This window comes from Oncorhynchus mykiss, chromosome 28, assembly GCF_057628025.1.
Source record: "Oncorhynchus mykiss isolate SJ-2025 chromosome 28, ASM5762802v1, whole genome shotgun sequence".
Classification (NCBI taxonomy): Eukaryota; Metazoa; Chordata; class Actinopteri; order Salmoniformes; family Salmonidae; genus Oncorhynchus; species Oncorhynchus mykiss.
The window spans coordinates 8,545,770-8,617,858 of NC_143049.1; the positions used below are offsets into that span (position 1 = coordinate 8,545,770).

Sequence of the window (72,089 nt, forward strand, 5' to 3'; positions counted from 1 at the left end):
GCGTACCCACATCCATACCCCTGCCCCCTCACCACCACCACATTGCGAGCGAAACGTTTTAGTGGCCTCCCTCTTGACAGCTGAGATATATCTTTTTTTTCAACGTTTTAGAGTTCATTTAGTGCAATTCTACACATTTTGCCATGGGGTGTAGAGAAAATGTTATCGTTTTTTTAAAGCAAATTTGCTGCAATTCTAAACATTTTGCTATGGGGCGGAGAGAGGATTTTGCAATTATATAACTCCTTTTCTGCAATTCTACTCATTTTGCTATGGGGCATAGAGAAAACTGAGCTATTTTACATCTAATTTCCTGCGATTCAATTTTTTTTCCCCATAGGTTGGAGAGAAATGTTTGCAGTTTTTTTTGTATGATATCTGACTGAGACTGACTAACAAAATAAAGACAATGAGCAAAATGTTACAAAACATATTTGAAACAGTTATGGAAGGTATGCTGAAGAGGATATTGCTCTCATTCAAATTTGCACTTTGCTACCACCTGCTGGTGTGCAAGGCTCCGATGAGAGCAGAGTAAAGAGCCGATTCTGTTGGTGTAACGAAACACAAACTACTGTTTTCTTTTTTTTTTTACCAATGACCTGCCACTGGTATTAAACAAAACATGCGTGTCCATGTATGCTGATGATTTAACCATATACACATCAGCAACCACAGCTAATGAAGTCACTGGAACTCTTAAAGAGTTGAAGTCTGTTTTGGAATGGGTGGCCAGTAATAAACTGGTCCTGAACATCTGTAAAACTAAGAGCATTGTATTTGGTACAAATCATTCCCTAAGCTCTAGACCTCATCTGAATCTGGTAATGAATGGTGTGGATGTTGAACAAGTTGAGAGACTAAATTTACTTGGCGTTACCTTAGATTGTAAACTGTCATGGTCAAAACATAAGATTCAATGGTTGTAAAGATGGGGAAAGGTCTGTTCGTATTAAAGAGATGCTCTGGTTTTTGACACCACACCCCACAAAGCAAGTCCTGCAGGCTCTAGTTTTGTCTAATCTTGATTATTGTTCAGTCGTGTGGTCCAGTGCTGCAAGGAAAGACCTAGTTAAGCTGCAGCTGGCCCAGAACAGAGCAGCACGTTTTGCTCTTCATTGTAATAAGAGGGCTGATATAAATACTATGCATGCCAGTCTCTCTTGGCTCAAGGTTGAGGAGAGACTGACTGCATCACTTCTTTTTATAAGAAACATTATTATCCCAAATGGTTTGCATTGTCAACTTACACACAGCTCTGACACACACACTTACCCCAACAGACATGCCACCAGGGGTCTTTCAGTCCCCAAATCCAGAACAAATTAAAGAAAGCGTACAGTATTATATAGAGACATTATTGCATGGAACTCCGTTCCATCTTATATTGCTTAAATAAACAGCAAACCTGGTTTCAAAAAACAGAAAAAGCAACACCTCACAACGCCTCTCCCCTATTTGACCTAGATATTTTGTGTGTATGCATTGAAATGTAGGCTACATGTGCTTAAAAAAAATGTTTTATGTAGTTCTGTCCTTGAGCTGTTCTTGTCTATTAATGTTCTGTATTGTCATGTTCCATGTTGTGTGGACCACAGGAAGAGTAGCTGCTGCTTTTGCAACAACTAAATGGGGATCCTAATAAAATAACAAATAAGTATTCTTGTTTCATGCAAACCATTTATTTAATATCCTTGAATAGGACATCTTATAAATACCACTGATGTTTTTCTTAAACAACACTGACCAACACCCAGGACATAGAGAGAATTGTACAAGACAATGTACAGTGTAGTTCTGAGAGTCCAATAGAGGATGCACTCCTTCTGAACAAATCAGCCAATGATCACAGGGTTTGTGTTCCACTGGATTGTGCTTGTGTACCAGCCCACAACACCAAAGAACAAGAGGAGCAAATGCAATCAATGGTGTACAGTAAGCCCAAATTAAAATACTTTCATACTTTGTTATTTGTTGCAACAGGACAAATAACCTTTGAGGAGTAAAAAGTGTCCTAGCACCAGTAGGTCATAGCATCACACAGTAGCCTAGCCGATTAAACTCAACTCCATGATTTAAAATGGAGTTGAGAGGTGACTAGTTTAGGCAGACTGGAGCTCCGACATCACATAAAATTACGTTTTTATCCAGATCTACTGATCTACTGATTTCAGCACCCAACATTGTTCTGTGTAATTGCGGCTATTTCTTGGGTGCTAAAATCAATTGTTTTTGACATTTTCGTGATGTCGGAGCGCCAGTCCGCCTACACTAGTTGCCGCTCAACTCCATCGTGGATCATGGAGTTTAGTTGAGTATAGTCGGCTAACAATAGCCTAGGCCTAGCACGCGCACACACACACACACACACTAGAAAATAAGGTTTTACGTGAGTTGTAGCAACGACACACACAGTAGAGAAGGTTTAGTCAAGTGGAGCACCATACCATCATTGCACCAACATAATACAATAGATTAGAGCATTGGCATTCTAGATGCACAAAAACAACTAGACATGTTTATCTCTAATCCAGTAGTCATTAACCCAGGACCTGGAAGGTCTGCAGTGATGTACAGGTTCATGCTTTTGTTCCAGCCCAGCAATAACACACATGATTTAATTTATCAAGACTTTAATTCGTTGATCCAGGTGTTAGTGTTGGGTTTGAACAAAAGCCTGCACACACACCCAGTAGCACTCCGGGACCAGGGTTGGTGACTACCGCTCTAGTCTCTCTCTCTAGTCTGGTTTCTCAAGCTTTTGGTGTCACTCTTTCTAGTCTCCAGTGTGGCGTCAGTTACATCAGCAGCAGGACAACAGACACGTTGGCTCAATCGGAACAATGGAGTAACAGGCTCAGTCATTGGTTGGTCTTTTGTATTTGTGTGCTCATCTAATGCTCAACCCCACTGGTTATCCCTTCTTGAAATCTGTTTTGAGGCTGCAATTTTAGGCTGCTGAACACAACTCAGGTGGATAAGATGCGTTACCCAAACATGGTGGGAAACACTTTGAAAGGTACTGTAGGACTGTGATCCATGAGGACCACCTATTCTGTAGTCCACCAATCAGAAGGCACAGGAAGAGAAGAAAGCTGCTGCTGCTGGTGGTGGAAGAGTTTTGACCGCTAGTTGGCTGAGAAATTACAGGAAGTCAATCCTGACTGGTCCGTCTCTTCTCCAGTTTCATTTTGAGCTCCTCTGTGAGGCCTAGGGAGAGAGGAGTGAGACCTCTGTAGTATGAGAGTGCGTGTGGGAATGAGTGGATACATTGATCAGGACACATGCCACTCACTTTGTGCGAGGAGGGGGGAGGGGGAGAGAACAAGCCGTCTCATTGGGCTGCTGGGTGATGACGGTACTGGTGATGTCACAGCTGACAGAATACGGCGGTCGGGAGCGGGAGACCTGGGTAGGGGTTTCCATCGCTCTACACCAGGACAAACAGAGTGGTTAGTATGTGTTAGTGTGTGTGTGTGTGTGTGTGTGGTGTAGGATTTCTGGGTACCTTGTTTGGGGGGTAGGGCAGGGGCTTTGGGTAGTGGGCTGGAAGGGGCACAGTGTAATATTCTCTCTCCATTCTCTTCATTGGACGAAACAAACGCTGGAGGCGACAAATACAAAACATCAATTAACTACATGAACGTTGGACAGAACCTCAGATACTGTATCTCTTAGGATTTCAATCAACACAGTGTAAGTGGAAATGTGTTGAGGATTAAAGTGTGCCCGTGTGTGTCTCACTGATGTTCTCCTCATAAGGTTCCTCCAGAAGAAAGGGCTGAAGGGTTCCTGCTGTCTTCTCCACCAGCGCATCGATGACATCATGAAGCGTAGCACAGGGAATCTAGAGCGGGAAAACACAGAGTTAGGACCCATGGAATAGCAAGATATGAGGCAAGACAACAATGTAGTATGTGTTTGTGTGTGTGTGTTGGACTTACTGGGTTCTCAACGTCTATCACATATCCTCCCTGCTCTCTCTGAGTCACACGATAGTGTCTGAACACTGACCTGATAGAGAGAAGAGAAAGAGGAGAGAGAGAGAGAGAGAGAGAGAGAGAGAGAACGCAATTGATGGATCAAATCAATCAAGAAAATGCTTGCAGATCTTTGTGTGTATATCTATGCTGAGTGGCCGTTACCCGTTGAGGTCCTGGCGGGTGGTGACAGCCAACGAAGATCCGTCTCTGCCGGGCCTCAGCAGCATGTTGCCACAGTCTGGATGTCTCTCTAACAGAACTTCTGCCTCAGTCCTCGACACAGGCCGGAAACACCTATAGACACACAAAAACATATACCGCAGTTTCATATACACACCTAAGTGTAACACACCTTCACTCACTTCATTGTCAGCAGTGTGTGTGACTCACGATGGGATCTCCCCTAGTAGTGGTACTGATAACGGTGAGGGGGGAGCGCGGGTGGGGGTGCGTGCTGCTCTGCGTCTGTTCCTTTCTCGGTCCACCACCTCTCTCAGCATCTGCACCTGCCCCGGCAGCAACGTCAGACAGCTAGGCACACTCAGCTACAACAACCAATCACACACGGGGTTACTGACAGTTCAGGGATCAACCACCAATCAGACACGATTATACTGTGATGTAGGGTGTATGATACTTACATCTACGACAGATTGGAGGAAGCCCTTCCATAGCTCTCGAGCCTCTAGATTGGCAACCTGGATAAGAGGAGAACAGAGAAGAGGTTGTTTCTCTCTGGCTGGCTGTGTGTGTGGGTGTGTGTGTCTGTGTGTTTTATTACTGTGAGTTTTGTCTCGCCATCCTTCATGCGCAGTATGAGTCTAGCTGCCTCCAGGTTTCTGTCTCGGCTACAGTCGTCTTTGAGTGAGACAAAGCCACTGAGATCCATCTTCTCCACATACTGCAACAGGGACACAGATAGACAAATTAACATATACAATAACTCATCCCTGAAGATTTACAAAGTGTTTAATGCACACACACACACACAGAGAGCATTTACGTGAGTGTCCTTGGCATTATTAAAGAAGAAGAGGGTGTTCCCACACAGACAGGTCCACAGCCGCCGAGAGATCTGGTAACACATACAGTTACACAGAGGGAATTAGAGCAGTTTCATATATTTTTTTCACATTGAAAATGTCAACATTTATCATGGTTATAACATCAATTGTATTACATATATTCCCACACAGTTTATCTCCCTCACACACACTTTGGCCCAATAGTGATCCCAGGTCTCAGGGGATGAATCTGCACCACAGCTGTTGTCAATCTGTGGCCATGTGATCCTCCCTTCAACAGAGTGCACCTGAACCCCAGCCCAAATATCTGGTCTGTGTGTGTCTCTTTGTTCCACATTCCCCCATCACCTCCCTCCCAGCTGTGCCCAGGCAGTGTCATTATCATGCAGCACCACAACCCACACAGCTCAGCTGGGCTGACCACTGACACAACCCCATACTTCTCTCCTCTCCCATACTCCATAGCACAGCGGCACTACCACTCGGCGATAGGCATGGCCATAGTACCAGCAGCTGTCAAACATTTACAGTTGTCAAAAATCACTGTGCCAGCCCGAGCCTTCCTTTTTGGTTGAATAGGCCAATACATTGAATCGTTTGTGTTACTGACATAATGACAAATAATGTCTTGACTAGGCTACATTCACCGGGAAATGCCTGTAGTGTTATCATTTTAAATTCAGTGGCCACTCTAACCCGAGGTTAATAGGAGGACGTTTAGTATACGCGCTTAATTAACTCGCACTCCAGTCGTCTGCTAGTAATCGTGCGCAATAAGCAAGTGTACCGCTAGATGAAAATCACTGCCAGCTTTTTCAAGACTCGCCCATTCACACACAATAAGGAAGTTGACAGCTTTCGCAGACTGGGATTTCCAAGGAATTCGCCCCCGCCCGGTGCGCGCTATCTGGGCGACACTATGCAGCCACTCACACAGCATGCAATGCAATGCAATGCACCGACATTTGCAAATTGGCGGTATTGCTGCACCTACCTTTTCTTTCGGTCCCCGTTTTTCCAGGTATCCTTCGTAGTAGCAGGGAGGGAGCTGAGCCCTCGTTCCCGAGCGCTGTTTGACTGGTGCAGCCGCCATGAGTATCGCTGGCTGGCTGGGCATAGACAGAGGACAAAGGGGCGCTTAGTAATTGGGAGAGATGACACGCCTTCCTCCGAAGAGATATCACCATGGATATCCGCCAACAGCTGGCTGTCGTGCACGTCTTTATGTGTCAGTCAGTATAGGATATGTCATTGTGTGGTTTATTGTGAAGTTTGCTTTGATTAGGCTTCTTCAGTAGGGTGAGAGATTGGTTGTGACATCTCAAATAGATTGCTTGTCTAACACCACCTGCTTGAACACTTATTCCAGACCTATTATTTTTTTTGACAAGACTTGTTTTTGAAACCACTGAATAAATTATTCTATGAATTCAGGCTACAGTTAACGTCATCATTTCATTCAACATGTGTATAATATTGAAACTACACTGTATTAATGAAAGACTTCTGAAAATAGTAATTAATATGTAAATTATATGCATAATGTGCATCCCCCCCCAAAAATAAAAAAATCGATCCAATCATGCATTGCAACCCTGAACCAGCACACGGAGGGCCACTTCACTTTCCTTTATATTTATTTAACAAGTGAATGGACAGCATCCTTTCCCTTTTACATCATAACAAAAATATACAATACACAGGAGATTATGTATGACAATACAAAGATAATATAGAGAGAATCCATACAAAAAGATAATCCTGAATTGGTTCAAGCCTCGATCCCTGGAGTGTCACAGTTACAACAAAAAAAGAGCCTCATAATGAGGCACTAAATCGCTAAACCAAGGCATTACCTATAGACACATGCAGGCTACTAGCAATTTACACAAGACACCTTCCAATATGATTCTGTATATTAAAATAAAGGTAAGATAATACTTATTTTCATAATATCTAAATAATATGGTACTCCAGTAGGGGGGGTTGGTAGATCTTACCCCAGCTCCGAATGTAGTGTGAAAAACATACACATATAATTAGTCACCAATGGCATTAGAATACACGTCCACAAAAACTGACAAAAGGTGGTCTGAACCCTTTGTTATATTATTAAATTGACACAGGTATAACGAGGTACTTGGCACAACATGATCCTCTCTTCCCCCTGCCTAGTTATTTTTAAGTTAGGCTAAAGGACCATGGCACCTGCACCTAAACATTACTCACTGACAGAGGCCCTAAACCCAAAACCATGTCAACTCAACAAATATAACAGACAACAAGAGAAACATGTAAACATTAAGTTAACAGGAACATGCCAAAATGTTCTAGGGAAGGAGTGGAGAGAGAGGGAGAGTTCTGTAGTGATGGGAGAGAGGCTCGAGGGGGAGGATTAGGAGATGAGTGGGGGGGAGGGTTAGGGATGACAATAGGGAGGGACCAGGGGCAGGTGTGAGAGAGGGGTAGGAGGGGAGGCAAGGGGGCATAGGAATGGGGGCAGGGGATGGGGGCAGAGAGCCAGAGAGTGGGGGTAGGGGATAAACTGTGCTATTTCTATATAAAAGATTATGGTCCAGTTCCACGGATGCCATGAATGAGTGAAACAACGAGATAACAAGGAGAACCAGTTATTGTCTGTGTGTAGAGTTCATATCTTTACAGTTCTGAGGCTCTGGGTTAAAGGTGGAACTGAAACTAGAACCGTTTGTAACACCCAGAAAAACACCAGTGTTTGGTCATATCCAGTCCTCTGTCCACTCTTTCTCTCCCACACACACACTGGGGGGTGACACGTAAATACTCTAGAAAGCCTGATAACTTTCTCCAAGACACTGCCAGCCGTGTCAACAAGCGATGCATACTGACAGACATACACCTTACTGACTGTACACAGACTGTAGCAAGTCAATTATAGGCCACTGTGGTATCCATCTACACGCTATTTTTATTTTTTTACTTTGGTTTCAGCCCTCAGGCACAGAGACTAGGGTTATTGTCACAGGGTGCAGATTACTACAAATTGATTTTAGAACACAAAAACACATTCAGAACGAAGGACTTTGGGTGAGAAATGCAAAATGTCCCCTTTTTGATAATTAGACCATGTAAAAGTTAGTGTAAGGCAGAGATACAGAGGAGAGGAAGGCAGAGAGGTATTGTAGACGTCTATGAAAGACAGCCTCGCAGCAGTAACAGTACTAAACAGAGATAGTGTTCAGAGACGTAGTACAACTCTGACCAGCAGAGCTGTGTGTATGCCAACAGAAAAGGACCATTCACTACAGTTATTCACTAGCCTAGGTGCCCAACCCCATATTGTTGCCTTTACCAAGACAATGGCCACGTTGGCTTCAGTAGAAACAGGCTGGAAATCAGGCTAGTTATTCCACATACAAGCTGAACAATCACATTTTTACAAGTATGGGATAGATTATGAGTTTGAAAAAAAGGACCATGAAATAAACCATTAGGGGGAGAAAACACACAAAAGGACCAGTATCTACTGCAACTCCATCCTACTCCTGACGGTATAACACACAGACCAGCAGAGGGCAGCATATAAGTGCTAAAACGGAGCTCAATCTAACGCTCCACATCTTGTGTTTGTATATAAAAGAAGAGGGCGTGTGTGAATGAAAATTAAACAGGCTTTTGATTCCCACTCGTGGAAGAGTGCCTAGAAATGAGGACAACGTAAAGTAAATTAGTGATTAAAGGCAACAATGTCAAGGCAATTTTGCTGCCGTCCCCCCCCCCCCCCCCCAGGTCTGCTTACAGCATAGCCTGGTAGTGTTCATAGGTACAGGTCACGCATAATAACACAAACATCTCCTCTAGGAACCCCTTCTTCATATCTCCTGGTAAGGGAGGTGAAGGGTAGAAAGTGCACAGGTGCATAGAGAATGAAAACAAAGATACACCCAACCCCAATGTTGTACTAACTTTTGCCTCTGTCAGCATCCTTATCCTGTCTCCCTCACTTTTTCTGTCCATCCATATTTGGGTGAATCTCAATCTAAAGTGACCTCTCTCCTCAGCTACTTTCCTCATGCCGAGATCTCCTTGTATTTAGACCAGTGACCCATTTCAGACAAAACATCTCCCTCTCCCTCCCTCTTCTCCTCTCTGAGCGTTACAGGGGCACCACCACTTCTACGTAGTTGTTGGGGAAGAATCCTGATTGGCCGTGGAGTGTGCCCTCGAACCAGTTCTCGTCGATGCGGTTGGTCAGCGTGATGATGTCGCCCTCGTGGAAGCCCAGCTCACCCTCGTTCTCCGGCTCAAAGTCATATAATGCCTTAGCGCACGGCTCAGAGCCTGGGGACAGGGAAGGAGAGGAATGTGTTGGAAAGAGAAAAAGGAAACTTAAAAATGTTGCATTCTTCTGAAACACGGTTCGCATTTTCAAACCAGGACCACTTCCAGAGTTTAAATGAGGGAGATGCAGGAGAGGAACACTTCGGGAACCAGAACACTTCAGAAACCTTCAAACCTCTGGGTTCAGAGGGCTGAAGGGAATTGTTACCAGCTACCAGATCCAGTACACAGGGTTAGTTTAGTGGTTGTAGAGGTTGGGGCACGTGGGAGTGTGTGTTAGTGACCAAACATATACTCTTTGTGGTGACATGCAGGGGATGGGAGAGTTAAAGCATCCAACACACACCATTCCATGTTATTTAAAAAAAAAAACTCCCGAAGGGAGTCAATTAAATACCATTTAAGAGTCACTCTTTCACAGACTCACACACACACTCACAGTGTTGATTGTTCTTCATGGACGGTGTTCTGTGGAAGGATGGAACTTCTACAAGGGGGGCTATACATACAGAGAAAGATCCGTTCTGGGCTGGTGAGACAATAGATACACACAGGCAGGGACAAAAGCACGCACACCACACGCAGCTAAGGGCCAATCTTACCTGATGAGTAGGAAGGGGAGTTGGCAGTGGGGGAGTATCCTCCGTTTGAGTGCTCCGGCTCTCCGTAGTCAAAGGACGGTTGGGGTTTAGGAGTGTACTCACGCCTGGGGCGAGACTGGGCCTCGTTCAGCCTGATACACACACAGGAGAGGGGATGACTCCGGTCACACACACACACACACACACACACACACACACCTTCAACTGAATTGTAGATGTCCACACACACAGAGCTTAAATACCGGTCTTGGAGTTTGTCAGTCAGCTCCTCCAGAACCTGCACGGCCTGTTTGTGATACTGCAGCTGGGACTCCACCAGAGAAGCCATCTGACTCACCTGCTCCACCTACACACAAGCACAGAAATCAGTCAGATGTATTATTTCTACAGGGGGACGGGACAAGAAACGCCATTACCATGGAACACTTAGGCACGTTTGCTTCATTGTTCTTCATTCTCTCCCCTCACAAGGCCTATTTTCTGACTCTCAAAACTGCTTTGTTCCTGACTAACACGTGTTGTACTCACTCCATACCTGGAGTGAAGAACAAAAGGTAAATACCTAAAATGGGCCTCGTTTATAACAGTTGCGTAAATTACACAATTTCTGAAATGAATACGTATGTCTAAAAATAAATCAGACCAGTCTTAAAACTGTGCGCACGTGAACATTATAACTCTGCCTGGAAAACGCCCTCCATTCACCTTTTATTGTGAAAACACCCTTTATTTGCTGCATAATCTGGAACTATTGGAATTAGGCCACGTCAGTTTCTAAAAGAAAGAGCAATGGCAAATTTGATCAAAATGTCTTTGAAGGTGTTGGCAGAATCTTTTAATCTTTTACAGTCATTTATGCAGTATTTGGCAAAGGACTGACAGATTCTTGAATAAAATCTGCCGCTAATTGTTGTGGATCTGTCAGCAGAACGTTTGAATTCAACAAATGTTTTAGATCGACTTTTACCCCAATCCTAAATATGCTGGGCTGCCCGCAAGTTCTGAAACTACTCAAAAACATGGACATAACAATAGGCTACTTACAGTAGTTGCATACACGGTGCCTTCGGAAAGTATTTAGACCCCTTCACTGTTTCCACATTTTGTTACAGCCCTATTCTAATATGGATGTAAAAAAAAAAAATCCTCAGCAATCTACACACAATACCCCATAATGACAGAGCGAAAACGGGTTTAGATATTTTTGCATATTTCTATATACACTGCTCAAAAAAATAAAGGTAAACTTAAACAACACAATGTAACTCCAAGTCAATCACACTTCTGTGAAATCAAACTGTCCACGTAGGAAGCAACACTGATTGACAATACATTTCACATGCTGTTGTGCAAATGGAATAGACAACAGGTAGAAATTATAGGCAATTAGCAAGACACCCCCAATAAAGGAGTGGTTCTGCAGGTGGTGACCACAGACCACTTCTCAGTTCCTATGCTTCCTGGCTGATGTTTGGGTCACTTTTGAATGCTGGCGGTGCTTTCACTCTAGTGGTAGCATGAGACGGAGTCTACAACCCACACAAGTGGCTCAGGTAGTGCAGCTCATCCAGGATGGAACATCAATGCGAGCTGTGGCAAGAAGGTTTGCTGTGTCTGTCAGCGTAGTGTCCAGAGCATGGAGGCGCAACCAGGAGACAGGCCAGTACATCAGGAGATGTGGAGGAGGCTGTAGGAGGGCAACAACCCAGCAGCAGGACCACTACCTCCGCCTTTGTGCAAGGAGGAGCAGGAGGAGCACTGCCAAAGCCCTGCAAAATGACATCCAGCAGGCCACAAATGTGCATGTGTCTGCTCAAACGGTCAGAAACAGACTCCATGAGGGTGGTATGAGGGCCCGACGTCCACAGGTGGGGGTTGTGCTTACAGCCCAACACCGTGCAGGACGTTTGGCATTTGCCAGAGAACACCAAGATTGGCAAATTCGCCACTGGCGCCCTGTGCTCTTCACAGATGAAAGCAGGTTCACACTGAGCACATGTGACAGACGTGACAGAGTCTGGAGACGCCGTGGAGAACTTTCTGCTGCCTGCAACATCCTCCAGCATGACCGGTTTGGCGGTGGGTCAGTCATGGTGTGGGGTGGCATTTATTTGGGGGGCCGCACAGCCCTCCATGTGCTCGCCAGAGGTAGCCTGACTGCCATCAGGTACCGAGATGAGATCCTCAGACCCTTGTGAGACCATATGCTGGTGTGGTTGGCCCTGGGTTCCTCCTAAATGCAAGACAATGCTAGACCTCATGTGGCTGGAGTGTGTCAGCAGTTCCTGCAAGAGGAAGGCATTGATGCTATGGACTGGCCCGCCTGTTCCCCAGACCTGAATCCAATTGAGCACATCTGGGACATCATGTCTCGCTCCATCCACCACAGACAGACTGTCCAGGAGTTGGCGGATGCTTTAGTCCAGGTCTGGGAGGAGATCCCTCAGGAGACCATCCGCCACCTCATCAGGGGTACGGCCAGGTGTTGTAGGGAGGTCATACAGGCACGTGGAGGCCACACACACTACTGAGCCTCATTTTGACTTGTTTTAAGGACATTACATCAAAGTTGGATCAGCCTGTAGTGTGGTTTTCCACTTTAATTGAGTGTGACTCCAAATCCAGACCTCCATGGGTTGATAAATTTGATTTCCATTGATAATTTGTGTGTGATTTTGTTGTCAGCACATTCAACTATGTAAAGAAAAAAGTATTTAATAAGAATATTTTTCATTCAGCAGTATATATATATACATACACTGCTCAAAAAAAATAGTCTAAAGTTTGGACACACCTACTCATTCAAGAGTTTCGTTATTTTTACTTTTTTCTAAATTGTAGAATAATAGTGAAGACATGAAAACTATGAAATAAGACATGGAGTCATACAGTAACCAAAAGTGGCATTGAAACACGATTGGTTTTTCCTTTCTTTTGGCAGTTACTGAAAGATCATACCCGCAAGACATGCTAACCTCCACTGTTAATGGTAATTGTTTTGAATATACAATAAAGCTCAGTATTTCAATTATTTACTTTATAGTCCTTATTGCTCATGTTTATCAAGAATCTCGATAATGTCAGACTGCACTATATATAAAAGAACACAGTACCAGTCAAAAGTTGACACACCTACTTATTCCAGGATTTCTTTATTTGTACTATTTTCTACATTGTAGAATAATAGTGAAGAAATCAAAACTATGAAATAACACATATGGAATCATGTAGTAACTTAAAAAAAAAGTGTTAAACAAATCTAAATATATTTTAGATTCTTCAAAGTAGCCACCCTTTGCCTTGATGACATCTTTGCACACTCTTGGCATTGGGTGTGGTAAGTATTCAGACCCTTTGCTATGACAGAATAAATTGAGCACAGGTGCATCCTGTTTCCATTGATCATCCTTCAGATGCTTTTACAACTTGATTGGAGTCCACCTGTGGCAAATTCAATTGATTGGACATTATTTGTAAAGGCACACACCGGTCTATATAAAAAAGGTCCCATAGTTGACAGTGCATGTCAGAGCAAAAACCAAGCCATGAGGTTGAAGGAATTGTCCGTAGTGCTCAGAGACATGATTGTGTCGAGGCACAGATCTGGGGAAGGGTACCAAAAAATTTCTGCAGCATTGAAGGTCCCCAAGAACACAGTGGCCTCCATCATTCTTAAATTGAAGAAGTTTGGAACTAGCCGCCCAGACAAACTGAGCAGTCGGGGGAGAAAGGCCTTGGTCAGGCCAAAAACCGAAGGTCACTGACAGGGCTCCAGAGTTCCTCTGTGGAGCCACTCCCCAGTAAAAAGGCACACGACAGCCCACTTGGAGTTTGCCAAAAGGCACCTAAAGGACTATCAGAACATGAGAAACAAGATTATCTGGTCTGATGAAACCAAGATTGAACTCGTTGGCCTGAATGACAAGCGTCACCTTGAGAAAAAACAAAACCTGGCACCATCCCTACGGTGAACCATGGTTGCGGCAGCATCATGTGGGGATGTTTTTCAGTGGCAGGGACTGGGAGACCAGTCAAGGAAAATATGTACGGCGCAAAGTACAGCAAGATCCTTGATGAAAACCTGTTCCAGAAAACTCAGGACCTCAGACTGGGGCGAACGTTCACCTTCCAATAGGAAAACGACCCTAAGCACACAGCCAAGACAACGCAGGAGTGGCTTCGGGACAAGTCTCTGAACATCCTTGAGTGGCCTAGCCAGAGCCCAGACTTGAACCCGATCGAACATCTCTGGAGAGACCTGAAAATAGCTGTGCAGCAACGCTCCCCATCCAAACTGACAGAGCTTGAGAGGATCTGCACAGAATGGGAGAAACTCAACCAAATAGAGGTGTGCCAAGCTTGTAGCGGCATACCCAAGAAGACTCGATGTTGTAACCGCTGCCAAAGGTGCTTCAACAAAGTACAGAGTAAAGGGACTGAATACTTATGTAAATGTATTTTTATTTAATCCATTTTAGAATAAGGCTGTAGCATAACAAAACATAGAAAAAGTCCAGGTGTCTGAATACTTTCCGAAGGCACTGTACTTCAATGTAAAAGATCAACTGTCTGTTCACCTGTTAAATTCAACTTGATTCTGTTATAAACCGTGCTGCCAATGGGATGGCATAGGCAACAGCAAAGCTTGAAATACATAGCCTCTATTTACTAAGCTACTTGGCCCAATTAAATTAGAGATGCGCATGGTCATTTGTTGTATGGCTACTTCGGGGATGCATCACGGGCAGAATGTGAGGAATTTATTCTGCAATGAAAATAAGTAGGAAACTACTTCCTATGTCTAATTATTTTAGGTAGGTTCTTTTTATACAAAGATTTTCACTCTTAGGCCTACTAACTGCCAATGGCTGCATCTTGTTTTTTATTCATCCCCCATTTGCATGCAATACAATACTTCAACCACTAGAACATGTGCGTACACATGGTCTAAAGTTTGCGTGGAGTGAAGCACATTCTCACGCCAAGTTCAGTTTTAATAAATGCCAACTTTTGCGGGAAAACTGGCGCATGCATGTTTTGGGGTATATTTTATACATACGCAACATTTATAAATGAGGCCCCAGGGCATCAGATGGGTTAGACATGTTCTCAGTTGCTAGTACCAACATTGCTGTGACATGACTTAACTGTTCCACTCGCCAGCTATGTAGTCGTGGCAAGTGGACTGCATTCTGGTCCTGAAATACTCATCAAGGCTAATGCTAACGTTGATGCCAAATCTAGTGCTAACGCTAGCGATAGGTATTATGGCTTGGGAGTATGAAACCTCATATGGCATGACGATCATACTAGCTCTGACCTTCTACCCAGACAACCAATGGAAAATAGGCTCCCTTTATTCCTTGTCACTGTTTATACTTGCTATTGAGAAGTTTAGGCACATACTGTATGTTTCTGTTAAGGGAGCACTTTACGACCAATTCATTTGTAAGGAGCACTATATATAGTGTACAGGCAGTGGCGACCAATCATTCAGGTCAGGTGGGGCAGAGAGCCACCTGTTTAGCTAATTTTATATATATATATATATATATATATATATATATATATATATATATATATATATATATATATATATATATATATATATATATATATATATACACACACACACACACACACATGTGTTTTGCATGTTATTTTGGCATTACTACGTATCACTTATCAGTTTGCAAACTATGTAAAAAATGTATAATTGAGATAATAAAGCCGCATACAAATATGATCTATTTTTTGCTTTCTTGAGTAAGGCAGCTCCAAAATGCAGGCGTTTCAGCCTAGCTCAGTGTGGTGGTGGGGCAGCCAGTGGAAAATGCAGAGCGTAGGGGTTGGTAATCTTCTTTACTTATGGGGACACTACGTCACCGCAAAATCTACAGGGAGAGCTAGAAAGTTCCAAGCCCCTTGGGTGCTGCAATAGATTTACATTAGAAGTGTCCATCTAAGAATGCTGAAGGTCATTGGCCACAAATAAAACAAGGTCAAATCATGTTATGTCTACCGTAGCTTTGATTGGACTCATGTCGACATCATACTTTCAAAATTTTAGCTATCAAGCCAGACAAGCAGTCATGAATCACATCGACAATCTACTGGCAAATCTTCTTCAATCCTTGTCATATGAAGTGAAATGATAGGTTTTATCTATCTATGCTATATGGCCATAAACATTACACAACAAGTTGGAAATTGCAAATTCAACAATGAATGGTTAGGAAGGAATCAGTGGCTAACTGCAAGCATTGCATGGCAATGACTATTTTCCTTCCCCTGTCTGCTATTTGATGGAGAGGGTGTGTGGTGGTCCAACGTTTCAATCCTTCTGAGTTCAAGACAACTGGGAACTCTGTGGGGGGGTGGCTCCTACTTCAAACAGTCATCCAACTCGCAATTCCAAGTCGGGAACTCGGGCCTCTTGCTAGAGCGCCAACCTGAAGATCACTGATGTCATGATTCGACCTTGTTTCCCCCCCGTAGCTAAGGAAGTAATACGAAGTGTATGTTGTGTAGTAAGCCGTTAGTAGCCCATGTGCCTCACCCTAATAATTTGGTCCCTTTCCCCTTACTGTTTTGACTTGGTGGTGCACATGTAGCCTGTTTTAGAGAAATATTGTTGAATATTGTAAGAGCATTCATTGTCTGCTTATATGCTCCCTTTATTTATCCTACGGTTCTGACTTGGTGTACAGGGAGAATACTAAGAACAGCCAATGTTCTGAATTCTGTCGCTGTACATTTCAAAAGTGCTGAACAAACAGTTATATTGATTACGTCCATCCTAGCTCTCTCATTGTCTTAAATCGAAATTATGGATGGCTTCTTTTCCGCTCATCGTTCCCTTATGCCATAGTTTGTACATCTCAATTGTCAGTAGAAACCACATTTGTTTAAGCAAGTCAGCCATATCAGCTATGTTTAAAAAAAAGGCAGTAAATGAGGCTGAATGAACTGTTTCACTGGTAAGGATTCCCTACATGGTGCTTAAAATAAAGCTCTGCTGTCGGGACAGGTTTATGTAGGCCCGAACAGTTTGTGGGCATAGTTTGTCACCGTTATAATGCAATGTTTAGTGTTGTGGCCTTACTGGCATGCATTAAAAAAAAGTTTGCCCCACCAAGATTCATATGCTAAAATCACCACTGTATACTGTCAAAATAAGGGAAACACAAACAAAGTGTCTTAATAGAGCGATGGGGGCCACCACGAGACAGCACAGCTTCAATGCACCTGGGCATAGATTCTACAAGTGTCTTGAACTATCGGAGGGATGCGAAACCATTCTTCCACTAGAAATTCAATAATTTGGTTGTCCCATAAGTGTTCAATTGGGTTGAGATCTGGTGACTGAGACGGCCATGGCATATGGTTTATATTGTTTTCATGCTCATCAAACCATTACGTGACCACTCGTGCCCTGTGGATGGGGGCATTGTCATCCTATGGGGGCATAGCCACGGTAGCCAAAATAATGGCCTATCGAGCATTTTTATACATGACACTAAGCATGATGGGAAGTTAATTGGTTAATTAACTCTGGAACCAAACCTGTGTGGAGGCACCTGTTTTCAATATGTTTTGTATCCCTAATTTACAAAAGTGTTTCCATTATTTTGGCAGTTACCTGTATATAATTTAGCAGACATTTATCCAAAGCGACTTACAGTATTGCGTGCATTTTTACGCCACTGCTACTCTGTTATTATCTATGCATAATCACTATCTACATGTACAGATTACCTTAATTACCTCGACTAACCAGTGCCCCCGCACATTGACTCTGCACCGGTACCCCCCTGTATATGTATATATATTTTACTGCTGCTGCCCTTAAATTAATTGTTCTATTTTATTTCTTATTCATATTTTTTTTAACTGCATTGTTGGTTAGTGGTTTGTAAGTAAGCGTTTCACTCTAAGGTCTACTACACCTGTAGTATTCGGCGCATGTGACTAATACAATTTGATTTGATGACTCACGTCAGTCTCCAGCAGGTTGTGCATGGAGCTCTCAGCCATCTCTTTGGACTCATGGAACTTCTCCAGGGCCGATCTCAGCTCCTCGTCTGGGATCTTCCCCTGCCGCTTCTTCTTATAGTCATAGTCCAGACGCCTGCCCTCCAGCTTCTTCAGATGATGCTGAGCAGGGAGAAGGAGAGAGCCCTCCCTTAGTTGATTTTGCAGGGTTAGAACAAAAATGTGTAACATTGGGGGAGAGTTGAGAATCACTCATTCTAGATCTGTACCTGGATCTCTTTGATGTCCTTGTCAACGACGGCCTGCAGCGGGTCGATAAAGTTTTGCTTGACGTCGATATCCAGAGAGTCCTTGACTTCGGCCAGCCTCTTCATGGACTCGCCCACGTCCACCAGGGCCCCACCTACAGGACAAACATTTACATGAGTGGGTACACAATCCACTCAACTGCCACAAAGGACAATGTTCTTCTGTTGAGTACTGTTTTGAGTGGTCATTACTTCATACATACACACACACCTGGAATTCTGTATTTTGAGGGGCAAAGGCTAAAATAAAAAACGTATGGCGATTTATGAAACCAATTTCTTTCTTACCAAAGTTGGTGTCCTCTCCCATCTCTCGTCCGAACTTGGCCATGCTCTCCCCCAGCAGCCCCTCAGCCTGGGGGTAGCCAGGGCTCTTCACCTGGCCCCGGATCTTAGACACTGTGTTCAGCATGGTCAGCTTGGCCCTGGATGCTGGGTTGGGCTGCAGGTACTCAGAGGTTTTAGAGATTAGATCCACCACCGCTTTGCTGGTAACATCTGCCCTCTGTGGGGAGGAGAGAAAGGGTAAGACAATTATGTACAACTTCCTTTAACAAAAACGGTTGTTTGTAGTACAGGAGGGTCGTTTTGTTAAGGGGAAAGAGTCCTTACCTTCTCCAAATCTTTGAAGTCTTCATCCAGCTTGGTTCCTTCTGCACCCCCCACCTTCTCACTCACCATCTACAAAGGACAAGGGAGGAGAATAATACGTTGACTACAAGTCTCTTTCACATCCATTCTGCACTGGACATTAATTTTCGATCACAACAAAGCAGACCTAATTCAGACAGAATAGTAGCATATAGAAGTGAAACGTGGTATTGCCCATGTGATGGATAAAGTTTGCTCTTCTCCAGTCTCTGCTGGTTCATTACAGGACATGTATACTCCTAGCAGTGAAAGTCTACGCTGAACATGGTCAATACAACATTTAACCTCTATATGCTACTATTTCAAAGATTTTACTGAATTACAGTTCATAAAAAGGAAATCAGTCAATTGAAATAATTTGATTAAGCCCTAATCTATCACAAGCCCAGGAATACAGTTATGCATCTGTTGGTCAGCAATACCTTATTTTCTAAGGTAGAGGCGTGGATCAGAAAACCAGTCTTTATGTGGTGTGACCACCATTTGTCTCATGCAGCGCAACATCTCCTTTGCATAGAGTTGATCAGGCTGTTGATTGTGGCCTGTGGAATGTTGTCCCACTCCTCTTCAAATCGCTGTGCAAAGTTGCTGGATATTGGCAGAAACTGGAACACGCTGTCATACACGTTGATCCAGAGCATCTCAAACATGCTCAAATGGGTGTCATGTCTTCCAGGTCATGGAAGAACTGGGCCATTTTCAGTTTCCAGGAATTGTGTACAGATCCTTGTGACATGGGGTGGTGCATTATTATGCTGAAACATGAAGTAATTGCGGAAGATGAACGGCACGACAATGGGCCTCAGGATCTCATCATGGTATCTCTGTACATTCAAATTGCAATTGATAAAATGCAACTGTGTTCGTTTTCTGTAGCATATACCTGCCCATACCATAACCCCACCATGGGGCACTCTGTTTACAACGTTGACATCAGCAAACCGCTCGCTCACACGAGCCATACACACTGTCGGCCATCTGGCCGGTACAGTTGAAACCAGGATTCATCAGTGAAGAGAACACTTGTCCAGTGTGCCCGTGGCCATCGAGGGTGAGCATTGGCCCACTGAAGTCGGTTACGACTCCGAACTGCAGTCAGGTCAAGACCCTGGTGAGGACGATGAGCACACAGATGACCACTTTGTTTTTAGTATTTTTCATACTATATTTATTTATTTTTTCTTTATTTTTAGTGGCAGCCTACAGGTACATGTTTTATAAACGTTAACATTTAAATGGATAATGTACCTGTAACTCCACCCCCGACAAAACAAAAAAACACATAAAAAACATGGTTTAATAAAAAATACAATTTGCTGTCAGCATAATTTTATTTGAATTCATTTTGGGGTAGAATGTCCTTTTAAGAAGTCACCAGAGCAGACCCCACAAATCACCGATAGACAGGAACACTTTCAGACAGAGACGTTCTCACACACACACACAGACACACCCATGTGCACATGCACACACAATCACCAGAAGCTTTTGGTTGATTGGCAGGTAAAAATCACTCTTTTTGAATATTCCTCCACCATGTGACTCAGTGCAGCTGTCTCCAGGGCATTTATCTTACTACATGCACACAGCAGATTGGTTAGTCAACCAGTCTTTACATTAGCAGTGTTCTTTCATCTAAGTCTAAGAGACCCAGTGTATGCAGGCTTTCGCTCCATTCCAAAAGTTTTACACCACTGATTAAAACGTATCAACTAGTAACTACTCATCAACCTTAATAACCTGCCCATCAATGTGCAATACACTCTCAAAGACCGTACGCCTGCTTCAGTCCTGCTTCAGCTGTTGCCATGCATCGTGAAACAAGTTGCACCTGAAGTGCAATAACTGTTGCAGTTACCATAACCTGGCGTGCTCAATGCTGTCACATTACATGCTCAGTGGCCAGGTTTCAGCTACTGATAGCTGTAATCCACATGATGTCATATGACATAACATGTAGGACTGGAGGTGGGCCTGCCTGGGAGTGGGAACATATTTCAAATCAAATCAAATCAAATTTATTTTATATAGCCCTTCGTACATCAGCTGATATCTCAAAGTGCTGTACAGAAACCCAGCCTAAAATAATATTTCTGGTAAGTTTGTTCATGTTATCAACACATCTCTCTGGTGTACGTTCACATGATGAGCACCAGCCATTTTGCAGGTTCTCTCTCCGTGCATTAATGCTGCCATAGCCTATTCCATGATCTGCGGTTCAAGATGTAGCAACAAGTAGGCTACTAATTTTAAAACCCCAGCACCAAAATGATCAACATATGTTGCCAAGAGCCAACTCAAAATAATTCCTCATATGACAGTAGAGTCAATATTATGAATTGGAACAGACTAATGTATGGAGTTCAGTGACACAAAATTAAGCAATTACGTATTGGTTTTCAATGTCATAGGCATTGAAATTTTACATGAAATAATTTCAAGTTCATGTTGACCGTGACTAACAAATGAGCTTGAACTGTGTCAGAGAGAGAAGAGGAAGCGCAAGAGTGTCTGTATATGCGTGTGTGCCAACAGACTGTTACTGACGTTGTATTGTACGTGCATAACACTTTGCATGTGAGTGAGTGTGTGATAGTGTGTGTGTGTGTGTGTGGAAGTGACTGTGTGTGTGTGTTTATCGGCAGGCTGTTGACCTGATCGGTTCTCCTGGTAAAAATAACGACCCAGGAATCCGGTTTGGGCACTACTGCTGCGTTGTGAGATTTACGAAACACACCATGGCCCACACCCACGAGCGAACAAGTCACCCCACCAGATACAGGGTAAGTAACACACCAACAGACTAGTGTTGCACGGTGTACCAATTAGAGGTCGGCCGATTATGATTTTTCAACGCCGATACCGATTATTGGAGGACCAAAAAAGCCAATACGATTAATCAGCCGATTTTTACATTTATTTGTAATAATGACAATTACAACAATACTGAATTAACACTTATTTTAACTTAATATAATACATCAATAAATCCATTTAGCCTCAAATAAATCATGAAAAATGTTCCATTTGGTGTAAATAATGCAAAAACAAAGTGTTGGAGAAGTAAAAGTGCAATATGTGCAATGTAAAAAAGCCAACGTCCTTGCTCAGAACATTAGAATAAATGAAAGCTGGTGGTTCCTTTTAACATGAGACATTAACATTCAATATTCCGAGGTTTTAGGTTGTAGTTAATATAGTATTTATAGGACCATTTCTCTCTATACCATTTGTATTTCATATACCTTTGACAATTGGATGTTCTTATAGGCACTTTAGTATTGCCAGTGTAACAGGATAGCTTCCGTACCTCTCCTCGCCCCTACCTGGGCTCGAACAAGGAACACATCGACAACAGCCACACTCGAAGCAGCGTTACCCATCGCTCCACAAAAGCCACGGCCCTTGCAGAGCAAGGGGAATAACTACTCCAAGTCTCAGAGCGAGTGACGTTTGAAACGCTATTAGCTCGCACCCCGCTAACTAGCTAGCCATTTCACATTGGTTACACCAGCCAGTAGGCTGATAGGCTTGAAGCCATAAACAGCGCTGTACTTGCGAAGAGCTGCTGGCAAAACGCACAAAAGTGCTGTTTGAATGAATGCTTAAGAGCCTGCTGCTGCCTACCATCGCTCATTCAGACTGCTCTATCAAATATCAAATCATAGACTTAATTATAACATAATAACACACAGAAATACGAGCCTTTGGTCATTAATATGGTCGAATCCGGAAACTATCATTTCGAAAACAAAACGTTTATTATTTCAGTGAAATAAGGAACCGTTCGGTATTTTATCTAACGGGTGGCATCCCTAAGTCTAAATATTCTTGTTACATTGTACAACCTTCAATGTTATGTCATAATTACGTAAAATTCTGGCAAATTAGTTCGCAATGAGCCAGGCTGCCAAAAATGTTGCATATACCCTGACTCTGCCTGCAATGAACGCTAGAGAAGTGACACAATTTCACCTGGTTAATATTGCCTTAATATATGCAGGTTTAAAAATATAAACTTCTGTGTATTGATTTTAAGAAAGGCATTGATGTTTATGGTTAGGTACAGTTGTGCAACAATTGTGCTTTTTTTTTTTTTTTTTTTTACAAATGCGCTTTTGTTAATTCATCCCCAGTGTTGCATTGATTATATGCAACGCAGGACACGCTAGATAAACTAGTAATATCATCAACCATGTGTAGTTTAGCTTTCCACCTGGCTACTCCTACCCCGGTCAACAGCACTGCACCCCCAACAGCAACTCGCCCAAGCCTTCCCCTTCTCCCAAATCCGTTCAGCTGATGTTCTGAAAGAGCTGCAAAATCTGGACCCCTACAAATCAGCCGGGCTAGACAATCTGGACCCTTTCTTTCTAAAATTATCTGCCGAAATTGTTGCCACCCCTATTACTAGCCTGTTCAACCTCTCTTTCGTGTCGTCTGAGATTCCCAAAGATTGGAAAGCAGCTGCGGTCATCCCCCTCTTCAAAGGGGGGGGGGGACACTCTTGACCCAAACTGCTACAGACCTATATCTATCCTACCATGCCTTTCTAAGGTCTTCGAAAGCCAAGTCAACAAACAGATTACCGACCATTTAGAATCTCACCATACCTTCTCTGCTATGCAATCTGGTTTCAGAGCTGGTCATGGGTGCACCTCAGCCACGCTCAAGGTCCTAAACGATATCTTAACCGCCATCGATAAGAAACATTACTGTGCAGCCGTATTCATTGATCTGGCCAAGGCTTTCGACTCTGTCAATCACCACATCCTCATCAGCAGACTCGACAGCCTTGGTTTCTCAAATGATTGCCTCGCCTGGTTCACCAACTACTTCTCTGATAGAGTTCAGTGTGTCAAATCGGAGGGTCTGCTGTCCGGACCTCTGGCAGTCTCTATGGGGGTGCCACAGGGTTCAATTCTTGGACCGACTCTCTTCTCTGTATACATCAATGAGGTTGCTCTTGCTGCTGGTGATTCTCTGATCCACCTCTACGCAGACGACACCATTCTGTATACTTCTGGCCCTTCTTTGGACACTGTGTTAACAACCCTCCAGGCAAGCTTCAATGCCATACAACTCTCCTTCCGTGGCCTCCAATTGCTCTTAAATACAAGTAAAACAAAATGCATGCTCTTCAACCGATCGCTACCTGCACCTACCCGCCTGTCCAACATCACTACTCTGGACGGCTCTGACTTAGAATACGTGGACAACTACAAATACTTAGGTGTCTGGTTAGACTGTAAACTCTCCTTCCAGACCCATATCAAACATCTCCAATCCAAAGTTAAATCTAGAATTGGCTACCTATATCGCAACAAAGCATCCTTCACTCATGCTGCCAAACATACCCTTGTAAAACTGACCATCCTACCAATCCTCGACTTTGGCGATGTCATTTACAAAATAGCCTCCAATACCCTACTCAACAAATTGGATGCAGTCTATCACAGTGCCATCCGTTTTGTCACCAAAGCCCCATATTCTACCCACCATTGCGACCTGTACACTCTCGTTGGCTGGCCCTCGCTTCATACTCGTCGCCAAACCCACTGGCTCCATGTCATCTACAAGACCCTGCTAGGTAAAGTCCCCCCTTATCTCAGCTCGCTGGTCACCATAGCATCTCCCACCTGTAGCACATGCTCCAGCAGGTATATCTCTCTAGTCACCCCCAAACCCAATTCTTTCTTTGGCCGCCTCTCCTTCCAGTTCTCTGCTGCCAATGACTGGAACGAACTACAAAAATCTCTGAAACTGGAAACACTTATCTCCCTCACTAGCTTTAAGCACCAACTGTCAGAGAAGCTCACAGATTACTGCACCTGTACATAGCCCACCTATAATTTAGCCCAAACAACTACCTATTTCCCTACTGTATTTAATTAATTTATTTATTTTGCTCCTTTCACCCCATTATTTTTATTTCTACTTTGCACGTTCTTCCATTGCAAAACTACCATTCCAGTGTTTTACTTGCTATATTGTATTTACTTTGCCACCATGGCCTTTTTTGCCTTTACCTCCCTTCTCACCTCATTTGCTCACATCGTATATAGACTTGTTTATACTGTATTATTGACTGTATGTTTGTTTTACTCCATGTGTAACTCTGTGTCGTTGTATGTGTCGAACTGCTTTGCTTTATCTTGGCCAGGTCGCAATTGTAAATGAGAACTTGTTCTCAACTTGCCTACCTGGTTAAATAAAGGTGAAATAAAAAAAATAAAAATAAAAAGTTAACTAGTGATTATGAGTGACTGTTTTTTATAAGATAGGTTTAATGCTAGCTAGCAACTTACCTTGGCTTCTACTGCATTTGCGTAACAGGCAGGCTCCTCATGGAGTGCAATGAGAGGCAGGTGGTTAGAGCATTGGACTAGTTAACCGTAAGGTTGCAAGATTGAATCCCAGAGCTGACAAGGTGAAAATGTGTCGTTCTGCCCCTGAACAAGGCAGTTAACCCACCGTTCCTAGGCAGTCATTGAAAATAAGAATGTGTTCTTAACTGACTTGCCTAGTTAAATAAAAAGGTGTCTTTTTTTTTTTTTTACAAATAAATTAAAATTGGCAAAATCAGCGTCCAAAAATACAGATTTCCGATTGTTATGAAAACTTGAAATCGGCCCTAATTAAAATTGGCCATTACGATTAGTTGGTCAACCTCTAGTACCAATACTTCAGCGCTTTTTCGAATACTACAACATTAAGAACGATCCAGTATTAGAAAGTTACTTTTGGTTCTTCTATCAAACGTATCTCACGTTTGGAAATCAACTAAATATACTGAACTAATTAGAAAAGCAACTCATTTTCCCAAGTTTATCATAAGACATGAATAGCACGCATCAGTGATTCGTATTCCCCGAAGTCTGTGTGTTTGTTAGCGGTGTGAGTATGTCTACCAGCTTGTGTAGCCATTAGGAATGCTAATGATAACTGTTTTCTGGTAGATGGAAAGGCTTTCCCAAAAACCTACACCTACCTGGCAGAATCAGGATCATTTGCATCAATCAAGTGGGCATTTGTTTTGCAAACTCCATGTGAGCTAAAGAAACACTGCTAAACAAAAACAGCTCTAGGTGCATGAGCACTTGAAATAAAGACTAACTACACTCAAATCAATATTTAGAGTTTTACCAAACCTCAAAAATGGTCTCCTATGTGATTTCAGCATGGTTGCATTGGATGCTCTATACATTTTTAAAAAGTGAAATTTTGAAAGCAAATCTCGCCCCACAAAAAAAGAAAAATCAGTCCATCTCTCCTTCTGCAGTATCGTGATAGTATAGAGCCCTCAAACTCAACTCTGGACCTCAAAGCCTGTTCCACTGTGTTTTTCCCCCCAGTGCTACCTTCTAAATCAGGGACTGATTTAGACCTGCGACACCAGGTGGGTGCAATTCATTATCAATGTTGAACATAAAATCAGCAGGCTCCAGCACTCGTAGGGTCAGAGTTGAATACCCCTGGTATAAAGTAGTGATACTAAAATGTGGGTATCGTGACTAGGGTTGGGCCGATATGTGATTCGCCAGACCCACTGGCTCCAGGTCATCTACAAGTCCATGCTAGGTAAAGCTCCGCCTTATCTCAGTTCACTGGTTACGATGGCAACACCCATCCGTAGCACGCGCTCCAGCAGGTGTATCTCACTGATCATCCCTAAAGCCAACACCTCATTTGGCCGCCTTTCGTTCCAGTTCTCTGCTGCCTGTGACTGGAACGAATTGCAAAAATCGCTGAAGTTGGAGACTTTTATCTCCCTCACCAACTTCAAACATCTGCTATCCGAGCAGCTAACCGATCGCTGCAGCTGTACATAGTCTATTGGTAAATAGCCCACCCATTTTCACCTACCTCATCCCCATACTGTTTTTATTTATTTATTTTTATTTTTCTGCTCTTTTGCACACCAATCTCTACCTGTACATAACCATCTGATCATTTATCACTCCAGTGTTAATCTGCATAATTGTAATTATTTGCCTACCTTCTCATGCCTTTTGCACACAATGTATATATAGACTCCCCTTTTTTCTACTGTGTTATTGACTTGTTAATTGTTTACTCCATGTGTAACTCTGTGTTGTCTGTTCACACTGCTATGCCTTATCTTGGCCAGGTCGCAGTTGCAAATGAGAACTTGTTCTCAACTAGCCTACCTGGTTAAATAAAGGTGAAATAAAAAAAAAAAAATTCAATAGAATATCGTGATATTTGACATTGACGATATATCGTGAAGTGTAAGACTATACTCTATTTGAAATGTACTAACCAAAATTAGGCATTTTTATCAGTTATGCTGTATCAATATGTTGAAAATTACATCTAAATTGATGAACTAAGCTGTCATGACTTTCTCTCCTTTGTAAGGATCAAAGGCGCCAGTTCAGCTCGGCACAAGGCTGACAGATAGCCAGACCCCCACCCGCCCCCTCCCACCAGAGAGGAAGGGGGGAGTTGGGCAGGTTTTATGACTTAACGCAGGTCGTAAACTTTCTCTCTCTTGCCCTGCAGTATTGAACAAAGAAATGTGCTGTGTATAGAGAGAGACTCTTGCCAAAACTTCAACACCAGACACCGGGACAATATATTTCCACATCCAAACATTGGGGATGATGAGGGATGGAATAAGGAAAACTTACAGTGAGCGTAGTTTCCAAATGTATGTACGATAAGTCCACTCTGTCTCTCCCGTTCTTTCTTTCCCCACCCCCTTTCAATTGTGTAACAAGCCGTCATATCGGATTAGTCCACTAGGGACTGTTTTCATTGCATTATGTTAGTAATCAATAACCTATACTGTGTGTGTGTTTATGTATTATTTAGTTAGTAAATACATAATTAAGCAAATTCGTGTTTCGCTGATTCATCACTTTGTAAATATGGACGAACCCTAAACTAAGTCAACAACATTCAGAACGAGTGATATGAGGAAATGATTGATTGATGACTGGTATGATATCGATATATTCCTGAGTTAATTTGGGAAACGGTAACTCATTAAATAAACTTTTCCCGTGGTGCCCCAAATTCCTAATCAGTTAACTGTTACATGGTAAATTTAATTGAGTAATAATTAAACGTAGTAGGTAATTATTCGATGAATAGCATTCATCACATTAATGATAGCCATGTCACAACAAAGCCTTATTTTTTCACCGTGTGAATAGGACTATAATATTGTAAATAAGCACAACAATTGCAGTCTGGAAACATTGTCATTAACGTGGCAAAACAGTTATATTGGATATTGTGATATTTGGAGCAGAATATCATAGAAGAGGTCTCCCAAATATCACCCAACCTTAATCGTGACAACACTACAACAGACTGCACTCATATTTCCAAAACAGGCCCCTATAACATAGCAGATGGCCTCATAATAAGGGTACGCCTGAGTCTCTGCACACTCATGGGACATTTAATGACAGGGGCTTGAGGGTGACTATGCCCAGCCTAATTGGTGTCTATGCAAAATGACCTGTCTGAGACTAGGATATGCTGTAGAGGTGAGTGGTACAGTCAGAGGCCATTCCAGTTCACACACATACACACAAACACATTGTGTTACAGCAGTATTTATGGAGGGCCTCAAGTGTATTTACAAAAACCTAATAGGCCCATTTCAACAGTTTCTCTCTCTCAAAGCTGTCAGATGACTTCCTTAGGACTATACAAACTGTTCTGTAGTTATTTCCCTTGATGCCAAATGCAGATTCTGTTCGTATCGGCAAGGGCTACAATGCGTTTCATATCCGTTCAATAACAAACGTATTATTAGATAAGTGCTATTGTTAGTGTGACAACTACATCACGCACTAAATTCCACAAAAGGGCATGTTGTATCTGGCAAGTAGAGAGTGAGGAATTCACCTGTTATGGCTGGTAGACCCATGGAGTCAATCATGGTTACCAATCATCCCCATCCATATGCAAATTAGCACTATCACTCCAACTACAAGATCATTTGTCATGGAGATGGACAGATGAAGGGAATGGTAGAGGGGGAAGGGAATAGTTTGTAGAGAGAACAACAGTGCGGTGGGTCTGGAATAGAGGTCGACCGATTAATCGGAATGGCCAAATAATTAGGGCCGATTTCAAGTTTTCAACAATCGGAAATCGGTATTTTTGGACACCGATTTTGCCTTTTTTTTACACCTATATTTAACTAGGCAAGTCAGTTAAGAACACATTCTTATTTTCAATGATGGCCTAGGAAAGGTGGGTTAACTGCCTCGTTCAGGGGCAGAACGACAGATTTTCCCCTTGTCAGCTCGGGGGATCCAATCTTGCAACCTTACAGTTAACTAATCCAACGCAATAACGACCTGCCTCTTGTTGCACTCCACAAGGAGGCATTCGCCTGTTACGCGAATGCAGTAAGCCAAGGTAAGTTGCTAGCTAGCATTAAACTTATCTTATAAAAAACAATCAATCAATCATAATCACTAGTTTTGACACACAGTTGATGATATTACTAGATATTATCTAGCGTGTCCTGCGCTGCGTATAATCTGACTGATCATACAAGCATACAAGTATCTAAGTATCTGACTGAGCAGTGGTAGGCAGAAGCAGGCGCATAAACATTCATTCAAATAGTACTTTCGGCCCCTTGAAGTTTATGACTTCAAGCCTATCAACTCCCGAGATGAGGCTGGTGTAACCGAAGTTAAATGGCTGGCTAGTTAGCGTGCGCTAATAGCGTTTCAAACGTCACTCGCTCTGAGCCTGTGGTTGTTTCCCTTGCTATGCATGGGTAGTGCTGCTTCGAGGGTGGCTGTTGTCGTTGTGTTTCTGGTTCGAGCCCAGGGAGGAGCGAGGAGAGGGACGGAAGCTATACTGTTACACTAGCAATACTAAAGTGCCTATAAAGAACATCCAATAGTCAAAGGTTAATGAAATACAAATGGTATAGAGGGAAATAGTCTTATAATTCCTATAATAAACTACAACCTAAAACTTCTTACCTGGGAATATTGAAGACTCATGTTAAAAGGAACCACCGGCTTTCATATATTCTCATGTTCTGAGCAAGGAACTTAAACGTTAGCTTTCTTACATGGCACATATTGCACTTTTACTTTCTTCTCCAGCACTTTATTTTTGCATTATTTAAACCAAATTGAACATGTTTCATTATTGATTTGAGGCTAAATTGATTTTGACGTATTATATTAACTTAAAATAAGTGTTCTTATTGTTGTCATTATTACAAATACATGTGTTTTTTATTTTATTATTAATAATAATCGGTATCGGCTTTTTTGGTCCTCCAATAATCCGTATCGGTATTGGCGTTGAAAAATCATAATTTGTCGACCTCTAGTCTAGAAGGAATGGAATGTCCCTCTCCATCCAGAAACACTACACTTCCCTCCATCCCTCCCAACAAACGGACACATGACGGTAACTTCAGTCAGAGGTGCATTCTCTGTAGTCATGACAATGGATATGGCAATGCAGGCTGTACAGATAAGCATCTGTAGTTTTACCAATATATTTAGCTATTATAATAAAATGTCCATGACATCATCCCGACACACACTTGTTGGTTGAGCTCAGATAAAAAGGTTTAATGTCTTGTTCACTCACACAGCTAGTTTAATTCGCCTCTAGTCTACCCTGCTTTACCCATCCCTCCAATGGAAATTTTTATGCTGAACTCAGCAGAGAATGAGAGGGGGGGGGGGGTATTTAAATTGAGTCAAGTCAACATTCTGATACGAAACTCACTAGCTAATTTAGCTAGCTATGCAAACATATAATGACATCGCTGCAATGGCGCTGTTTTCAAACGCGTTTTTTTTTATGGCAAATTGAAACATTGTAGTGAGCCAGCCGTAGCAAATGTAAACATTGTGTCAATCGCATAACGACGCGACAAAGTAACTGCACAGTCAAGAGTTTCTAAACCGTGCTGAACTGACATCTAGCTAGCTGCTAACAGTAGCTAACTAACATTCCCAACTCACCGGCGCTATGCCGATTTAACTTTGCGAGGACTTTACCCGTCCACCGAAGTTATCCATTAGACTAAATTAAAAGTTGAATAATTTAGATAAACATTTGGGTCACATATTTCCTCGTAAAAAAATAACATTAATAGCTTTTGCATAAGTAACGCTACCGCTAGCAAGCTAACGTTAGCCGAAGTAAAAAAGTTGTTGTTCACTGACCTGGCTGGCTTTATAAAATTGTTTCTTGAAGCCTGCGACAGACATTTTTGCAGCAGGATATTAGTTTATTTCTTTACGTGCAAGCTCCTTCAAAATAAATGCTGAAAGTTAGATTTTAGGAATAGCTCGCTGAAGTTTCTCTGCTGCTTTGACCATACACGTCTTCCAGATGGTTTACCTTATGCCTTGGTGAGTGGAACTTGTCTGGCAACCATACTTCCTGTAAAGAGTAGTAAAATCTGTTGCTAGATGACGATTTTGCAACTCCCACTATTGCCCAAGGGGATTCAAGTAACTGTCCAGTGTTCCCAGATGTATATGAAATATGACCTATAGTTACTTACAATATTAGTTAAATAGTTTTCCTTCCAAAATGTTTTTAATTAAGTATGTTACAAATAAACGTTTCTGTGTTGGATTGGTGTAAACCCAGTGCTACTACATGGCACAATGATGACAGCCCTTCTCTTTTTGAACACATCTAACCAGTTTTCCAGACATGGATTAGGCTAAAACCTAGTTCTGAATTTGTAGAGCATGTATGAGTCATAAAACCCGGAAATGGTTCCAATCGTTTTTTCCATCTGGGATTTTGAAAATAGCCACTTCATGTAAGGTCTGTGTTTCATGTCGGTTTACCCTGGTGTGATGTTTTAACTTCGCAAATCTCTCTGGACAAGGTAACTTTTAGCAATAATTAGCATTGCACATTTTTGCAAGTAAATTGAGGTGAATATGTTGAGAAAACTCACCTTGACCAAGAGAGAATTACATGGCTATCAAAAATGTCACGTTAAGGTAAGCTTTTTTGTAATATTCACGATGTGAAAAATGAATGGTGGAAAAACCATTGGAACCATTTATGTGTTTATAGGTGTTAATGAGCATTCACTGTGGCTGACAATGGAAAATGTCTACCGAAATTGTATTTTTAGTCCAGCACTAGGTCTAATCTGTGTTAATGCAATATTAGTTTAGAAATTGTACGAGGGGTTTGATTGGTTGTCAGAAAATGTATTTTTTTTTCTCCGGGTTGATACCTCATTGTTTGCATTTTGAAAATCTAACCGTTGTAAAGATAAGGGGATGCATGTGGGATTTTGAGTGAGAAAGACCGAGGTTGTGCCAACAACATCAAAGACCCATTCAAGACTGATGTCAAGAGGAGTTAGCCATCTTCTTTATCTGCTGAACTGTGAGAGGACAGGTGGTTGCTACAATGAAAGGTGGATGCCACTTGGAATCTTCTTTCACCTTTACCCAATCCTCCATACAGGTAAAGGAAATTAGATATTGGTGAAGGGACTAGCTGTGGGCCGTAGATGGGACAGCTCTACTGAGGACAATGGATGCATCTCAGTCTGCTCACTTTCCTTTCCCAGTGTCAAGGGGTGAATGTTTTTGGCAACATTTGTGCCTTATGCAGAAGGGTGCAATATTCACACTGCTGCATATTATATTTTAAAAATGGTTTCTGATGTCAGTTGGCCAATACCTTTCTACATGCAGGCAATCATGTCTGTTCAGTGCAATATATTTGTATCTGAATATTTTACAATTCCATCCTGAATGATCCAGGACCCTATTTCAGAAAGCGGGTTTAGTGAACTAATTGTTATCACCTGTTCTGAAACCCGAAAACCCTCTGAGTTTGACAGCTCAGAGATAGTCAACCCAGAGTTCAGGTTTAAACTCAGTTTGTTAAACATGCTTTCTGAAACAGGGCCCAGGTCCCACTCTACAGTTTGGAATGCGATGTGGTGTTGTTTCTGCTCTCTTGCCAACTTCTTAAGGAATTGTCATGCCAAACAATGACAACGGAGTAGGCAAAAGCACAGATCTGGGACCAAGCTAATGTGTTATACATAGGCCCATTTTGGTCCCTAGCCCTTTAAGTTCTTACAACTTCAGTGTTCACAGATCAGGATCAGCGAGAGCAATATGGCAGACGCTCCACTTAGCTTGTTGGAAGACTAGGGGGAGCCATCACGATAATATTCACACCTATCTCGTCCTTTCAGAAATATTATTTTTGTTACCCCCCTCTATACTGTAGCACATACAAGTATATTGTGTATTATCCTGAAAACAAGAATATGATTATACTGAAATTTAAGGGATATCTAGACAAATAATGTTTTCATTGTGAACTTGTTGCCATACTATTGCCACTTCATTACATGATGTAAGTGGTATTATTTTTTTAATGTGAATAAACCAAGAATTGAAATGTTTAAAAGACAGACTTCACTGATTCAAAAGAAATACTTTTATTACATTCTTTAAAGCACATGTAATGTAACCCAATGTACAATATATATATTGAGCTGACTGACTCGTTTACTCTTTAACTAACAAAATACCTCTTGTACATTTTGGGGGGGAAGACAGAAATGTTATTGATTTTTTTTAAATTTAATTTCCCTAGGTTCTTAAAAAAATAGATCACTTTTTTGTCTTGTAAAGTCAGTTATGACATGAAAAAAAAATCAAAGATCAACAGAGAAATAAAAATCACAACCAAGGTAACATTAAATCACAAGAACAAAATATTTTTAAAATTCTATTTGTATTTTCTTGATTCTGTCTTTTAAAATTCAGATTGTGTTATAATATCAAGAATAAAGAGAAAATATATTTGACACTGAGTACCATTCACCAAAATAGAGCTTACGTACACAATGATCAAGGTTATGGGTCTTGTCTTAGGTGCAAGGTGAGAAGAATACAAGGCTAGTAGAAAACACTAGTGAGAGGACCCAGACTGAACTCAGCTAGCTCCCTGAGTCACTCAAAATAGTCACTCTGAACCCTTTCTGGAGTGAGTTCTTAGAACCTTATTCTCAATATTCTGTTCCAGAACACTACAGTTCAATAAGGACTGAATTAGAATCAGGATACGCTGTCTGTCCATACTCTTCAAAGGGGTAAGTGATGCTCTGTCTGAATCATAAACCTAATTAACATCAAAGTCTAACTCAGGGGTAGCTGGTAGCTCAGTCCATCATTAGACTTGTGCCCACCCAGTGGGACAGTGGATAGGAAATATCTTTGACATACAGTGAGTGGAGGACACAGGAACATCAATGTACAAAAATAATACAGTTGATCCAACCAGCAAAGAAAGCTTATGATACATGCAAACTTAATTGTAGCCCAAAGAAAAGCAATGAGTGAAGGGGAGCCTATTCCTATTGGCTGGCTGTTACTGGTTAGGTACTCTCACAGAGAAACTCAAACTCTCCTCGACTTATTTCAGCGGTCTCCTGAGGCAAGGGTCCAACGTTTCCGTCAATATTGGGTCATTGACAGTGTTGGGCCATAGTCTGTACAGTTCAGATACTGGCCCAAGAACGTGTCTCCTCCTTTGCCTTTGTGTGATTGGACTGCCTACCCCGGGAGTATCCACTAGGCAAAGAGTGTTCTGCCTCCTCCCCATTGGTCACATGACATACAGTACATAACCCCATTGGGTTACAATGGGGGTGGATGTTGCCGTGGAAACCAGTGAGAGGAAAACAGTCCAGGAAAAAAATACTTTTCTAAGAGTGCTTTTTTTGAGATCACTCAAGTCCATTTCTTTCTCTTTCTCTCTGCTCATCTCCCTCTCACACCCCCATGCTCTCTAAATATACACACACATTTATCTATGTACATTCTTAATTAAAATATTCAGTTATAAATGTGTATATAAATTAAAATATCATTTATTTTCTTGTCTCTAAGTGGCATTAACAAGGGAAGGGGGTGTGGGACTGAGGTTTCTCATTGCATTTTAAAAGCCTACAAAGGGCAGCACCAAACACTGTCAGAACAAGTGCCTATGTCTATGTGCAGACAATGATCAGCACCAAGTAGTGTGGCATGTCATACCGGTTTATATCTTCTTATATTTAACAGATAAATAACTGAATCATAAAATTGGTCCCTTGGTGAAAATTGGTGAGTACATACCTGCACAAGATACAGTACCAGTCAAAAGTTTGGACACCTACTCATTTAAGGGTTCTTTATTTTTTAAATATTTTATACATTGTAGAATAATAGTGAAGACATCAAAACTATGAAATAACACATATGGAATCATGTAGTAACCAAATAAGTGTTAAACAAATCAAAATATATTTTAGATTCTTCAAAGTCGCCACCCTTTGCCTTGATGACAGCTTTGCACACTCTTGGCATTCTCTCAACCAGCTTCATGAGGAAGGCTTTTCCAACAATCTTTAAGGAGTTCCCACATATGCTGAACTTGTTGGCTGCTTTTCCTTCACTCTGCGGTCCAACTTATCCCAAACCATCTCAATTTAGTTGAGGTCGGGGATTGTGGAGGCCAGGTCATCTGATGCAACACTCCATCACTCTCCTTGGTCAAATAGCCCTTACACAGCCTGGAGGTGTGTTGGGTAATTGTCCTGTTGAAAAATAAATGATAGTCCAACTAAGCGCAACCCAGATGGGATGGCGTATCGCTGCAGAATGCTCTGGTAGCCATGCTGGTTAAGAGTGCCTTGAAATCTAAATAAATCACTGACAGTGTCACCAGCAAAGCACCCCGACACCATCACACGTCCTCCTCCATGCTTCACAGTGAGAACCACACATGCATCCATTCACCTACTCTGCGTCAAAGACACAATGGTTGGAACAAAAAATCTCATTTGTACTCATCATACCAAAAGGACAGATTTCCACCAGTCGAATGTCCATTGCTCATGTTTCTTGGTCCAAGCAAGACTCTTCTTCTTATTCATGTCCTTTAGTGGTGGTTTCTTTGCAGCAATTCCACCATGAAGGCCTGATTCACGTAGCCTGAGAGCCAGTTTCATCATAGCGCTTGATGGTTTTTGCAACAGCACTTGAAGAAACGTTCAAAGTTCTTGAAATGTTCCATATTGAGTGACCATTATGTCTTAAAGTAATGATGGACTGTCATTTCTCTTTGCTTATTTGAGCTGTTCTTGCCATAATATGGACTTGGTCTTTTACCAAACTGGGCTATCTTCTGTATACCAACCCTACCTTCTCACAACACAACTGATTGGCTCAAACGCATTAAGGAAAGAAATTCCACAAATGAACTTTTAAGAAGGCACAACTGTTAGTTGAAATGCATTCCAGGTGACTACCTCATGAAGCTGGTTGAGATAATTCCAAGAGTGTGCAAAGCTGTCATCTACTTTGAAGAATATAAAATATATTTTGATTTGTTTAACCCCTTTTTGGTTACTACATGGATTCCATGTGTTATTCCATAGTTTTGATGTCTTCAATATTATTTTACAATGTAGAAAATAGTACAAATAAAGAAAAAACCTTGAATGAATAGGTGTGTCCAAACTTTTGACTGGTACTGTATATGTAGCCTACGTGCAGTTGAAGTCGGAAGTTTATATACACCTTAGCCAAATACATTTAAACTCAGTTTTTCACAATTCCTGACATTTAATCCAAGTAAAAATTCCCTGTCTTAGGTCAGTTAGGATCATCACTTTATTTTAAGAATGTGAAATGTCAGAATAATAGTTGAGAGAATGATTTATTTCAGCTTTTATTTCTTTCATCACATTCCCAGTGGGTCAGAAGTTTACATGCACTCAATTAGTATTTGGTAGCATTGCCTTTAAACTGTTTAACTTGGGTCAAGCATTTTGAGTAGCCTTCCACAAGCTTCACACAATAAGTTGGATGAATTTTGGCCCATTCCTCCTGACAGAGCTGGTTTAACCGAGTCAGGTTTGTAAGCTTCCTTGCTCACACACACTTTTTCAGTTCTGCCTACACATTTTCTATAGGATTGAATTCAGGGCTTTGTGATGGCCACTCCAATACCTTGACTTTGTTGTCCTTAAGCCATTTTGCCACAACTTTGGAAGTATGCTTGGGGTCATTGTCCATTTGGAAGACCCATTTGCAACCATGCTTTAACTTCAAGACTGATGTCTTGAGATGTTGCTTCAATATATCCACATAATTTTCCTGCCTCATGATGCCATCTATTTTGTGAAGTGCACCAGTCCCTCTTGCAGCAAGCACCCCCACAACATGATGCTGCCACCCCCGTGCTTCACAGTTGGGATGGTGTTCTTTGGCTTGCAAGCCCCCCCTTTTTCCTCCAAACATAACGATGGTCATTATGGCCAAACAGTTCTATTTTTGTTTCATCAGACCAGAGGACAGTTCTCCAAAAAGTACAATCTTTGTCTCAATGTGCAGTTACAAACCGTAGTCTGGCTTTTTTATGGCAGTTTTGGAGCAGTGGCTTCTTCCTTGCTGAGCAGCCTTTCAGGTTATGTCGATATAGGACTCATTTTACTGTTGATATAGACACTTTTGTACCCGTTTGTTTCCTCCAGCATCTTCACAAGGTCCTTTGCTGTTGTTCTGGGATTGATTTGCACTTTTCGCACCAAAGTACGTTCATCTCTAGGAGACAGACCGTGTCTCCTTCCTGAACGGTATGATGGCTGCATGGTCCCATGATGTTTATACTTGCATACTGTTGTTTGTACAGATGAACGTGGTACCTTCAGGCGTTTGGAAATTGATCCCAAAAATGAACCAGACTTCTGGAGGTCCACAGTTTTTTTTTTTTTTAGGTCTTGGCTGATTTCTTTTGATCTTCCCATGATGTCAAGCAAAGAGGCACTGAGTTTGAAGGTAGGCCTTTAAATACATCCACAGGTACACCTCCAATTGACTCAAATGATGTCAATTAGCCTTTCCGAAGCTTCTAAAGCCATGACATCATTTTCTGGAATTTTCCAAGCTGTTTAAAGGCACAGTCAACATAGTGTATGTAAACTTCTGACCCACTGGAATTGTGATACAGTGAATTATAAGTGAAATAATCTGTCTGTAAACAATTGTTGGAAAAATTACTTGTATCATGCACAAAGTAGATGTCCTAACCGACTTGCCAAAACTATAGTTTGTTTTCAAGTATTTTGTGGAGTGGTTGAAAAATGAGTTTTAATGACTCCAACCTAAGAGTATATAAACTTCCGACTTCAACTGTATATGGTACCGCCAAGAACTGTCTGTGGGACTACAAATGAATGAACCCTGGGTATGTTGAGTAGAACCAAAGAATTACAACGATTCTAAATTGAACAGTCGAACTGAAGCAGGGTGTTAGTATTTACATTTGGTGTGGGGCTCTAGCTGGTGCATTGGTGCTTGTCAGTGAGGTACATTCATGACAGGGTTGGGGAGCATTGAAAAAAATATGTTCTAATGCTAAATGATCTATGTGCATACTGTAGAATATGCATATCGCCCATTAGTTTGTCCAAAGTGCTACGGTACAAAAGGACCATGAAGGTGAAGTCTGTAGTGTAAGATGTATGACCTGCTGGGATAGTGGTGGACTAACACAACAGGATGCTGGGAGACTGAGTATTTTAAGTCCTGGATTGTCTCGTTAACAGCTGGTTATTTCTGAGGTCACTATTTATATCCCTCACTTATTCATTCTCTCCTTTCACTTCCCTACCTCCATACTTATTTCTCTCTAACACATTCACTCCATCTTTCTCTCTAGGAGTTGTTTGTAGAGTCGGGGAGAGAAATCTCACTCCCGAACACTTCCCGGTAGAGTGGTGGGAAGCTGTATGCAGTCTCGGGGTGGACCAGACGAAAGAACTCCAGCTTGTCGATGTGGAGATTACAGATGGACTTCATTATCGGCAGCTTGGATACCATCTACAGAGGGGACACATCAGGATCAGTCAGGAAAACACAATCAATATTTGTGGACTTGGTGTGACGGAATGGGAAAAATCTGGAGAATGCATGAAATGTGTATGTACTTAAGCTACGCTAAAATGGGACAGATCCGGTCTACAGCACTAGACTGGTTAACTGTTTTGTCTTTGTTAGATTTAAAGAATGCCAGCATGTCTACAGCACAAGATTGTTCAGCCCATAAGGCCCTATAAAATGTGCATATGCAGCTGTTTGGGATATTCTGGAGAGGATCGTATCATAAAGTTATTGGAGAGGAGACATATGCTACACCAGTAACTCCAATATGGTGGATCACAGCTAATGACAACTGGGCCATGACTAGAGACTGTGGGGTATGTTATGGTGCTGTGGAGTGTGCTAGGCCTGACCTGGTCTAGCTTCTCGTCGGCAGCCCCGCTCATGTGCAGACTGTGTTGCAGAGCCAGGTAGACCTTCGCCTGTAGCTTCTGGACCTTCTGGCTGTCGGCTAACCATGGTCGGTCTGGGGACAGCAAGCAAGCGGCACTGAACAGAGCCATCTCCTCATCGGTCAGCTGCAGGCGGGAGAGCCCTTTTGCCAGGTCAAACACGGCACTGACCAGGTCATCGCAACCTGCAGAGAAATATCACAATATTAGATGTCCAGACACCATGTTGAGTTTTCATTGAATTGTATGAGTTAGCCTCACCTACTATCCCAATCTCGCGAGCTTACATAAAGAGCAGCGGTCAGGCTGGTCTTTGATCAGGATAATTTGCAGTAGCTAACAGTATCAATCAAATGTTATTTATAAAGCCCTTTTTACATCAGCCGATGTCACAAAGTGCTATACAGAAACCCAGCCTAAAACCCCAAACAGAAAGCAATGCGTATGTAGAAGCACGGTGGCTAGGAAAACCCTATACATTATACTGTATCGCAGAAAGAGCAGCCTATTAATAAAGACACTTACCGAGGGCTTTGAAGAGCTGAGCAGAGGCAAATTTGCCATTAAAGAACATGGTGTTGGTGGTGGCGTTAAATGCCCTGCACATCCTAATCAACAGCACCTCCAGACAGCCTGCAATGTTAACCATAGAGAGCCACAGCGATGGAGGAAGAGGAGGGAGGGGAAGACAGAGAAGACAGAAAATGCTCCAACATGCAAAAACACACAATGAAAAGTAAATATTTCAGATTGGAGGACAGCAGAACATTTAGAAAATCAGCAGGGTAGGATGGATTTGTCAAAAGGGGTTTCAAACATATACAAATGGTATAATATGGAGTATTGTCAAATAAATGTGTTTGTGTGTTGCAGATATAATGATACATTATATACAGAAATGTAGGTTCCAGAGATGGTTAAATGGTCAGAGCAGTCATGTGTGGTTTGTAAAAAAAAACAAACCAATACAAATAAAAGGAGCACAAAAGGAAGAAGGTGGGAGAAAAGAAGTACAAGAGCCAAAGTTAGCAAGATAAAGCATTTCTTCTCTCACATTACAGAATGTTCACGTGGTGCTATGGTACATGGTTTGAAATAATGGCTGCTTGCATATGTAAGTGTGTGTGTAAGAGAGAGTGTGCATGTCACACAGAAACAATTATCTGTGTAAACATGCCCACCTGGTTTTGCGTATCATTGTGTCTATGTCCTGTAAGAACCGAAGTGATTTGAGCAGTCAAGTCTAATTTGCATATACACTGCTCAAAAAAATAAAGGGAACACTTAAACAACACAATGTAACTCCAAGTCAATCACACTTCTGTGAAATCAAACTGTCCACTTAGGAAGCAACACTGATTGACAATAAATTTCACGTGCTGTTGTGCAAATGGAATAGACAACAGGTGGAAATTATAGGCAATTAGCAAGACACCCCCAATAAAGGAGTGGTTCTGCAGGTGGTGACCACAGACCACTTCTCAGTTCCTATGCTTCCTGGCTGATGTTTTGGTCACTTTTGAATGCTGGCGGTGCATTCACTCTAGTGGTAGCATGAGACGGAGTCTACAACCCACACAAGTGGCTCAGGTAGTGCAGCTCATCCAGGATGACACATCAATGCGAGCTGTGGCAAGAAGGTTTTCTGTGTCTGTCAGCGTAGTGTCCAGAGCATGGAGGCGCTACCAGGAGACAGGCCAGTACATCAGGAGACATGGAGGAGGCCATAGGAGGGCAACAACCCAGCAGCAGGACCGCTACCTCCGCCTTTTTGCAAGGAGGAGCATTGCCAGAGCCCTGCAAAATGACCTCCAGCAGGCCACAAATGTGCATGTGTCTGCTCAAACGGTCGTTTGGCATTTGCCAGAGAACACCAAGATTGGCAAATTCGCCACTGGCGCCCTGTGCTCTTCACAGATGAAAGCAGGTTCACACTGAGCACATGTGACAGACGTGACAGAGTCTGGAGACGCCGTGGAGAATGTTCTGCTGCCTGCAACGTCCTCCACAACATGACCGGTTTGGGGGTGGGTCAGTCATGGTGTGGGGTGGCATTTCTTTGGGGGGCCGCACAGCCCTCCATGTGCTCGCCAGAGGTAGCCTGACTGCCATTAGGTACCGAGATGAGATCTCAGACCCCTTGTGATATGCTGGTCCATATGCTGGTGCGGTTGGCCCTGGGTTCCTCCTAATGCAAGACAATGCTAGACCTCATGTGGCTGGAGTGTGTCAGCAGTTCCTGCAAGAGGAAGGCATTGATGCTATGGACTGGCCCACCCGTTCCCCAGACCTGAATCCAATTGAGCACATCTGGGACATCAAATCTCACTCCATCCACCAACGCCACGCCACGTTGCACCACAGACTGTCCAGGAGTTGGCGGATGCTTTAGTCCAGGTCTGGGAGGAGATCCCTCAGGAGACCATCCGCCACCTCATCAGGAGCATGCCCAGGCGTTGTAGGGCGGTCATACAGGCACGTGGAGGCCACACACACTACTGAGCCTCATTTTGACTTGTTTTAAGGACATTATATCAAAGTTGGATCAGCCTGTAGTGTGGTTTTCCATTTTAATTTTGAGTGTGACTCCAAATCCAGACCTCCATGGGTTGATAAATTTGATTTCCATTGATAATTTTTGTGTGATGTTGTCAGCACATTCAACTATGTAAAGAAAAAAGTATTTAATAAGAATATTTTTCATTCATTCAGATCTAGGATGTGTTATTTTAGTGTTCCCTTTGTTATATATATATATATATTGCTAAAAAAAAATAGTCTAAAGTTTGGACACACCTACTCATTCAAGAGTTTTGTTATTTTTACTTTTTTCTAAATTGTAGAATAATAGTGAAGACATAAACTATGAAATAAGACATGGAGTCATACAGTAACCAAAAGTGGCATTGAAACACGATTGGTTTTTCCTTTCTTTTGGCAGTTACTGAAAGATCATACCCCCAAGACATGCTAACCTCCACTGTTAATGGCAATTGTTTTGAATATACAATAAAGCTCAGTATTTCAATGATTTACTTCAGTCCTTATTGCTCATGTTTATCAAGAATCTCGATAATGTCAGACTGCACTATATATAAAAGAACACAGTACCAGTCAAAAGTTGACACACCTACTTATTCCAGGATTTCTTTATTTGTACTATTTTCTACATTGTAGAATAATAGTGAAGAAATCAAAACTATGAAATAACACATATGGAATCATTGATTTTTTTTGTCAGCACATTCAATTATGTAAAGAAAAAAGTATTTAATAATAATATTTCATTCATTCAGATCTAGGATGTGTTATTTTAGTGTTCCCTTTTTTTAGCAGTGTATATAGGTACTGACCTGCTTTGAGTAGAATGATCTGGTCATTCTGACACAGGTCCATGAAGCCTGTAATGCGTTTGGCAAACTCCACCACGTACTGGATGGAATTGGTGATGTGGTGGGCACATTGCTGCCACACAGACTCTGCAGACTGCGAGAAAGAGAGAAATAATAATTTAATACGACGATAATGCAATATTATACTACGTATTGTGATGGTGAGTGCAATGTGTGTGAGTGTGTGTATTCACCTCGCACTGGAAGTTGCGAGTCTCCTCAGGTGAGTACTGCATCCGATTGTATGTCAGCCTCTTCAGTTCGTCAGAGCTGTACTGACTCGTCTCCAAGTGGGACTTGACCACACTCTGGGTGATACGCTCTGAAACAACACAGGCACACTTATGAATACAAGACCACTACAGACAACATGTTTACTTGATACTGGGAAACTTTGTTGGTTATGTTGGTTATAGCAATAGTAATAGATTTCTTACCTATATCCATAAGAGTGCAGTCATCAGGCAGTGTCTCTAGCAGTGTGGCGTGTGTGTGTGCCAGGAGCACGTGTGTGTGCGACAACATCTGGTACTCGTGTTTGATCCCATTGGCGTCAGTGACATCCAGTAGATTTTGCTGGGGAGAATTCTGATTGGACGAAATGGGCGAGGATGATGATGGTGATGAAGAATTGGAGGTGTTCCCAGTGCTTCCGCCGTGGTCTTCTTGCAGCTCCAGGCTGCAGTACTCGTGGGCCTCCTGTGGGGTCAAGGGGAGGTCAAACAGTTTGGGGAGCGCTGCGATGTCATCCAGGTCACTCAGGGTGGAGCTGGAGCCCCCGCTGCTGTAGGAGCGACTGAGCTCCCCGTGCCTGTCCCCCTTGCTTTCTCCCCCAGCAACGTCTTCCCTGGACAGTGACAGACCCTGGTTCTGACACTCCTGGTTCTTCTGGTGCTTCTGGACCTCAGCGTACAGGCTGTCGCGCTGCTTCTTAGACATACGGCCAAACTTCACCGCTGGACGGAGACAAGCGACGGGGAAGAATATAAGTTCATGTCTGTGTGGATTGGAAATAACTGTTGTATAATGCTGTCATGTGTTATCCTCTGGGTTAGAATAGTTGCACGTGTGTGTGTGTGTGTGTGTGTGTGTGTGAGTTAGAGAGACTCACCGTCCCGGCTCATGCCTAACACCAGACACTTCTGCAGTCTGCAGTGTTGGCAGCGGTTGCGGCTGGTTCGGTCAATAAGACAGTTCCTCTGGCGGGAACACGAGTACATGGCATTGTTCTGCTGGCTGCGGCGGAAGAACCCCTACACAAAGAAACACAATGGAATGAGTCAAATGATTACATAATGGATATAATTCCAGCATCATAAACCTAGATGTTATAGCATGGATGTATTACATCACTGATGACAACAAAGGATATTTTATATTGCAGCTTGTCTTGGTTTTACATTGTTAAGACAGTCAGTCTCCCATTACCTATTTTGTGATGTGGTGAAGTGGAAAAATTCTAGTACTAGCTCACCTTGCAGCCTTCACAGGTAATAACTCCATAGTGGATTCCTGAGGACTTGTCCCCACAGATCTTGCAGGGTATTACTTCTATTTGAGCTGCAGAGACACAGAGAGAGAGAGAGAGAGAGTACATATTGAAAAAAAGTGAGTTATCAAACCTGTATCAAAACCTAATGAGAATGTAGAAAAATAATAATTTCCTGCCAAGTCTACAGCTAGTAGATCTCAAAATAAGGATAGGAAATTCGACTGATACAGCCTACACACACACTCCTCTCACTATTGAATAACACCCCCGCTGAGGCCAATCTCTCTTGGGGCACGGCCAAGAAGAGTTTGTATCAAAACCAGATGTGATTGCATAAGGTGTTGCAAACGTTCACACATACATTATAGACACTCTGCAAGACTAGCATTGGCCTCGAGTCAGAGGAATATTGGCGTTTGCAACCGGTTAACAGGTTTCCACCTGGCATGTGGCTATGGTTAGCACAGTGTGAAGGAAGAGTTGGTGAAAGTGTAAGGCAGGCTGTCAGTTTGGCTCTGCCTTGCATGCTCTCAGTGTAGCAACAGCAGACAAAGGCATTCAAATGGGAAAATATTGACTTGAAATCATGGTGCATCTACTGTAGGTAACTGCCAAAATAAAGGAAACACTAGAGTAAATGGGGGATACAAAGTATATTGAAAGGTGTTTCCATACAGGTGTGGTTCCTGAGTTAATATAGAAATTAACATCTCTTCATGCTTAGGGTCATGAATAAAAATGCAGAGTTGCCCGTTATTTTGGCTACCATGGCTAGAAGAAGAGATCTCAGTGACTTTGAAAGAGGGGTTTTAAAGGGGCATAGGTGGTTTAAAGGGTGTATGTGTGTCTCAATCACCATATATGAACCCAAGGGGTGCCTGAGACCGCGTTTTCTACCACCATCAACAAAACACCAAATTATCACATTTCTCATAGGAAAATGGTGTTGCGTTGCTCCAATAGAGTTTCAGAAACTTGTAGAATCTATGCCAAGGCGCATTGAAGCTGTTCTGGCGGCTTGTGGTGGCCCAACGCCATATTAAGACATTTATTGTTGGTGTTACGGAGTAAGTTTAACCTCGCTTCTCATTCGTCGCCAAACCCACTGACCCCTTATTTATCTATAAGTCTTTGCTAGGTAAAGCCCCGCCTTATCTCAGCTCACTGGTCACCATAGCAGCACCCACCCATAGCACGTGCTCCAGCAGTCACCCCCAAAGCCAATTACTGCTTTGGCCGCCTTTCCTTCCTGTTCTCTGCTGCCAATGACTGGAACGAACTGCAAAAATAACTGAAGCTGGAGACTCATATCTCCCTCACTAACTTTAAGCACCAGCTGTCAGAGCAGCTCACAGATCACTGCACATAGCCCATCTGTAAATAGCCGATCCAACTACCTCATCCCCATACTATTATTTATTTATTTTGCTCCTTTGCACCCCAGTATCTCTACTTGCACATTCATCTTCTGCACATCTATCACTCCAGTGTTTAATTGCTATATTGTAATTATTTTGCCACTATGGCCTATTTATTGCCTTACCTCCCTTATCCTACCTCATTTGCACACACTGTATATATACTTTTTCTATTGTATTACTGACTGTATTTCATTCCATTGTTTATTCCATGTGTAAGTCTGTGTTGTTGTTTGTGTCGCACTGCTTTGCTTTATCTTGGCCATGTCGCAGTTGTAAATGAGAACTTGTTCAACTATTCTACCTGGTTAAATAAAGGTTAAAAAAAAGAAGAAGTTTACAAGCACAGTAATTGCTTATCTTAAATCTGCTTAAGGTCAAAATCGAAGTAAGCATACACCAATTAAAACACCTGGTTTACTGAGCAATCTTTTGAATTATTAGGACATGTAAACGCCTTAAACCGGCATTCCAGCGGTGTATTTGATCTGCGTACGTGCCAGCACCAGCCAAGCGAGCCTCCCTCATTATCGTGAATGGACTGAGTTCGGAACTGAACGTATGCATCTTAAAGGTCGTTTTCACAGACAAACTGTACATGTCCCAGCTCAGAATCAAATACGCTTCCCAAAAATAACATGGTCGCTGTAGTAGAACCTTTATTTTCATTGCCGATTTTCTGCATTTATCGGGTAGCCTGATTTCAGATGTGTCCATGTAAACGGGATTATTAGAGAAATGCTTCTTCTTGCAAAGCATGTAAACGTTTTAATTGAACTATTATATTAATCTGACTATACGCAATAATCGTATTATTGTGTGCCTGTAACTGGACTCAATGTTTCCTTTATTTTGGCAGTTACCTGTATGTGCCACATTTCATACAAATACAGTTGCACCCCAGACAGATTGATCCAGCAAAGAGAAATAGTACAACTCAAAGTAAACAGTGCAATAAAAGGAGCGGGCGGATGATTTGACTGAAATGTTTTGCACCTGAACTTGGCTCGAGTGTCTCTAAAGTTGTCTCTCTGACTGTGCACCCAGTGAAGTGAAAGAGACAGAAATAGACAGAGTCATGTGTCAGAAACCTCAGTCCCCTCTAACACACTCTCCCACTCTCTCCCTTCACATACACCGGGCCCATATGATATGAGAGGCTAAAATGGAGGGCAGTACGTGAAGAAGAAAAACATGTTTCCTTTTAAAGACAGAGCCGGTCAGCTGTATTAGTTCACCACAGCCACAGAACTAAACAGAGACAAAAACAACTAACTTATGAATGTGACATGCTAACATTACTCAATCTGTCAGTCTATTTTATTTTTGTGCTATATAAAGAGAGAACAAATGTGTGTTATTCATAAAGCATGGGCTCTTTAGTCTTCCAAGAGGCAGACATACGGAAAATCACTTTACACTGTAGTTGAATGCATTATTATTGTGGCATTGCATGTAGGAAAATGTCAATTTAAATGTGTTTTTTAAACTGGGAAATTCTGCTGTCCTCTCTAAGTAATAACTCAAATACACAGAGCGACTGAGGCAGCTGCAGGCATGCAATGGAAAAAAAAGTGGCTCCTTCTCTCTTCCCCCCTCTGCACTCTCTTTTCTCTCCAAACCCCCGCTCGCTCCCCCTCCCTTTCCTCTCGATTATATAACTCTCATCTGCAAGCATTCCGTGAACACACTCATTCAGGGAGGTCACTCTAGCAACGCAACCGCTCTGCCTACTCTGTCGCTACAGCTCCCATTGGCTGAGGAGCGGGCAGGGCCTGTCTGGGGTTGGTTGTGAGGGATATCACTTAGGCGCGGTTGCCTGCCAGACTATTCTGTCCCACTGACACACATTCTCTGTGTAGCGGGCATTTATGGATGAAGATCGTCATGAAAATATATTAACCGTCGTACGTTTTTTTTGTGTTTGGTAAGAACAGCTGACTGAAGAAGACAGGATGGCCGACCATCTGTGCGGTTGAGTCCGTTTCTGCTGTAACATGGACTCTACAACGTCATTAAACTTTGTTGCTCCTCACTGAAACAAGAAAATTATTATAGCAAACGAGTCTATGGCTGCCTAGGGAACGCCCCCCCCCCCCCCCTACTCTCGCTGACATGGAGCTTCTGCTTCAAGTATTGATATTCTTGTCCCCAGCTTGAGGGAAGGCAGCGGCCAGATGAACACACAGCAAATGTGTGATCGGAATTTTAACTCTCAGTGTTAAATTAAACACTTTTAGTAATTATATGTGACCCAAAGTCTTGATAAACTAACACACCAAGAGTGTTGGGTCCCTAACGCCATGGGTGTTGCAAATTCCAACTTAAATGAACTTTTTATTAGAGCTGATGCCATTACACTTTCTCAGTGTTAACACCTGTGGTGTTACATTAACTTGTTTTGGGGTGTTGTTTTAACACTGTAGGGTGCCTTATTTTCATATTTATTTCCCAGGGTTTCTTTTGAGTGAATTTTAGAGGTACCAGTACCATCCATGACTGTTTGCTAGTGACAGAGACATGGTTGTTGCATTCAATGACTTTAAGTTCTGTAGCCTTTACCAATTGAGTGCCTAAGATAATATAAATATTTAATTATTTATGACAATAGAACACTTTTTTTTTTTTTTTTTTTTTTTTTTTACAATAACACATTTCGACAGCCTAGTATTACCCTAACACACTGGTCAAAACCTCCTGGTTTGCAGGTCATATCAACAAGTCATATAATGCTGGCTTGCAAAGTGTTATATAGTTCCTGTTGGAATCCAGCCAGAGTTAGGATATCCAACAATTGGAACTTTTAATCACCCGCAATCTGCAGTTAGAATGACTGCCAAGGTAGGGAAGATCAATAAATGAGACTACCTAAACCACCTAAACTGGCAGAACCAACTCAATAACAGGTGAAATAAGTCAAATAATTTACTGATTGGATTAGTTTAGGAAAATGTATGTTATTTATCTTTGTGTAGTATAAAATCAACTAATCCACCAATGTGCATGCAGAAACATAGATATTAAAACAAACTATCCTAAAAAGCAACCTGCAACAAAACATCCTGGGAAACACGATAATTAGGCCCCTCCCATGTCTTTTTCAGTCAAGTAACACCACCAGCTGATTAACACTTCATTCATTCACCGCAGGTGGCGTCAATTTAAATCCCACTGGTGTTAACCCCACTAGAATCAACACTCAGATGTAACTCACAATACTTTCTTTTTTTTACCTTAACACCGAGATTTTAACACCCACAAATTTGCTATGCACAGACCCCCATTTCGTGACATCATCATTCAGTTCTGCAGTTGACTCCTGACCTGGGCTTCCACACCAACCCCTCCAATCCCCTTTAACCTCTGACCTATCCTCCTGGAGAGCAACCACAACATAGTAAAATGTAACTGAACTAGTTACATAACAAAGAAATGTGAATCGGCGTCCCCAGTTTGTTTCAGTCGTAGAGGCCAAACTAACACACGGTTAAAGTTTTTGCACAGAAGTTTCCATGTTCAAAATGACTCATTCTAACCCTAAACTCAACGCAGATATCTCAGAGAAAGACAAACTTTCAAAGTGGTAAGATTATAGGTCTATTTTCTCACAAGGCACCCAAACCAGGTATCTCGCAAACAATCAAATCAAATTGTATTAGTCAGATGCGCAGAATACAACAGGTGTAGTAGACCTTACAGTGAGCCCCTAACCAACAGTGCAGTTTCAAAAAAATATGGATAGAATAAGAGATAAAAGTAACAAGCAATTAAAGAGCAGCAGTAAAAAATAACAATGTATACAAGGGGGGCTGGTACAGAGTCAATGTGCCGGTACAGAGTCAATGTGCGGGTTAGTTGAGGTAGTATGTACAGTTGAAGTCGGAAGTCTACATACACCTTAGCCAAATACATTTAAACTCAGTTTTTCACAGTTCCTGACATTTAATCCTAGTAAAAATTCCCTGTCTAGGTCAGTTAGGATTACCACTTTATTTTAAGAATGTGAAATGTCAGAATAATAGTAGAGAGAATGATTTATTTAAGCTTTTATTTCTTTCATCACATTCCCAGTGGGTCAGAAGTTTACATACACTCAATTCGTATTTGGTAGCATTGCCTTTAAATTGTTGGGTCAAACGTTTCAGGTAGCCTTCCACAAGCTTCACACAATAAGTTGGGTGAATTTTGGCCCTTTCCTCCTGACAGAGCTGGTGTAATCGAGTCAGGTTTGTAGGCCTCCTTGCTCGCACACGCTTTTTCAGTTCTGCCCACACATTTTCTATAGGATTGAGGTCTGGGCTTTGTGATGGCCACTCCAATACCTTGACATTGTTGTCCTTAAGCCATTTTGCCACAACTTTGGAAGTATGCTTGGGATCATTGTTCATTTGGAAGACCCATTTGCGATCAAGTTTTAACTGATGTCTTGAGATGTTGCTTCAATATATCCACATAATTTTCATGCCTCATGATGCCATCTATTTTGTGAAGTGCACCAGTCCCTCCTGCAGCAAAGCACCCCCACAACATGATGCTGCCACCCCCGTGCTTCACAGTTAGGATGGTGTTCTTCGGCTTGCAAGCCTCCCCTTTTTCCTCCAAACATAACAATGGTCATTATGGCCAAGCAATTCTATTTCTGTTTCATCAGACCAGAGGACATTTCTCCAAAAAGTACAATCTTTGTTCCCATGTGCAGTTGCAAACCGTAGTCTGGATTTTTTTATGGAGGTTTTGGAGCAGTGGCTTCTTCCTTGCTGAGCGGCCTTTCAGGTTATGTTGATATAGGACTCATTTTATATGACTTGTTTTACTGTTGATATAGATACTTTTGTACCCGTTTCCTCCAGCATCTTCACAATGTCCTTTGCTGTTGTTCTGGGATTGATTTGCACTTTTCGCACCAAAGTTTGTTCATCTCTGGGAGACAGAACGCGCCTCCTTCCTGAGCGGTATGATGGCTGCATGGTCCCATGGGGTTTATAGTTGCGTACTATTGTTTGTACAGATGAATGTGGTACCTTCAGGCATTTGGAAATTGCTCCCAAGGATGAACCAGACTTGTGGAGGTCTACAGTTTAAGACTCCAGTCTTATGGCTTAGGGGTAGAAGCTGTTCAGAAGCTATTTGGACCAAGACTTGGTGCTCCGGTACTGCTTGCCGTGTGTTAGCAGAGAGAACAGTCTATGACTAGGGCGGCTGGAGTCTGACAATTTTTAGGGCTTTCCTCTGACATGCCTGGTGTAGGTCCTGGATGGCAGGAAGCTTGGCCCCAGTGATGTACTGGGCCGTTCGCACAACCCTCTGTAGTGCCTTGTGGTCAGAGGCCGAGCAGTTGACATACCAGGCAGTGATGCAACCAGTGGTGCAGCTGTAGAACCTTTTGCGGATCTGAGGACCCATGCCAAAACTTTTCAGTCTCCTGAGGGGGAATAGGTTTTGTTGTACTAAAAAGGGAATAAAACTAGCTACCTCTGTCTGTTTATCAGTCACAGCCTAAGCACATAACTGTGTTCTCTACTAGAGGCTAATTCAATAGCTTTATGGCTCTGGTCTCTAACCCTTCTCCTTTCTTGGAATCTTACATGGAACATGTGGGGGTAATTTTATTGTGTCAGTTAGTCAGTGTGTCAAGCTGTCAGTGTGTCAGCGGGCCAGTAAACTCAGATGTATTGGATGCACTTTACCCAACCAGCCTTCTGGAACACGACCTCCTACCACTTTTTCTAGGCTAACATAACATGGCACATATCGGCAGTTGTTGCCACATACAAGGCCCCTCTAGTCAAGTCCCTTAGGTGATTGTTGTCTGTTGTTTCCGACAAGGTGAAGGACATAGTGTAAAAGTTAATTTCCCAACTGAGGTCATTTTCCCATTATGAACTTTTCGCTTTGTAGCTCACAGAGTTGCTTACGGTCAATCTGGTGAAGCGAGATCACCATGATGATGATGATGATAATAATAATAATAAAGTACAGTGAGTATTTCTTTGTACTCAAATGGCTCTACCCCTAACTCTACCTTCCCACTTACAAAACAAACACTTATTTCCACTTTGGCTGTGAAATAAGTATTTGCATTTCATTGTCTGACATGGAATGCAAATATAACTATATATATATATATATATATATATATATATATATATATATATATATATATATATGCGTATTCTGAGGTTTCAAATCCATGTGTTAGTGATAGCTTTTAATGACGTTTCAAAGAGTTAGCGTATACATTTCGATATCCTACCAGATGTAGAACCACCCTCTACAGGCCAAAACAATCTCCCTCCCTCCCCAAGCAGATTAGGAACAGAGTAGCCTCTGTGCCAAAAACCCTCATTCCAAACAAACACTAAATACTGTAATTCAACAATATAAATATATATATGCTTTATATGCTACAATAGCAATATGTTTATCAGTCTTACAATGTATTGTTACATTATTGTGACAACAACAGACAGTAGGCTAGTCTATCTTGTAATTGTAACAAGCCTTGTATGCCTTTTGATTGCAGTAACGTTGCAATTTTAGAGGCAACATCGTGAGAAGATAGGCAGCAACAAAAGTAGCAGTAGCATTGCAGTAAGTATGAACCTTTTTATCATCTTTCTGTTCGTTGATTTTGTCAACCATGTCAACTACTACATCCATTCCAGGAGCTAAAGAAAATGTATCTATAGCCTGCTGCCTGAGTTCAACTTCGTTGCATTCGAGATGCCCCAGGCAAGGCTCTGCAACCAACCAACTGTTTTCGTCCTTTACTGATCCTTCCCTCTGTCTAAGCCACTCCCTCCTCTCTCTCGCCCCCGCCCTCCTGAATGCCGTATTCGCTCGGTGACATAGGTCACGTTCTCCTGCTCAGACGTTGAATGCGTCAACCAAATGTTGTGTCACGTCGACATGTTCCTTTGCCCGTTTCTGACATGTCAGATCTTAAAACACCTAGATAGGTATTTTTAGTATCAGCTAACCACATTAGGGATGATTATTTTACATAATTTCACAATTCAAGTAATATCATACAATTTTTCCAGATATCTGCATGATCAAACTTGTATTTATTTATTTTAAAACTTTGTTTAAACTTGCTGCGCAACCTGTGCGACTCAGGAGAAAGAGTGAGCTCTACAGCAGAGCGGGCAGGGGCCGGTGGTGTGTGACATAGGAGGAAGAGATAGACAAACTTGTAGGAGGAAGTTAGATAGACAAACTTGTAAATGCTATAGGTTATCATCCCATCTGGCAGTGCCTGTCTTTACTGCATCAAATCGATGTAAAGAAGCTAGCTAAAGATGGCTAGATGATAGCTTGCCAAGATGGCTAGATGATAGCCTACCTGTCGTTTGCTCATTGTAGCCTACACCTTCTCATTTAGCTAATTGAATTATGTAATTTGAATTCCATTTTTCATTGAATAAAGATCTCATACTTCACGTTGCTACACATGGAACCTCTTGACTGTAGTGCCAACAACAGGCTACACGCGTGACATGTACGGTCTTTTCGGGCGAGGCACGTCAAAAAACGACATTCAAAAGTTTGTTTTATTAAATTAATATTTTATAATGTCATGGTCTATCCTTCTGTGTAGCAATTTCACATAGATATTCGAACACTAACGTCAGTTCGGATATTTGAATAACCGTGCCCATCCCTAAACCACATCATCATTACGTGGCACGCAACTAGAACCATTGATTGATGCATGCAACATATGAGCAGGGGAACGCGACCAATTAGGTCAGTGGAACAGCCAACATTCTCTCCCGCCACACAGTCGGCCATGCTGGCACCACCATCACAACAACATGCCAAAATCAATTCATTTTAGATTAATTAACCCACTGAACACCACACATGAACAATATTACACACTGAGTGTACACAATATTAGGAACACTTCCTAATATTGATTTGCACCCACTTTTGCCCTCAGAACAGCCTTAATTCGTTGGGTCATGGACTACAAGGTGTCGAAAGTGTTCGACAGGGATGCTGGCCCATGTTGACTCCACTGCTTCCCACAGTTTTGTCAAGTTGGCTGGATGTCCTTTGGGTGGTGGACCATTCTTGACACACACAGAAAACTGTTGAACGTGAAAAACCCAGCAGTGTTGCAGTTCTTGACACACTCAAACCAGTGCGCCTGGCACATAGAAAGGCACTTAAATATTGTCTTGCCCATTCACCCTCTGAATGGCACAAATACACAATCCATGTCTCAGTTGTATCAAGGCTTAAAAATGCTTCTTTAACCTGTCTCCTCCCCTTCATCTACACTGATTGAAGTGGATTTAACAGGAGATATCATAGCTTCACCTGATCAGTCTGTCATGGAAAGTGCAGGTGTGCCTAAGGTTTTGAACACTCAGTGCAATTCTGGTTTCATTAACATGGATTTATAGCACCGTTTGTGCTCAGGATGGCTAATATTCTGGCAAAGATATAAAAATAAAATGCCATAAATATGCCAGTATGATTTACAAATGTAATTGTTTGATTTATAGCCAACTAATTTTAGTCCTGCTATTCCAATTGAATATTGTTTTGATCACATGTGTAGCCTATTTTAGAACCTGTAGTGCACATTTTTACCAGTGTGCACCTCCTATCGACTCGTTGCATCACCCAATATGGATCCCCAGGCACATTTTACAGACAGAGTCCCAGGTGGAATCAACCTGATTATTATGACATTAATGCAAAAAGTCAAATCATAGGCTTTTAAAACAAAACACATAGGCTATTTACAACCATATGGTCTCAATCCTGAATTAAATGCAACATTGTTCAAATATTGAACCAAAACATTTTATGATGAATATAAGCATTTTCACTAGTTCTCTGTCAGACAGAAAAACTCTCTCCAGTCTATACACTAACAGCCAGGACGCCCATTCACAGCGGCAGTGGCGCACCTGGCAAAACTAGCCAGATAAACCAGTCAGGCACAACAGCATGAGATTAACATCATACGCACTTCGAAAAGAAAGCAGTTACACTGTTAATTACACAGTAAGGCCTACAGTAACTTACATTTCAAAAGCGTTTTATACGTTGTTTCATATTGAAATGACCATCGTATACTTTGCAATGTCACATATATATACTATGTTTATTAACAATAGTATTTGTGACATAGTAAGGTATACGATGGCCATTTGAATGTGAATGATAGCCTAATAATAAATGTACCTCTCATGTTGAATATGATCGTTTCTGGATCAATGAATTGGACTTCATGTGGTGTGTAACAGAATAAAAATATATGTCCAACTGTTGAAAGACAAGCATTTGCTGGCACGTAAAATACAACGTATTTAGCCTGACAAACTAGATTATATATATATATATATATATATATATATATATTAAACAAGGCAAAAATCCGCGAGTGCTTCCTTATCGTTCGACAAAGTATTGCAATGGTGAATCAAATACAAAGCAAATCGACTGTTCAAATTGAATTGTGTCCTGTTTGTCTCGATGCACTATTTCGGTAACTTTTTACAAAATGCTCCCACGGTGGTTTAGCTTGCAAGCAAAGTCCCAAATACTCTACCTCCCCTTTTTCGTTCGGACTGCCTTTCACTCTGTCTACCCTGCTAACCTACTTTTCGACGCGTGGACTGGACTCTCATATGATCTCACACTCCAGATAGCTCCTCTTCGCGGCCGCGCGTACGCGGGATCGAGTTTTAAGGAAAATCAGATCTACTGGCAACAACAAACAACAATTAACGTTTTAACTCTAATTTAGAGTAACGTGGGTTTGAAAATGTCGTTTTTTGGGGGTAGTTTTTCACAAATCAAATTTTTTTGCAAGGCATGGACATAGGCTATTACACCCTTTTTCTAATGCACTTTGTATTGAGGTGGATAGGCCATATCGAAGAACAATGGGCATTATGATAATAAAAACTCAGAGCTTTGTGTTGCAATGATTACTAATGATTACTTCGGATTTATGCCATTCACAGGGAAGTTCTCCTGTGTGAGAGCTGTTTGGGGGTTGTGCTTTGTCATGCAAGGCTCTGGCAGTTTAGTTATGAAACCGGGAGAAGGCAGATTGCGCAATAGGTTTGTGGAGCCCGAAGCCACACACCACTCAATATCGTCATATCTTGTTATTGATACCATGTCTTGTTTTGATGTGTTTTGACTGTCATGTCTATGCTAGTAGAGCAAAAATGTACTAGCTATCTAACCATCAACTGTAACGATATATTTGAGAGACAACAAGTGCTCATTGTGCAAATGTATTTATGTTTTCAATAAACATTTGGAGAGGAAATATAGTTTACATGTTGTCAACAATCTAAGCCAACCCCATCTGTTTTTCTCCATAGTTGAGCATGGGTTAGTTTTGTTGCTAAACAACCAACCTGTCTATGCCTCATCTGTCTTCCTTCTCCTTTCAATTTATTTAAATGACTGATAATACATAATTGTAGTATAATCATAAATCTCTCTTTTCTTTCTCTCATCTGTATCCTTTCTCTCTGTCCTCTCTCTCTCATGTCCCTCTTCCATAGCCACTCTGTTTTCTGTCTCCCTTGACAACCGGGGTGACACTCTGACCTGAAGACTTACATAACTACAGAACAGGCTAGTGGTGAGAGGATGGAGGGAGAAAGGGAGGGAAGGAGGGAGGACTCCAACATAGCTGGGAGACATGCATGCAAATATGTTACTCTAGTCTGTTGACAAGGAGAGCGAGAGAGACAAAACCCTGTATACCCTAATTGACAAACAAACAAACCAAAACAAAGTCTTCTCATGCTTTGTTGATTTCAAAAAAGCTTTTGACTCAATTTGGTATGCGGGTCTTCTATACAAATTGATGAAAAGTGGTGTTAGTGGAAAAACATACTGCATTATAAAATCAATGTACACAAACAGCGAGTGTGTGGTTAAGATTGGCAAAAAAACACACACATTTCTTTCCACAGGGCCGGGGGGGGGGGGGGGGGGAATGACAGGGATGCATCTAAAGCCTCACCCCTCTTCAACATATCTATAAACGAATTGGCAAGGGCACTAGAATAGCCTGCAGCACCCGGCCTCACCCTACTAGGATCTGAAGTAAAATGTCTACTGTTTCCTGATCCTCAACCAAAGTGGGCCTGCAGCAGCACCTAGATCTTCTGCACAGAGTCTGTCAGACCTGGACCCTGACAGTCAATCTCAGTAAGTCAAAAATAATGATGTTCCAAAAAAGATTGCCAGGACCACAAATACAAATTCCATCTTGACACCGTTGCCCTAGAGCACACAAAAAACATCAGCGCCATGTCATTCAAAAGAACATCAAATTCAACATACCAATTAGGATCTGGATAAAAATACTTGAATCAGTTATAGAACCCATTGCCCTTTATGGTTGTGAGGTCTGGGGTCTGCTCACCAACCAAGAATTCACAAAACGGGACAAACACCAAATTAAGACTCTGCATGCATAATTCTGCAAAAATGTCCTCTGTGTACAACGTAAAACACCAAATAATGCATGCAGAGCAGAATTAGGCCGATACTCGCTAATTATCAAAATCCAGAAAAGAGACATTAAATTCTACAACCACCTAAAAGGAAGTGATTCCCAAACCTTTCATAACAAAGCCATCACCTACAAAGAAATTAACCTAGAAAAGAGCCCCCTATGCAAGCTGGTCCTGGGGCTCTGTTCACAAACACAAACGGACCCCGCAGAGCCCCAGGACAGCAACACAATTAGACCCAACCAAATCATGACAAAAAAACAGAGCAAACTAGAATGCTACTTGGCCCTAAACAGAGAGCACACAGTGGCTTGGGAAGTTAATTCTGCCTGGTCACAGACAGCTGATGTGCTGTGCACTGAAGTCCACAAGCGAAGGGAGAAGGTGAGAGGAGGAGAGTGTAGATGCGAGAAGGAATTATCAACAACACAACGAAACCCAACCAAATCATGAAAAAACAAAAAGATAATTACTTGACTCATAGGAAAGAATTAACAAAAAAACAGAGCAAACTAGAATGCTATTTGGCCCTAAACAGAGAGTACACAGTAGCAGAATACCTGACCACTGTGACTGACCAAAAATGAAGGAAATCTTTGACTATGTATAGACTCAGTGAGCATAGCTTTGCTATTGAGAAAGGCCACCGAAGGCAGATCTGACTCTCAAGAGAAGACAGGCTATGTGCACACTGCCCATAAAATGAGGTGGAAACTGAGCTGCACTTCCTAACCTCCTGCCAAATGTATGACCATTTTAGAGACACATATTTACCTCAAATTACACAGACCCACAAAGAATTTGAAAGCAAATCAAATTTTGATAAACTCCTATATATATTGGGTGAAATACCACAGTGCGCAATCACAGCAGTAAGATTTGTGACCTGTTGCCACAAGAAAAGGGAAACCAGTGAAGAATAAACACCATTTTAAATACAACCTATATTTATGTTTATTTATTTTCCCTTTTGAACTTTAATTATTTGCACATCATTACACTGTATATTGACATAATATGACATTTGAAATATCTTTATTATTTTGGAACTTTTGTGAGTGAATGTTTACTGTACATTTTTTATTGTTTATTTCACTTTGTTTATTATCTATTTCACTTGCTTTGGCAAGATAAACATGTTTCCCATCCCAATAAAGTGCCGTAAATGTAATTTAATTGAAATACACAGAGAAAAAATGCAAAGAGAGCGAAAAGAGCGAAAGAGAGAGAAGAACAGAGAGAGAGAGAGAGATAGAGAGAGAGAGGGGTTGTTTTGAAGGTTGTCAGCAGCTGCGAAACAAGCCAAACAGAACAGATGGAGATGTATTTGGCAGACATACAGAGCGGCAGACGGACTGACAGACAGAGCGGCAGACGGACTGACGGACAGACACAGGGAAAACAAAGATTACATACATGGATAAGTGATGCGTAGCTAGATACTGTATAGAGAAAGAAAAGAGAGAGATTGATCAGTTTAAATCAGGAATTAAATCTTGCGTTGACAATGGCCTATCAGGACTAGGACTGGTGACTACTATTTCCACAGAGAATATGTCAGGATCCTGTCGTCCATGGAGGTATAATCCCTCTCCCACTTCTCTCTCATTCTGTAATCCCTCTTTCAGAGCCCCTCTAATCCTTCGCTCCCTCCCTCTGCTGTGGGGATGTAATCTGGCCCGGGTAAAACTCGTTGTGCCACTAGGTCAGTGTGTCAGCTAGCACAGAAAACAATTTCCTCTTGTTCATCTACCTGCTCTACTCCTACTTCTCTTCTTCCCGGTGGAATGTATTCATGCATGCCAAGGGAAACCATGCTTCCCCCAAAAATTGACCATGAAAAAAATAAACAAATGACCTCTGTGTTTCTTATATTTCCTTCAATTTGCAAGAGGCTGCATATACAGTTGAAGTCGGAAGTTTACATACACCTTAGCCAAATACATTTAAACTCAGTTTTTCCACAATTCCTGACATTTAATCCTAGTAAAAAAATCCTGTTTTAGGTCAGATAGGATCACAAATTAATTTTAAGAATGTGAAATGCCAGAGAAATAGTAGAGAGAAAATGATTTATTTATGCTTCTGTTTCTTTCATCACATTCCCAGTGGGTCAGAAGTTTACATACACTCAATTAGTATTAGGTAGCATTGCCTTGAAATTGTTTAACTTGGGTCAAACATTTTGGGTAGCCTTCCACAAGCTTCCCACAATAAGTTGGGTGAATTTTGGCCCTTTCCTCCTGATAGAGCTGGTGTAACTGAGTCAGGTTTGTAGGCCTCCTTGCTCGCACACGCTTTTTCAGTTCTGCCCACAAATTTTCTATAGGATTGAGGTCTGGGCTTTGTGATGGCCACTCCAATACCTTGACTTTGTTGTCTTTAAGCCATTTTGCCACTACTTTGGAAGTATATTTGGGGTCATCGTCCATTTGGAAGACCCATTTGCAACCACGCTTTAACTTGCTGACTGATGTCTTGAGATGTTGCTTCAATATATCCACATAATTTTCCTGCCTCATGATGCCATCTATTTTGTGAAGTGCACCAGTCCCTCCTGCAGCAAAGCACTCCCACAACATGATGCTACCACCCCCATGCTTCACGGTTGGGATGGTGTTCTTCGGCTTGCAAGTCTCGCCTTTTTCCTCCAAACATAATGAAGGTTATTGTGGCCAAGCAGTTCTTTTTTCTGTTTCATCAGACCAGAGGACATTTCTCCAAAAAGTGCAATCTTTGTCCCCATGTGCAGTTGCAAACCGTAGTCTGGCTTTTTATGGCAGTTTTGGAGCAGTGGTTTCTTCCTTGCTGAGCGGCCTTTCAGGTTGTGTTGATGTAGGACTCGTTTTACAGTGGACATAGATACTTTTGTACCTGTTTCCTCCAGCATCTTCACAAGGTCCTTTGCTGTTGTTCTGGGATTGATTTGCACTTTTCACACCAAAGTACGTTCAGCTCTAGGAGACAGAACACGTCTCCTTCCTGAGCTGCGTGGTCCCATGGTGTTTATAGTTGCGTACTATTGTTTGTACAGATGAACGTGGTACCTTCAGACGTTTGGAAATTGCTCCCAAGGATGAACCAGACTTGTAGAGGTCTACAATTCTTTTCTGAGGTCTTGGCTGATTTCTTTTGATTTTCCAATGATGTCAAGCAAAGAGGCACTGAGTTTGAAGGTAGACCTTGAAATACATCCACGGGTACACCTCCAATTGACTCAAGCGTTGTCAATTAGCCATCAGAAGCTTCTAAAGCCATGACATCCTTTTCGGGAATTTTCCAAGCTGTTTAAAGGCACAGTTAACTTAGTGTATGTAAACGGACCAACTGAAATTGTGATACAGTGAATTATAAGTGAAATAATCTGTCTGTAAACAACTGTTGGAAAAATGACTTGTGTCATGCACAAAGTAGATGTCATAACCAACTTGCCAAAACTATAGTTTGCTAACAAGAAATTTGCGGAGTGATTCAAAAGCGAGTTTTAATTACTCCTATCTAAGTGTATGTAACCTTCCGACTTCAACTGTATCTCACTGGAGAAAGCATCTGAGCGAATAAAGTAGTGCACCCTCTGTAGTATGCTAATGTTAACTAGCTGGCATTGCGCATCGTTGCCCATGAAAGGAAGTTAGGCTAGCAAGCAAGTATTTTAGCCAGGTAGCCTAAGACAACTAATAATTAAAAGCCAGTGGCTTGTATTCATGGCTGCAAAGGGAAGCCAGGCTTCCCCAAAAAATGTACCAAGAAAAAAACAAAAAGACATACAAAATAATTTCTCTTTCGTTTCATACATTTCCTTCAATTCGCAAGAGGTTGAATGAATCTCACCGGGAAAAGCATTTCCAAATTGTGTTACGTTACAGATTTATTCTAAAGTGGATTAAATTATTTCCCCCCCTCATCAATCTACACACAATACCCCAAAATGACAAAGCAAAAACAGATTTGTTGATTTTCTTTTCAATAAATCCCAGGAAATATCTTATTTACATAAGTATTCAGACCATTTGCTTTGAGACTCAAATTATTTGAGCTCAGGTGCATCCTGTTTCCATTGATCATCCTTGAGATGTTTCCACAACATGACTGGAGTCCACCTGTAGTAAATTCAATTGATTGGACATGATTTGGACAGGCACACACCTGTCTATGCAAGGTCCCACAGTTGACAGTGTATGTCAGCGCAAAAACCAAGCCATGAGGTCGAAGGAATTGTCCGTTGAACTTTGAGACTGAGACAGGATTGTGTCGGGGGAAGACAGTTTGGATTTGACTTCAGACCAATCACATCACAACCAGACCATCTCATTATTAACAAAACATTTGTTTAATTGTTGCATCTTGTTGTGTTGTTGTCCTTCAGTGGCTAGCTAGCTAAAATTGAGTCAGAAACCATTTAGGCATTATGAAAGAGGATGGCATTGGCATTGGCACGCACGCACGCACACGGGCAAGGACGGACAGAAATCAGAACCATGGACAGCCATGTCATATTTAGCTTGAGTTGATTGGACTTTTTTTTTGGTGTCTTTTAGTTGTAACTGTATTAGATTAAGCAGAGGTGATTAGAAGATGTTGAAATGTTGAAGTTGAAATGGTGCTGGAATAGTGCAGGCAGCTCCTGTTTTCTTTGTGACTTGACCATGCTGTAGGTCATGTAACTGTTTGTTTCATGCAGGTTTGGGTAGGTTATTTTCTAAATGTAATCCGTTACAGTTATTAGTTACCTGTCCAAAATTGTATTCAGTAACATCATTTTGGGATTACTCAAACTCAGTAGCGTAATCTGATTACATTCCCTTACTTTTAGATTACTTTCCCCTTAAGAGGCATTAGAAGAAGACAAAAATGTATGTTACTAATTGAACAACATCTGTTGCAGGATAAGTCCATGTTAAAGTTTACATTGCTGGCCATATTTGTGTCACACCCTGACCTTAGAGAGCCGTTTTATTTCTCTATTTGGTGAGGTCAGGGTGTGATGTGGGGTGGGCATTCTATGTTTTGTATTTCTTTGTGTTTGGCCGAGTGTGGTTCCCAATCAGAGGCAGCTGTCTATCGTTGTCTCTGATTGGGAATCATACTTAGGTAGCCTTTTTCCCACCTATGTGTCACGTTCTGACCTTAGTTCTTTTGTTATGTCTTTGTTTTAGTATGGCCAGGGAGTGAATTGGGTGGGTTGTCTATGTGAGTTTTTCTATGATTTGTTATTTCTGTGTTTGGCCTGGTATGGTTCTCAATCAGAGGCAGCTGTCAATCGTTGTCCCTGATTGAGAACCATATTTAGGGAGCCTGTTTCCTATTGTGTTTCGTGGGTGATTGTTTTCTGTTGTGTGTCTGCACCAGCCAGAACTGTTTTCGGTTGTTTCTCGTTGTTATTTTTGTTATTCCCATGTTCATTTTAAGAAATATGGACACGTACCACGCTGCACCTTGGTCCTCCTCTTCTCCTTCATACGACAACCGTTTTTGTACAGCTCTTGTAGTTTATGGAACAGTATGTTCGTTTGGGTTTCACTTTGTTATTTTGTTGCTGGTTCTCATTTAATTAATTACGCTGCGCCTTGGTCTCCTTCAAACAACTCACGTTACAGAAGAGCCCACCACAAAAATACCAAGCAGCGTTTTCTGGAGGAGTGGACATGGGAGGAGATACTGGAAGGCAAGGGTCCCTGGGCGCAGGCTGGAGAGTATCACCATCCAACGGAGGAGATAGAAGCAGCTAGAGCGGAACGGCGAGGATACGCGGAATTAGAGGAATGGCAACTATACAAGGGGTCACGGCTAGCACGGAAGCCCGAGAGGCAGCTCCAAAAAATTATTTTTGTGGGGGCACACGGGGAGATTGGCGGAGTCAGGGCTTAAACCTAAACCAACTCCCGTGCTTACCGTGGGGAGTGTGGTACTGGTCAGGTACCGTGTTATGTGGTGAAGCGCACAGTGTCTCCAGTGCACGTTCACAGCCCGGTGCGCTACATTCCAGCTCCTCACATTGGACGGGCTAGAGTGGGCATCCAGCCAGTACGGATGGTGCCGGCTCAGTGCTCCTGGCCTCCTGTGCATCTCTTCGGCCCAGGTTATCCTGCGCCGGCTCTGCACACTGTGTCTGTCTCCGGTGCGTCTGCACAGCCCAGTGCGTCCTGTTCTAGCGCCCCGCATTTGCCGGGCGAAAGTAATCCAGCCAGGACGGGTTGTGTCGTCTCTATGCTTGAGACCTCCAGTGCGCCTCCACTGCCCAGTGTATCCGGTGCTAGCTCCACGCACCAGGCTTCCAGTGCATCTCCCCAGTCCGGTTACACCTGTTCTGGTTCCACGTACCAGGCCTCCAGTATGTCTCCCCAGCCTGGTAAGCCCTGTGGCAGCTCCACGCACCAGGCTCCCCATACGTCTCCTCAGTCTGGTGAGACCGGTTCCGGCTTCACGTTCGAAGCCTCCAGTGATGATCCATGGCCCGACGCCTCCAGTGATGATCCATGGCCCGACGCCTCCAGTGATGATCCATGGCCCGACGCCTCCAGTGATGATCCATGGCCCGACGCCTCCAGTGATGATCCATGGCACGAAGCCTCCAGTGATGATCCATGGCCCGACGCCTCCAGTGATGATCCATGGCCCGACGCCTCCAGTGATGATCCATGGCCCGACGCCTCCAGTGATGATCCATGGCCCGACGCCTCCAGTGATGATCCATGGCCCGACGCCTCCAGTGATGATCCATGGCCCGACGCCTCCAGTGATGATCCATGGCCCGACGCCTCCAGTGATGATCCATGGCACGAAGCCTCCAGTGATGATCCATGGCACGAAGCCTCCAGCGTCAATCCGCTGTCCGGAGCCTCCAGCGACAGTCTCCAGTCCGGAGCCTCCAGCGAGGGTCCCCAGTCCGGGGCCTGCAGCGAGGATCCCCAGTCCGGGGCCTGCAGCGAGGGTCCCATGTCCGTGGCCTGCGGAGAGGGTCCCCAGTCCGGGGCCTACGGAGAGGGTCCCCAGTCCGTGGCCTGCGGAGAGGGTCCCCAGTCCGGGGCCTGCGACGAGGGTCCCCAGTCCGGGGCCTGCAGCGAGTGTCCCCAGTCCGGGGCCTGCAGCGAGTGTCCCCAGTCCGGGGCCTGCAGAGAGGGTCAGCCTTACTCTGCTGTTTATGATTTTGTTGTCATGGAGGACTGATTGGGCTCATGGAATCGAGTTGAAAAATAAATGCTGCGCTCATGGAAAGGCATGTTTTGAGCACTACTGAAAAGTGCTATTTACATGTGGAAAATGAATGCCATATGCTGCATTTGCAATAGGCCTCTTGTTGACCTTTTTTGTTGGTGACACTTTGATATCTTGATCATTTAAAGGGCAAATCCACAGATGAAACAACAACAAAATGGTTGCCCCGCCTCTGTATCGGTAAAAAGCTGAGGGATGGGCCTGGAGAAATGTAACCACTCTCAAGACTAATAGAGCGAGAGAGCTATGTATGCAAGGACTGACCATCCATGATAACAAAATTATTGTTTTAACCATGTTATGAGGCTATACAGTGTTTGTTTACATTTACAATGTTTACAAACATTGGAGTAAAACAAGTTGATATTTTGGGTTCTCATGAAGTGTGACAGTTGAACTAAACTCATGAGGTTATACTGTTCAGGAATCAATGAATATCCAAAAAAATGGATGTAGCGACTACAGATTGCCACGTTAAGTCTATCAAACGTATACAAGTTTGAGCATGTGTCCAGTAGGCCTATGGATTTTTATTTATCAGCATGATTGAGCAATAAAAGCCACACTTTTATTCCATGGGCTTGGATCTGCAATGTGCAGCTGTTGCAAGAGCGCATTTTTCACTGGCTGTCCACTGGTTTCAAAAACAATGATTGATAGGCAGTTTACATTTCTTGAATTCAACCATTATTTGGTTCAAATACACTTAGATTTGTGAATAGCCATCCACAACAACCACAATCCGTAAGGCGCAAATAGTGAAATGAGAGAGCAGCAGTGTGATTCACATCAATGCGCTATGTAGATATCAATAATAAGTGGTCTGTACTACATCACTGCTGACATCCTTACCTCCAAGCGTTTATTCAAGTTGGATAATCTTTGGATGCCGACAACAGTCGCACTATTGGAAGACATAGTTTGGACTGTAGCCTACAAAAGCCTATTTCTGCTCTGTTCCCGCAATCCATCAAACATATTTGGTGTGTCATCATAGTGGTCTCTGAGCTGTGGTCAGACTCGTTCAGGTGGAACAAACATACATTTGCACCTTTTTTCCAATGCTGATTTGAATGTCATTGAGAAAATAGAGAAGTGTCAAAGATTGTTTTTTTTTTCTCGCAAAAACACCCTTTCGGAATGTAAAAGTAAACCTTGATGAAATCATCTAGTTTTTCAAAAGTATCTGTAATCTGACTACAATATTTTTGCTGGTAATGTAACAGATTACAGTTGCTGGTTTTTGCTATAGAGCAAACAACACAATTATCACAACACATAGGTTGTAATATGGCTTTTTTTCTGGATTGGTTTCCCCAGGGATTTTACCCATGCACCGCTACTGCTTCTTATTCTACCTCCCCATCTCCGTCTCCTTCTTCACTTCTTCCATCTCTTCTCTGTCTTCTTCCTGTCCCCCTCTTCCTTTTCCTCCTCTTTCATTATTCAATCCTCTTCTCTTATTCATCCCTGACATCATGATCGTTTCTGTCTTCCCTTTCATCCTCTCCTCTCCTCTTCCATCCTTCTCCTCTCTTCCTCTTTCCTATCTCCCTCTTCTCTTACCTCAATTTCTCTCTCTTTACTCAGAGACAGTGTTCCATGATAAATATTTATCAGATGGATGGGGGTGAGTTCAGTCTGAGCTCAATAGAAACACAAACTCTCAGCAAACACACACACACACACACACACACACACACACACACACACACACACACACACACACACACACACACACACACACACACACACACATAGTGTGTCAGTGGAAAGAACACAGTGTCCCCACATAGCTACTCTCCTGAAAATAGTTTATATTTCAAACATTATGACAAAGGACAATGTTTTGATCCTTGGACTGGAGAGCTGGCATTGTGCTAACCCATTCAAGCCAAAGGCTTGCAGTGATTGCTTAATTCTTATTCCACATGAATCGTTACTGTTATGGTCGCTTTCACCCTCCAAGCTGCACATGTACAATACAGCTACATAAACTTGGTGTGAACTGCTCACTTGAGGTCATGCCACAGCATCTCAATCGGGTTGAGGTCAGGACTCTGACTGGGCCACTCCAGAAGGTGTATTTTCTTCTGTTGAAGCCATTCTGTTGTTGATTTACTTCTGTGTTTTGGGTCGTTGCCCTGTTGTATCATCCACCTTCTGTTGAGCTTCAATTGGCAGACAGATAGCCTAACATTCTCCTGCTAAATGTCTTGATAAACTCGGGAATTCATTTTTCCGTTGATGATAGCAAGCTGTCCAGGCCTGAGGCAGCAAAGCAGCCCCAAACCATGATGTTCTCTCCACCATACTTTACAGTTGGGATGAGGTTTCGATGTTGGTGTTGTGCCTTTTTTTCTCCACACATAGTGTTGTGTGTTCCTTCCAAACAACTCAACTATAATTTAATCTGTCCACAGAAAATTTTGCCAGTTACGCTGTGGAACATCCAGGTACACTTTTGCAAACTTCAGACGTGCAGCAATGTTTTTTTTGGACAGCAGTGGCTTCTTCCGTGGTGTCCTCCCATGAACACCATTCTTGTTTAGTGCTTTACGTATCTTAGACTCGTCAACAGAGATGTTAGCATGTTCTAGAGATTTCTGTAGCTGACACTCTGGGATTCTTCTTAACCTCATTGATCATTCTGTGCTGTGCTCTTGCAGTCCTCTTTGCAGGACGACCACTCCTAGGGAGAGTAGTAACAGTGCTGAACTTTCTCCATTTATAGACAATTTGTCTTACCATGGACTGATGAAGGCTTTTAGAGATACTTTTGTAACCCTTTCCAGCTTTATGCAAGTCAACAATACTTATTCTTAGGTCTTCTGAGATCTCTTTTTTTCGAGGCATGGTTCACTTCACTTCTTGTGAATAGCAAACGCAATTGTTGTGAATGTTTTTTATAGGGCAAGGCAGCTCTAACCAACATCTCCAATCTCATCTCATCGATTGGAGTCCAGGTTAGCTGACTCCTGACTCCAATTAGCTTTTGGAGAAGTCATTAGCCTAGGGGTTTACATACTTTTTCCAATCTACACTGTGAATGTTTAAATTATGTATTCAATATAGACAAGAACAATGCAGTAATTTGTGTGTTGTTAGTTTAAGCCCACTATGTTTGTCTATTGTTGTGACTTAGATGAAGGTCAGATAAAATTGTAAATCCAATTTATGCAGAAATCCAGAGGGTTCACGAATTCCAAAGGGTTCACATTCTTATTCTTGCCGCTGTACTATCTAAATGTAATCCGTTACAGTTACTAGTTAGTTATCTGTCCAAAATTATAATCAGTAACGTCATTTTGGGATTAACCAAACTCAGTAGCGTAATCTGATTACATTCACTTACTTTTAGGTTACTGTCCACTTTAAAGGAATTAGAAGAAGACAAAAATGTATGTTACTAATTGAACAACATCTATTACAGAATAAATCAATGTTAAAATTGACATAGATGGCCATAATTGGATGTGAAATTTAACTTTATGGGTTGGTTATGTAGGCTTCTTCTAACCCATCGCTTTCTACTACATATAATAATACAATAAAATTATATCTTTACATTAAAAACCAAAGTCTATCAGAATTCCAGTCATTCCAATAAATGTTATACCCCTTGATCTTCAAAAATAGGACTTGGAAATATAGATATTTTTTTGTTATTTAACCTTTGTTTAACTAGGCAAGTCAGTTAAGAACAAATTCTTATTTACAACGACGGCCTACCCCAGACAACGCTGGGCTAATTGTGCGCCGCCCTATGTGACTCCCAATCACGGCCCGTTGTGATACAACCTGGAATTGAACCAGGATCTGTAGTGATACTTCTAGCACTGAGATGCAGTGCCTTAGACCACTGCGCCACTCGGCAGCCCAGATTTGCCAATTTGCCAATTATGGAAGAATAGATTAACCAAATATTTTTACCTGAGCATAACCCCAAAACTAAGGACTAAAAATAAATGCTGCCACTTATGGAATGGCATGCTTTGAGCTCTACTGAAAAGTGCTATTTACATGTGGAAAATGAATGCCATATGCTGCATTTTATTCAGGCCTGTTGTTTACCTTATTGTTGGTGATACTTTGACATCTTGATAATATGCAGCAAATCCACAGATGAAACAGAAACAATAACAAAACCGTCGCCCACCTGTTTTTTGTAAAAAAAACTGAAGGATGGGCATGGAGAAACGTAACCACTCTCAGATATGTAAACGGAGCTATGGATGCAAGGACTGACCATCCATGATATCAAAATTATTGTTTTAACCATGTTATGAGGCTATACAGTGTTTGTTTACAATTACAATATTTACAAACATTGGAGAAAAACAAGTATATATTTTGGGTTCTCATGGACTGTGACAGTTCATGAGGCATAAGTTATATTCTTCAAGAATCAATGGATATATATATATATATATATATATATACACACCACTGGGCAAAAGTTTTAGAACACCTACTTATTCAAGGGTTTTTCTTTATTTGTACTATTTTCTACATTGTAGAATACTAGTGAAGACATCAAAACTATGAAATGACATATGGAATCATGTAGTAACCAAAAAACTAATCAAAATATATTTTATATTTGAGATTCTTCAAATAGCCACCCATTACCTTGATGACAGCTTTGTACACTCTTGGCATTGTTAATGTTGTAAATGACTATTCTAGCTGGAAACGGCAGATTTTTCAAATGTAATATCTACATAGGCGTACAGAGGCCCATTATCAGCAACCATCACTCCTGTGTTCCAATGGAATGTTGTGTTAGCTAATCCAAGTTTATAATTTTAAAAGACTAATTGATCATTAGAAAAACATTTAGCAATTCTGTTAGCACAGCTGAAAGCTGTTGTTCTGAATAAAGAAGCAATAAAACTGGCCTTTTTAGACTAGTTGAGTATTTGGAGCATCAGCATTTGTGGGTTTGATTACAGGCTCAAAATGGCCAGAAACAAAGACTTTCTTCTGAAACTATTCCATGCGAGAAATTGCCACGAAACTGAAGAGCTGGTACAACACCAGTCTCAACGTCAACAGTGAAGCGGCGACTCCCGAGGATGGCCTTCTATTTTTTTATTTCACCTTTATTTAACCAGGTAGGCCAGTTGAGAACAAGTTCTCATTTACAACTGCGACCTGGCCAAGATAAAGCAAAGCAGTGCAACACAAACAACAACACAAAGTTACAAATGGAATAAACAAACACAAACATTCACAATAGAAAAGTCTATATACAGTGTGTGCAAATGAGGTAAGATAAGGGAGGTAAGGCAATAAATAGGCCCTGGTGGCGAAATAATTACAATTTAGCAATTAAACGCTGGAGTGATAGATGTGCAAAAGATGAATGTGCAAGTAGAGATACTGGGGTGCAAAAGAAGCAACAAAAATTAAAATAACAGTATGGGGATGAGGTAATTGGATAGGCTATGTACAGATGGGCTATGTACAGGTGCAGTGATCTGTGAGCTGCTCTTGACAGCTGGTGCTTAAAGTTTGAGAGGGAGATATGAGTCTCCAGCTTCAGTGATTTTTGCAGTTCGTTCCTGTCATTGGCAGCAGAGAACTGGAAAGAAAGGCAGCCAAAGGAGGAACTCGCTTTGTCGGTGACCAGGGAAATATACCTGCTGGAGCGTGTGCTACATTTAGGTGCTGCTATGGTGACCAGTGAGCTGAGATAAGGCGGGGCTTTACCTAGCAAAGACTTATAGATGACCTGGGGCCAGTGGGTTTGGCGACGAACATGAAGTGAGGGCCAGCCAACAAGACCATACAGGTCTCAGTGGTGGGTAGTATGGGGCTTTGGTGACAAAATGGATGACACTGTGCTAGACTGCATCCAATTTGCTGAGTAGAGTGTTGGAGGCTATTTTGTAAATGACATCGCCGAAGTCAAGGAGTGGTAGGATAGTCCGTTTTACGAGGGTATGTTTGGCAGCATGAGTGAAGAATGCTTTGTTGCGAAATAGGAATCCGATTCTAGATTTAATTTTGGATTAGAGATGCTTAATGTGAGTCTGGAAGGAGAGTTTACAATCTAACCAGACACCTAGGTATTTGTAGTTGTCCACATATTCTAAGTCAGAACCGTCCAGAGTAGTGATGCTGGACTGGTGGGCAGGTACAGGTAGCGATCAGTTGAAAAGCATGCATTTAGTTCTACTTGCATTTAAGAGCAGCTGGAGGCCACGGAAGGATGGCATTAAAGCTCGTCTGGAGGTTAGTTGACACAGTGTCCAAAGAAGGGCCAGAAGTATACAGAATGGTGTCGTCTGTGTAGAGGTGGATCAGAGAATCACCAGTAGCAAGAGCGACATCATTGATGTATACAGTGAAAAGAGTCGGCCCGAGAATTGAACAATGTGGCACCCCCACAGAGATTGGCAGATTTCCGGACAACAGTCCCTCCAATTTGACACATTGAACTCTGTCTGAGAAGTAGTTGGTGAACCAGGCGAGGCAGTCATTTGAGAAACCAAGGCTGTTGAGTCTGCCGATAAGAATGTGGTGATTGACAGAGTTGAAAGCCTTGGCCAGGTCGATGAATACAGCTGCACAGTATTGTCTCTTATTGATGATGGTTATGATATTGTTTAGGACCTTGAGCGTGGCTGAGGTGCACCCATGACCAGCTCGGAAACCAGATTGCATAGTGGAGAAGGTACGGTGGGATTTGAAATGGTCGGGTGATTTGTTTGTTTGGCTTTCAAAGACTTTAGAAAGGCAGAATGTAGGATAGATATAGGTCTGTAACAGTTTGGGTCTAGAGCCCTTTGAAGAGGGCATTCCAATCTTTGGGGATCTCAGACGATATGGAAGAGAGGTTGAACAGGCTAGTAATAGGGGTTGCAACAATTGTGGCGGATCATTTTAGAGTGTTGGTTCAATTTTTCTGTGCTCTCCATTTTTCTGTGCTCTCATTTTGCTTAACAAAAAACCCTCAAAAAGTGCACTTATGAATCATAATAATTTTAATTACAATACAGCTGTAGACAGAAGTCAAAGATCAAACATCACAAATACAACTGATGTCTCTCCTGAGTTCTGCAAAATAGACAAGGGTCCAAGTTATTTTATTAAGCCCGAAGTCCAGCATACGGCATTACCTTCTACTCATGAGACCAAGCCCATGCATACACAGCTATACAAACAATAGTTTCAGTGTTATCTAAAGGCTCAACAGTAAATGTCCACTGGAACAATATTAAACCTTATAATGAATATATACATTGTTAATCTGTAGTCTAGACCCTATAAATGTGGAGGGGGAGTGGTCTTATACATTATAAGCATAATCAATTATTATTATACATTATTATTACACATCAAACATTTAGTGCAGCCCCTATCATGACCCCAAGTTGACGCCAACAAAAGAGAGGGTCCAGATTGCCTAGCCCGTCTGATTTGTAGGGGTCCAGATTTTGCTGCTCTATCAGAACATCGGCTATCTGGATTTGGGTGAAGGAGAAATGGGGGGGGGGCTTGGACAAGTTGCTGTTCTAGGCAGAGTTCTGTTCTTTTGCCCATCTTAATCATTTATTTTTATTTGCCAGTCTGAGATGTTTATTTTTCTTTGCAACTCTGCCTAGAAGGCCAGCATCCCGAAGTCGCCTCTTCACTGTTGACGTTGAGACTGGTGTTTTGCGGGTACTATTTAATGAAGCTGCCAGTTGAGGACTTGTGAGGCATCTGTTTCTCAAACTGGATACTCTAATGTACTTGTCCTCTTGCTCAGTTGTGCACTGGGGGACTCCCACTCCTCTTTCTTTTCTGGTTAGAGCCAGATTGCGCTGTTCTGTGAAGGGAG

The 72,089-nt window shown here is 42.1% G+C and overlaps 3 protein-coding genes and 1 long non-coding RNA gene across 7 annotated transcripts; 1 reads left to right on the top strand and 3 right to left on the bottom strand.

Moving 5' to 3' along the window:
• Positions 1–1,666: 1,666 nt before the first annotated feature.
• stap2a (signal transducing adaptor family member 2a) lies at positions 1,667–6,215 on the bottom strand. 2 transcript variants are annotated; one of them, XM_021588947.3, is made up of 11 exons: positions 6,003–6,212; positions 4,987–5,058; positions 4,765–4,884; positions 4,625–4,681; positions 4,374–4,528; positions 4,146–4,277; positions 3,945–4,014; positions 3,745–3,847; positions 3,509–3,604; positions 3,296–3,430; positions 1,667–3,210 (listed from the first exon to the last, which is right to left on the bottom strand). In XM_021588947.3, the coding sequence occupies exons 1-11, from the start codon at positions 6,123–6,125 to the stop codon at positions 3,155–3,157; spliced, it is 1,119 nt and encodes a 372-aa protein (XP_021444622.3). In that variant the 5' UTR covers positions 6,126–6,212; the 3' UTR covers positions 1,667–3,154. The 2 variants fall into 2 exon arrangements, with proteins under 2 accessions (XP_021444622.3, XP_090081823.1); XM_090225697.1 differs by having other exon boundaries at positions 3,296–3,604; positions 6,003–6,215.
• Positions 6,216–6,627: 412 nt separating this feature from the next.
• Positions 6,628–31,561, bottom strand: LOC110508430 (endophilin-A2). 3 transcript variants are annotated; one of them, XM_021588948.3, is made up of 9 exons: positions 31,079–31,309; positions 18,846–18,914; positions 18,522–18,738; positions 18,195–18,328; positions 17,929–18,087; positions 10,173–10,276; positions 9,931–10,061; positions 9,768–9,827; positions 6,628–9,328 (listed from the first exon to the last, which is right to left on the bottom strand). In XM_021588948.3, the coding sequence occupies exons 1-9, from the start codon at positions 31,121–31,123 to the stop codon at positions 9,144–9,146; spliced, it is 1,104 nt and encodes a 367-aa protein (XP_021444623.1). In that variant the 5' UTR covers positions 31,124–31,309; the 3' UTR covers positions 6,628–9,143. The 3 variants fall into 3 exon arrangements, with proteins under 3 accessions (XP_021444623.1, XP_090081824.1, XP_036822881.1); XM_090225698.1 differs by lacking the exon at positions 9,768–9,827 and having other exon boundaries at positions 31,257–31,561; XM_036966986.2 differs by lacking the exon at positions 9,768–9,827 and having other exon boundaries at positions 31,079–31,561.
• Positions 31,562–31,641: 80 nt separating this feature from the next.
• Positions 31,642–40,533, top strand: LOC149970701 (uncharacterized). The gene is made up of 2 exons (XR_016492926.1): positions 31,642–31,876; positions 38,622–40,533. It is a non-coding gene; the product is annotated as an uncharacterized LOC149970701 (long non-coding RNA).
• On the bottom strand, positions 33,333–55,218 carry LOC110508432 (nuclear receptor ROR-beta). Its single transcript, XM_021588949.3, has 9 exons — positions 54,741–55,218; positions 44,101–44,186; positions 43,738–43,879; positions 43,064–43,582; positions 42,821–42,948; positions 42,588–42,720; positions 39,760–39,867; positions 39,196–39,419; positions 33,333–38,782 (listed from the first exon to the last, which is right to left on the bottom strand). Exons 1-9 carry the CDS (start codon positions 54,745–54,747, stop codon positions 38,618–38,620), a joined length of 1,512 nt encoding a protein of 503 aa, XP_021444624.3. The 5' UTR covers positions 54,748–55,218; the 3' UTR covers positions 33,333–38,617.
• Positions 55,219–72,089: the final 16,871 nt, after the last annotated feature.

Excerpts from the sequence above, each read along its gene's own strand:
- stap2a (XM_090225697.1), bottom strand. The coding sequence starts at position 6,125 with ATGCCCAGCCAGCCAGCGATACTCATGGCGGCTGCACCAGTCAAACAG. Across the intron at positions 4,015-4,145 it reads ACCCGCCAGGACCTCAACGG|GTCAGTGTTCAGACACTATC; the intron begins GTAACGGCCACT and ends TCTCTCTATCAG. Across the intron at positions 3,605-3,744 it reads ACCTTATGAGGAGAACATCA|CGTTTGTTTCGTCCAATGAA; the intron begins GTGAGACACACA and ends TGTCGCCTCCAG.
- LOC110508430 (XM_021588948.3), bottom strand. The coding sequence starts at position 31,123 with ATGTCTGTCGCAGGCTTCAAGAAACAATTTTATAAAGCCAGCCAG. Across the intron at positions 10,277-17,928 it reads ACAACCTGCTGGAGACTGAC|GTGGAGCAGGTGAGTCAGAT; the intron begins GTGAGTCATCAA and ends GCTTGTGTGTAG. Across the intron at positions 9,329-9,767 it reads CATGAAGAACAATCAACACT|GCTCTGAGCCGTGCGCTAAG; the intron begins GTGAGTGTGTGT and ends CCCTGTCCCCAG.
- LOC110508432 (XM_021588949.3), bottom strand. Across the intron at positions 39,420-39,759 it reads TCAGCTCTTCAAAGCCCTCG|GTTGCGATGACCTGGTCAGT; the intron begins GTAAGTGTCTTT and ends ATTTCTCTGCAG. Across the intron at positions 38,783-39,195 it reads CCGACGAGAAGCTAGACCAG|ATGGTATCCAAGCTGCCGAT; the intron begins GTCAGGCCTAGC and ends TCCCCTCTGTAG.